Genomic DNA, 69710 nt, shown 5'->3' with positions numbered 1-69710 from the left:
GAAGAAATTTAACTGTAAGTTTATCTGTTTGCAATCCTCTTTACGATAAAAAAGACTCCTGAAAAGTTCAGAGATATTTCATTGAAATTTTTATTAGATTATTCTAGCCATTTTGAAATGTGTTATTTATTACTAAAGACCCAAGACACACATGTAACTGTAATAAATCAAATGACATATACGTGACAGTCAATAGATAGCACTTGGTCTGGCGTAAAGATCCAGGCATATCTGATTATAGTTGATTTCAATATTATATTCTGGCAGGTTGGTCCTAATACATACCATTCATGCATTAGTAGTTAATGCTTAAGTCTTGATTAAGCTCTTTATGTGAAAAAGAGAGCAAGGGATTCCTCGTTTGTCCTTTCTTTTCTGGTAAATCTTGTTATTTGATAAGTTTCTCTAGATATATCATATTATAAATTGATTTAGTCAGAGTTGTAGAGACCTTCCTTTTATGTCTTTGTTGTCATCTTCTCTTTCCTTTTCATTATTTTAGTTTTGACAAGATAATGAATGTGGTTGGTGATAATGCATTCCATTGACTCACAAGAACTGTGTTTGCTTATATTTGGCGGCCTGCACTCTGTGTCAGCCTAGACACAACCATGGGGAATTGGGAGTCTGAACCTGTTTGTGTCCTGCACAGAAAAAAAATTTATTTAAAAGGGAAAACATTTGTTCATTTGTTGCATCTACTGAGGACTAGTGTCAGCATCAACTGAATGTTAATTAAGGGAAAACTAGAGAGTAATAAACTGCAAGCTTTCACCAACTCACCATTACATTTTTGGCCTTTATGCAAAATGTGTCTACTGACATAGTTCTTATTTGCCAATATGTTGTAAAACTCTCTGCTGTTCATCATTATCAACAGTAATATCTATTTTTTTGGATTTGTTAAATCATCTCTGAACATACAAGATTTATTCTTAACCCAGCTCTTAAGGTGTTTGATTCTTCTGTTGTATGGTCAAGTTGATGATTAATGTTTTCTTTTTAACACTACCATTTTTTATCCGTATTTTTTATTCTTTTTTATTTATGTGCTGAAGAAACCATTCAACTATTGGTGCAATATTGACTTCTGTCTTTCTCTTTCTGGTTGGCAGATTTTACTTAAGGTTGAGATCTCCAAATGGTTTATTTAGTTAATCATTTAACTTGTTTTAAGTAATGCAGTGAGGCTTGCTCCTGAGGAGACATCAATAAAGTTGACTGGCTATGAGCACAATGCAGTTACTTGCATTGGTATGCAAACTGACATTCCAGTAAGTGCTTTTACGCAAACTTCTATATTCTAGCTTTACAGAACACCTACTAGTTTCTCATTTTCTTTTTTCTTCATCTCCCTTCGTGAGGATTATTTCTGTTCTTTTTTTTAGTATATTGATAACTTTGTGCATCTTGTATTACTCGTTATTTCTACTTGGTCTATCATTGTCTCATAAATGGATTGAAAATTATTCAATATAGGATTTATCTTCAGTTTGTAATGTAATATAATGGACAATAGAAAGGGAACAAGGACAGAACTTTCAAAAAAATGTTGGTTCATTTGCTTTTAAACTTCTACTTGCTTTGATGAGGTTTTTGTTTTGTAAACATGTTCTGGATACTTTTCTTTTAGACAATACCCACTTCAATGTCTGCCCTGTAGGAAGAGCACATGGGCCCTGAGGTTTGAATTGCATGGGTAGATATCCCTCCTCGTCATGCTTAGAGCCAGTTTTGATGCTCTATATACACATATTCTGATGTTGAACAGTGAAAAATTCATGTTGTCTTTAAGTCTGTTACGTGTATTTGAGTATAGCAACACATGGAATCCTTGTTTATGAATTCCAATATTTCAATCTATGTGCAGCTTTGAGGTTTGTCCACTTTTCCTAATGTCAGCTCAGATGATTTGCTACCTGTCTGCCACATTGAGAAACGCAGTTGTATAGTTTTTTTGTTTTCTTGTCTGTATGTTTACGTATTCCTTTCACATGAGATGATAGTTTAGGTAAACTGGTAAAGATGGAAGCTGAAGATGCTTTGAAAATTAGTTGCTAGAATGAAATTTCTGTTATTCTTACTGTAGCTTTAGGCAATGTAACTTACCTGAAACTGGCATAGTTCAAATAATATGAAAGTGACAGTGCCCATTCAATTAGTGATCACAATTTGAGATGCTATATCGAAAATTTCTGTTCTCATTGAAGGTATGATCCATCTTGATATAGGTTAAATGCATGACCATCTCACATGCTCGTGCATGTATACATTACACAGTCAAATGCAGAGAGAGAATGAGTTCATGTTGGTCATTATACTTGTAATAACAGGAAAAGTTGAAACTGATTTCAGGTAATTTTGGATGAAGCTATAGTAAAGCTTAATCCTGATTTCTTCTGGTTGGGTGGAGGAGAAGTTGATTTGAAGCTTGGAATCAGAACCTCTGAATTTATCAACTTTCTCAAACCTTTCATTGTCAGCTGCAGTGGTGGTACTTGATTACACCTACTGAATCCATAAACTAAATAAGAAAGACATTATAACTCAAGACAAATTAGTAAAGACTTGAGGAAATGCCATTACCACAGAAATCCCACACGGTGGAGAATTGATGCTTCAGATTTGTAGCACAAACTTTTGCTTTTTCCTTTTATTGGTTTCTTTGGGTTATTAAAATTTTTAGGCAAATTGTGCAATTGGAGATTTTAGTCCGCTTCTCCATATATAGGCAAACCATGTACCTGCTGAATTTGTTGATTGGAATGAAATTTTAATTTCTTCGGGACAGCCTGAAAGTTCAGGTTTAGTTCTTTCTTGGTAATATGATACATTTGACCATTTTCAGATTGTCATCTATCGAGTTCAATTTACTTGGCAATGGAATGGTGGCACATGACTCAGATAGCCACGTTTTGCATAAATCTTGGCTATTGAATTCTATACGAGGAAGGGACAGAACAAGCATATGCAGGGTTTGCAATTGCCATGCGGAAGTGGTTAGGCCACTTTATGGCTTTTGACATCCTCCTGTTTCAGTGTGCCAGCTTTCCACTCAAGCTTGACGGCTTACACTACCAAACATGTAAGCCTATCATATTTCAGGCATAGAAATCTCTGAATCTGGGGTATGTTTATTGGGGAGCAGCAAATATTGTCTAAGCCTGTATGCGTAAACTTCGGATTTGATTTTCCATGCAGGAGTATGGCAGTTGATTTCTTCAATTGAATGGGCGTCTTTTCATTAATGAAAAAAATTTTGTCAAGTGGCAATATTTGTCTCCTCATTATTCACAATCTCATTAATAACTATTATTATATAGACATCGATATCGCCATTATAACAAGACATTGTCCCATCAATTCACCACGTTCTTACAAGCCGTCTTCACAGTAACGTAGTTGAACAACTTGGGTTATTTCAAAGGAAGCTGAAACTGTTACTACCCAAATTTATCTTCAGCATAGTTGTAGAGTGAGGTTTGGATTTTAACTTCTTTTTTTTTTTTTGTGACATACAAAATGCCCTTGAAACCATATGTAATATTTTTGTTTTCTCTTTTAAATGAAACTAGAAGGTAACAATAACATTATGGACAAGATTAATTAGGAGTCTAGGTTTTTTCATTGTGAATAGGTGGTTTCCGATGGTGTCGTGCATAATCCATTACGTCAATGTACCCCACGTTATCCTTTTCTTTGGAATCAACAGCTTCCTCTGTGTCACCACCTGAAGTTCCCAACATGGATCTTGTTACTCTCTTTAACCCCTATACGAACAAGCAACAAACAATCTTAGGATATGGTTGATCTTGAAAACATTCACCTAGATATATTAATGATACCATGTTGGAAAACAATGAGTTTTAACACGGGGTTGAAGTTTATGAATTTGTTTTAATTTTAAAAAGGTAGGTTCTCGTATCTCTCATTGTCTTTTACATTACTTGCATTTCCATGTCGAGATATATATGCCCAAGGCAAGAGAAAACGATGTTAGTTATTTCCTCTCAAAAATTCTTTTGGAGGTATTCAATTTTTTTTCATAGTAAATAGTAGTAGTGAAGTTTTTACTCAATTGCATGCAACACATTCATTCATGCATGCACGTGAAGACCATCTGCCTTCTGTCTTGATATGCTGAAGAAGATGGGCCATTAGTAGTCTCAACCACTACTCTTAACAACCTGAAACACACACAAAATCTAGATTCTGAAGATATGATTTTACCTCTACTTTTTCCTTGGTTTGCAAATCAACCCGAGAAGAAATGATAATTTCATATCCTGTATGCACATATGAGCAAAATTGCCAGCACCATTAATATTATGAAACAAGGTGCAAAACCAAAGCTGGATTTTATATATATACGTACAACAAATTTTATTTATACCAATACTATCTACGACACAGAACAGATAAAGTCGTTTGTGATCATATGGTACTCTTTATTAAGAAATTAAGGTTTAACATTATACAACAACACAAAAATTTTATTCATTTTAAGGGCCTATATATGTCGCGGCTGAAATAAATGGTGGGAAGCCTGATCAAGACAGTTCAAGTTTAATAAGTTGAAATAATGGCAGTAGTTTTTATTAGTTTTAATTTATATTCTTTCATGTGAATACCTTAAATCAAAAGAATTTTCCTTCACATTTCTTGTTGAATTCAGGAAACGAAAGACTAATTAATTCGAATATAACCTGAAATTGCTTTTGCAACAGCTTCTTTTGCCTTAAGAAAAGAGTTCAAAAGTGTTTGCTTCACATTATTTGCACCAACTATTTTTCTTCTATGAACCCCAACTTGTTGTAACTCTTGTGTTTGTAGTTCCTTTGAGACTGAAGGTCTCATCTCTAACTGATCATAAGGTTTCAGCTTATTGACATCCTGCAACAAATTTATTTATAGCTTAGGAATTATAAGAGACCAAAATTTTAACATATATTTTCTGCACTAACCTTGGCAAGAAAATCGACATGATTGGAAATTTCTTCAGCAATAAAACCTAGACGACGAGCATTGCAAGCATGCACTGAAAGACAGAGAAAGAAGATAGCAAGGGAAGACATGATAATGAGAGAGCTTAGTTCTGATGAAAGATGGTTTATCAGCTTTAAGAAACAGAGAAAAAACTATATGTGGTCAGGGGTGTTAGTTCAGTGTTAGGTTTTCCAAGTACTTGTACTGATAGAAGCATCGAAGGGCATTAAACGCAAGTTTTGTATTGAAATGAAAACGTTCTTTAAGAGAACGTGCGGGTGTTCAGATGATGAATCCTGAAAACGAAATTGAAGATAATCGGGGGCCTCCCTTTTTCCCTTTACTCTTCACTTTTTAATCAACTTGGGTCCCAAAGAAAGAAGAAAGAATTATAGAGCTATACGTAGGGGACATATGCAAGGTCTCAAAGATATTAAAAAGGGAGATTTTATTCGAATTTATGGTACGTATAATTTAAAAAAAAACTATCAATAATTTGTAAATTGAGACAGAAATTCAAGCCAATCTGATTTATGTTGGAATTGCTAACATAATTGATGAAGAAAATTGGATGGAAAAAAAAAATCTGATTTCTGTCGGATGATATATAGGTGATGATAGTTTTGTAATCTTAAGTATTATGAAAACATGCAAAAAGGAAAATTAAATATGATATTATAATTAAAAGAATTAAGAGGAATTGAAAAAGAAATAAATATTGAAACACATTGATTATTATTCAAAGGATTTGGAATCAGGGTAAAGAAGCAAAACAATAAACAGCAACAGTAAATCAAGGTCCTACCATGTGTTTCTGCTGAGGAAGTCCACTCCTTGCCCGTAATTTCTATGGTAGAATTATTACTGCATGGCCTTTGATTATTTGTTTTTGTTTGATCATTTCATTTTCGTATAGTTTCCTTCTTCGAAGGTGTACGGAGGCAGCTCATGAAGAACTTCATGTTTATAAAAAATGGAATTTTCATGAAAGAAAATATTGAACTCAACTAAAACCTTGACGGGTAAATATGATTTGGTGTCAACTGTTTTATAAGATTTTATTGTGTGAAAAACTGGTCTTGAAATCATTTCATTTTCTACTCATTCATGATCACACATTTATGAGATTCTTAGTTGACAAAACTAGCTACAAAATCGAAGGAGTGATTTTCAAATGAGGCATCGTTTACCTATGAACAGGAAACAACTTTGTCTGGCTTTGGGGTTTGGTTTCTTACCGGTATTTAGGATGATTAGGACCATTCCCTCCTATTGAGTAACTTTAAATTAGCCAGTTTTAGCTGCCTGATGTCTCACTCAAATAAATAATCAGAATTCTATGCTGAAAACATTAAGAAAAAACTTTTCAAACTCTATAATTAACATCCAAGAGGAAAGCAATTTAACAACTTAAAATCTGTAAAACAGATCTTTATATTGTAATGAAACTTGTGTATTTCATTCTCATGTACCAAAAAACAAAACCATTCATAGAATTTATAAAATAGAATAATATCTGTAATCAAGCTAAAACTATATATATATAGAGCCATAGAGCAGCTTTTGCCCATGAAGGGATTATTCCAAGCCCCAATATTTTTATAAATTAAGTGATAACCAAATATATATGCTTGTAATTGTAGATACAAAGCATCTATATAAACTTTATAGCTATCCTACCATAATTAAGGATATGGACGAGATTCAAATTTGGTGTTCTTTACCAATGCAATCGACCATATCTGCTAAGTATAATATTTCATACAATTCCATTAGGCTCTAGCATAACTCATTAAAATTTTTTATTTGGATGTTGTACCTGATCACATTAGGGAAAAAAAAACATCGGAATCAGATTGAGAACACCTTAAAAAGGGTAATGAAAACAACTTAATTTAGAGGTTTAAATTAACTAGTCGATTTGGATGAAGTCGATTGAATGAGCCTTATATTGACATGCATGTGGAATTAAATCATGTGTGGAACTAGCATTTATCACTTAAGCGAGAGGGGAGGGGAAGGGTGCAAACTGCAACATGGAACACATGGGTCCGACAGTGGAATGGAGGAAGGGATAGGGGCCAATGGTTTCAAGACAAAGGTGCATGGCCAAACCGCCGCTTGCATCTCCTCTTGAGCCTTTGAAGGCCATGGAGGGTCAAGTTTTCCCTATGAATTGCCCGCATAGAACATGCATGCCACGTGACGTTCACTCCATGTGATATTCACATATCCTTATGCTGCCACGTTAGTCAATGGGGCCTTCATTGGGTGTCCCCTAGCTCGGCATTTGTCCATGTCAACGGTCTAGCTTTTGGTTTAGTTTTTGTCTCGTAGCCTCTCCATGGGCTGTGAATTGGGCATCTTGGCCCGGTGCACTGGGCTAGAAACGTGGTCCTGACCAACTGGCAGCGATGTGGACACATCCAATAGTCTCCCATTGGGACCCAAAGCTAAAACCCAGGTGGTATTTGGTAGGTAGGAAGGCAAGAGTTTGGTATGGAATCTAGAGATTAGAAATTTTATCCTAAAACAAACAAATTAGACCATGATTACAGAATTAATATAAGCAACCAACGAGATTGGTACTGAAATCGACTCAAAGACTAAGAGTTTCAAGTTTGAACCTCAATCATAACCCAAAAGGCAAGAAAAAAAGAAAAAAACTAATATAGGCATGGTTCGGGTTCATGTGATTTGATTCTAATGTTTAGGTAATCCATATTTAAAAGCTTAGATTTCAATCTCTCAAGTGCTTAACAAGTAAAACAATATTAGACTACTTCGTGATTTAAACTAGTGACTCACCTTTTTGCTGAATTATCGAGACAGATAGGAGAGGATAATATTTTACATGCAAATGTTCCAGCTCCTAGTTACAATGTGAATCATATGTTCTTCCAGGTTTTCAGCTCAAGGTGTCTTCTTCTAAAACCAGGTCCTAAATCCTTCATATCAAAATCTGTGTGAATCTTATTATTGTCTTTTTCTTCACTAGTACTCTCTCTCTTATATCTTGATAAGGAAGATATACAACACGCAAGCTCATTAAAGATTAAATAACAGTTTGACAGCCCATTACGCAGCGTAAAGCCACATACAGAGCCCCATGCTCCTAGTAGGGTGGCTCAAAATAAAATTTGCTTCAAACACAGTGCCAACAATGATAGATTTAAAGATGATCAGATGGAACTTTAACAATGTGCGAAATCTTAAAAGTAATATCATATTATATACAATATGCAACCGTACACCATATCATCAGCAGGTCTTTAAATACTAGCAATAACCAAATTACCATCACAAGGCAATGGAAATGGTGATGCCTGAGATAATATAGGGGTTCGGTGAAACGAGGAAAAGATAAAAGGCAACGTCCCAATGAATCTACCAAAGGCTACTGAGAACTCTGATGCCCAAATGTGTTCTCCCCACTGTAAGTAACATAGAGAAATCCATCTTCATCCTTCTTCTCCTCGTATAGGGCAGACATAATGGCACCTGCAAAACCAAGAATAAGTTAGCCCTCTTAGAATCTGCTAGCAAAGGTAAAGCATCAAACACCCAAGGGTATAATTTGCAAGGCATTACCAGTTGGTGGGAGGACATTGTCCACAAATATGAATATTGCTTTTTCTGCACTCAGTTTGATCCTTTTACGTATTACATATACAAATTGTCCAACAGTCAAGTCAGCTGGGACAAGGTACCTGTAAATTTCAGAATCATTTACACGGGCATGCTTTCTATCAGAGACTATATAACCAATTACTATGAACCAGCCATGGTTTAGTGTAGGGAAAAAGTATTAAAGAATGAAATGTTGATTGCAGATGGAACAGATCAATAAAAGGAAATAATAAAAAATTGAATGATTCCATATCTCCAAGGCAACCAATTGGTATAAAAAACAGGGATAGCTTCGACATTAACATCAGAAGGATAGTATGAAAAAAACATAGTAGGATCATCAGCATTTTATTAACATCATCAAATCTGTCTTCAAAAACCATCAATAACTTTCTTTCTAGCTAGTGATGTCTATCATCACAACCATTGTGCCAGATGGAGATGCAATGCGACAAGGATGGAGAATTCAACAAACTAAAGCAGAATGTTGTTTTAACAGAATAAGGCAACAAATCAAGAGAATCTAAAGCCATGAATAAAATAAGGTGATGCTTACTTTTTCTTGTCTATGTTTGGTATATCACTGCTCTCTGCCTTCTCCACAATCACCTTAAACATTAAGCAGGATAATAAACAAGTCAAGCTTAGAAACACAAGTATGTTATAACACTTATAATCACCAATGAATATGCAGAACTACTGCAAAAATGCACATATTAGATCATAACAACAAAAGATTTATCAAGATTGAAGGTAAAGTTCAATCCTCACCGGGATTCTATCAGGGTATTTCTCCCTGATCCTAGCAGCCTCTGCCTTCCTCTTCTCTGAAGCCAGAACCAAACAATACGTTTATTTACCAAACATAACAGACTTCAAAGAATAAAAAAAAAGTTCTTTAAAACCAAATTCACAACTAAATAAGGGATGCCATCACAGTACATACCAAGATCATGCTCTTGCTTGAAGTAACCCTTTGCCATTCCTCCTGAAATTACCAACCAAAATTAAGTCAAAACACTTCCTTTTTCAAGAAAAATTCCTTCTTTAATTCTTGATGAAGTCCTAAAGTCTTAATAGCCATGATGGAGCAAAAAATATCTTATGGCCATCTATTCATGGACAAAAACAATTCTAATAAAAGATTCAGATACACAATAAAGTCCAAAAACAAATCCAAGAAACCCCAAACCACCCAAGTCTTATCCCTGACCACAAAATTGTTTCCTTTGCACAATTTTCTGAAGGAAAAGAATGAAAACAAAAAGCCCTAATTTTCAATTTAAACAATACTTAGTAATTACCCACACAAAAAAAAGAAAAGAAAAGAAAAGAAATATGCAAGAAACTAGTAAAACATAAAAAGGAAAACCCAGAAGGCAAACCTTGTGAAAATGAACCCAAAAAGAAAGCTTTTTTCTTTTTTTGGATCAACAGAACTCTTCAAGGCTTGAAGCTCGTGACTTGCTTCAAAAGATAAAATAAATAATATAGGCGGAATTCCACAGTTTTATTCTTGCAGCGAAAGCTTTTTTTTTTTAATTAATGATGTTGAAAGATTTAAAAAATGCCTTTTAGAATCCCTAATGTGTTGTCACTCATAGGTATGAGTAAACGTGGATTAATTTCATTGGTTTTCATTGGTTTAGGTCTTTGTATTATATAACTAATCGTAGTTGGTTACGGTAAAGACGACAGATCATTTTGATCGGTATCTGTTTTTTGGATAATGGTGGAAATGTATGTACATCCAACGGCCAGAAGAATGATGATCACGAGACAGGGACAATGAGTTGGATCTTGGACCCTACCCCAGTCTGTTTTGACTGCTTTGACCCCGTTGTCCTTGTTTTTTCCCCAAAGGTTTAGCACTAATTTCATGCCGTAAAAGACTTACATTAATTTATTACAAATAAATATTAAATTTAAATCTTAAAAATTAATATTTCATTTTTATTAATTCTATCAAATTCCTCTTGTTTAGTCAATAAAGCAACTAAGGTTATGAAAATTGAATTGTCCTTAGCTTTCCTAAACAAAGGGGGAAAGAGGATTATATCGGTATCATTTCTCTATTATTGTTTCGGTAACTTTGAAAATCTTTACGGAGGGATGCCAAAGGGACAGTAATTTTACATTTCGGACCAACCGACCAAAGCTTTGTGATCACAATTCACCGGTTCACATTCACATGCAGTGTGAACCTTTTAAGTTAGGTAGCAGTACTATGTTCTAGAGAAGAGAAGGGAAACATTTAGGCAGCTAGCTAAGCTTAGCTATTTGTCATGTCTCCATCAATTTCCATTCTTGACTGATAAATTTGTAGGCCAGACACTCCTCATCCACGTCCATACTCTGGTCAATCACTATTGATCCAGGTGTCCAAACATTTTATCTTAGCCACGACATGGGACGACAAAAACATTCTCAAAAATTTCTCAACTGGTTTGGCCCAAATTCTTTCTTTTTTAAGTTTTTCAAAGCCCATTGGAGAAAGAGCCTGGACAAATTATTGTTCTCAAACTACCCAATCCGGGCTACTTGGGCCCAGTGGAGAATTCAAACATATGTTTCTTTTTTGGTCCTTGAAAATGTCGAGAATTGAATGCAGTAGTAACAGAAAAAACAAAGTTTTGGTACGTATGGAATGATTTGTATTTTCATGCTTTTTTTTCTTGTGGCCACCACCCGACAGACACCCAACTCATCATGCCCTATGATCTACTAAAGCCATAAAACACTTTATAGTCATATGCAATAATTGGTTAATTAATTAGAATTTTCCTTATGATGGCCCAAATATGTTGTCATTGTTAGCTTTATATACATAGTGATAGTAATATTTAAATCAGCGCTACAGATTCATTTCAATGACTAATGATCTCTGAGTCGTCCTCCTTACTTATGCTCCAAGTAACCCAATTATGTTGGCTAATGATCAATTCATCAAGTTGATATATGACTCTCCACTGATTCATCCGATAGCCTAGGGGTGGATGAGAGGCATATGGTTAAATCTAACAAAACATTGAATTCTTTTGTGTCTTTGGATATCTGTTATTTTCATGTAAAACAATTGCAGAAATCAGGATTGAAGTGCTTAGGATTCGTCTATCATTTCTCAAGCAACGTAATGAAAAAACAAATGGGGGGGGGGGGGGGTTGAATGGGAACTTTATATGAGGTGGGAGAAGATTGAGGAAGGTATGGTCATTAAGGCTAAAGTCAGTCTGATATATCATTATCATAATGGTTAAAAGCTGACTAAAGTTGCATGAAGAATTAATATTACTATAAACAAAAAGTCCACAGCCTTACAGTTTGAAAGGTCATTAAAGATGGGTAACATTGATTTTAGCATTCCAATGAAAAATCCAGAATAAAACATATATTATACTGAAATGATCTTCAAAGTTAACTGAGCTATGTTGTCCGTTCATTTATATATGATGTGAAAACTGCATACCCATAACCCAAGCAAAAGCTGCTTTGGTTATGGTGCTATTCCTCTGATGATTGAACCTATTTGTTAAACGCTAGCCGAAACCCACGATTTTAAGGCAACAAGGAGAACAGCCTTTGCTTATTTGTAACTGGGTGTGAAAGCTTTTAACTGAGTCAATTGCTCCAGCTATTACAGTTTACATCCCTTTCAGCAATAATAATTTATTGTCTAGTTCCCAAAGGCATCTGTCGAATCAAACCAAGACAATTGGTCACAAACTTATTTTTTTTGAAAGCCTCTTAAATGGCAACTTCTTAGGTAAATTTCTTTGACCCTTAATGTAAAGAAATCTTTGTCTTTTTTTTTTTTTTTTGCATCTGGACACATATAAATCGTGTTAGGATTTGAGTTTTGAGTGGTCATCTCACTGCTTTTGTCATTTTTTTTTTTGTATTTATTCAACGCCATCGAAAAAAATTTGTCCTTACCATACTCATGTTTAATGCAGCTCAAAATTTTCCAATCTGCTCCCAATGAAATGCTTTCAAAATGGTTCAAGCCCAACCAGCCAATGCAGAAGACAATCTTTCAAAATAATGAGAAAACCCCCATAAAAATACAAAGAGAGAAAAGAAAAAAAAAATTGAGAAGTGGGGCAAAGAGGAGTAGAGTTGTGTCACTTTCGACTTCATAAAACGGAAGGGAGAGATTTTGTTTAGGCGTCAAATGAGCATAGAGATAAAAATAAAACCTCCTGAAATGTCCAAATCATGTTTTTCTTTAAATCTTCTTTTGTTTAATGCATATATAATATATAAGAATATGGGCAAGGGAACGCCACTTTTAGAGCTATGCCTCCAACACTGCCATTGAGCAGTTCCTATCATTGTTTTGTTCTTCTTCTTCCTCTAACGTATAGACAATTGTACGGGGAAAACATACAGAGATCCATTTGAGGTGTGTTATGAATTTTATGCTAAGGTTTCTTTTTTTTTTTTTTTAAGAAAAGGGCTGAAAAATATATACTAAAGGATTTTGTAATAGATTTTTTTTCATTCATTTATAGCTGGCATATGTAGAAAAAAAAAGCATAATTGAGATGATCAAATTGGCTTGACTTTGAAAATTGAAGTGCTTGATAAGGTGCGGGCCCTGTAATGATGCAACCTAATCTATCTGTTTAATACTAAGTATGATACAAAAAGAAAAGGGAAGAAACCTCAAATCCTATGTTGACAACCTGTGTTCAACACCAATCCCTAATTATTAACCATTTGACTGATATATATATATATATATATATATATATAACTTCATTATAATGTTAGACATTAGAGGCAAGCTGCTGTTGAAAATATGCCTAGCTCTTCATACTAGATGAAGCAGTTCTTCCAAAGATTGAATGCTTTGTTTGTATACATTTTGAAGAAAAACAAAAAGCAAATAACCAATTATGATAAACTATAGTTTTAGTACTTTTTTCCCAAAAAAATTCATCAACATGATTTTTTTAATAAAATTGATCCATTTTTTCTTTAAAATGTTGTTTGCCCTACATATTACACAAAGCAATTAGCACTTGAAACTTTCTCCTAATATTATTAAGCAAAATATTATTTTAAAATTCAAATATAATTCAATTAATTTATATAATTATTTTTAATATATAACATTTAATAAATTTAAAATTCACAAAAGACAGCAAAATACTTTTAGAGATGTAAACTATAGTAAATTAAATGATAAAAACAAAAAGTGATAGCAAATGGCAACATTGAAGAAAAAAATTTGCTAATCTAATCAACTTAAGTAGTTGGGCAAGATTTTCAATTATTGGCTTTACCCTATCCCAGAAAATCCCCTATACAAAAAAATGTTGCTTCCAATTTGATAATTTGATTAGATAAGCTTCGTTGAAAGCTCATCTTAACCTAATTAAATTGTTTTATATTTAAAATTAACAATGATGGAGTTATGATTTTAACGGGATATAAAATTTATTATTGAAGAATTAATTTTTAAAAATTTTAACTCTTTGATTTAATGATTAAAAACGTTTAAAAAAAATAAAAAATTTAGTTTGGAGTTAAAATTTTTTTTTATTTATACTAAAATTTTATTCTTATTATGTAATAAAAAAAAACTTTTAGAAACGTTTGAAAATCAACCAATGAACACTAATCAATCACTCGTAATAATTAACTTTTGACGTGACATTATTAGCATAATATAATATTGATTTTCATATCGAGAACCAAAGCTCGGAATGGAACAAAATATCGTGATAAATTGGGGAACAATGTTCAGACAAAGTGATAATCTTTTAACCTTTAACAGCGAACTCTGTCGCAGTGAAAAAGCTTACTGTACTTACTGCCAACAGCTGCAGATTTAAGGCTTGCATGGCAACCTCTGATATTATCTCTGGATCATAAGGGTCTTTTCGTCATATTTGGTAAACTTCTAGTAAAATTGTAGACGTGACGTGTGAGTTATGATAAGGTACTTCAATACGCATGCCAAGAGGGAGTGGAAAACAATGCTAACCGTAAATCCATCAAACAACGGTAATCACAATGTCTCTCTCTCTCTCTCTCTCTCTCTCTGTGTCTGTCTGTGACTTTGCCGCCATTCATACGAATAAGACTCGAAAGCAATGGCATGCTTAACTTACGCTCTGTTATCGTCGTGTGGAAACACTCCGTCCAAAGTGGGGCCGTAATCCAGAAAGATGAATATGATTGGACCGTGTCGTGAATTCTCGTTGGACGTGGGCCGTAAGCTTTCTTTTCGGAGTTAACTTTTGATCCCAACGACTGATAGTTATCACCTTGTTTGTAACTAATAATTTTTCTAAGTCTCTTTTTGGGGGATTACTATTTTCTACTCTCGCTTTCCTTTTTTTTTTTTTTTTTCAAACAAAGGTTTCAAACAGCAGAAGCCGGGAAAAAGTTAAAGTTCTATTTAAAATTTATTTAAATAATTTTTAATTAAAATAATAAAATATATATTAAAATATAAAAAATTAATTAAATTAAAATTATTCAAATAAAATATTAAAATATTTGAATTTGATTCATTTGATAAATTAAATTATTTAAATTCAATTCAATAATAATAAAATTAAATTTAAAATTTATTTTAACTAAATTTAATTAATTTTTGAGTATTAACATACTATTTATATTCATAATTTCATAAATACAATCTTCACGGTATGATGTATAAAATTAAAACTTTCTTTACTTTTTTTATATTTTTTAAAAAATTTTTTCTATCAATTTCTTTATAAGAAAATAATAAAAATTTTAAAAAAGAGGTACTTCGTTTTTTTTAAAACTAGCTAATATATGAATTTTTTTTAAAACAAGCCACGCTTTTACTTCGACGTATAAGTTTCGTATTTGACTCGAATTATATATTATTTTTTAAATATATATAATATTATAATATAAATATTAAATATTATTTTAAGTATTAATATTTTAAATGTTAATAAAAAATATTTTTATTCTTTTTTAAAAAATTATGAGTGAGATTGAATTGTACCACTTAATATTTTTGACAAAATTTACGATTATGATTTTCGGATCAAATTTAAATAAATAAGAAAAAAAAAAACAATAGGGCAAAAATATAAACGACCCATTGATAAGTAATAAAGAGAAACTTTGTGGGCAATTCAGGGACAGTAAGATCATTAGCTTTTGGCCAATTTTTTTGGCTTTGATTACAGCCCCGGGCCGGGGGGGTGGGTGTCTTTCTATGTGAAAAATTAAGTGTCAATCTTTTCATTGGTCTGGGTGCCCTGCCTTTACCTGAACATTGCAACCTGAAAAAAGTCCATTATAGAGTTATGACAGGCACTGCCAGAAGATTTCATGTTTTTACATTTCATTATTATTTTTAGTACAATACCTATTACTAGTAAACCCTGGCCAAAAAAAAAAAAGTACTAGTAAACAAAGTTTGTCCACGCTCTACATTAGTCATTAATCAAATCAAATGTTCTTGATCCATTTCCTTAAAAAAGAAACAACTTTGTCACAAGATCTATGAACTGAAGAAAAGTGAATAGTTACCTCAAATGTATATCTGCCAAAGAGCAAAAAGCTACGTATATTTTCAATTCAGCATGTTAGCATAAAAGGAGGGGCTGTAGTGTAATTACAATGGCAAGTGCCCAAAAGGTCAAGAAAATGGAGCACCCAGATGGAGTTTTGCCTGTTACCAGTTACCTTGTTTTTTAGTATGGTAGTGGTAAGTATTGTGTACCTTTTTAAATAGGGGAAAGACAATACAATAAAACTGAAGGGGTGACAGTAACCCCAGCATTGTAGAGAGAGGAGAGAGGGAAAGATGGGTGCATAAAAAAAAGGCCAAAAAAAAAAAAAGAAAATGGGAAAATATATTGAGAGAGAGAGAGAGAGAGATAGGGACGAGAGAGAGAGAAATGGAGAAGACGGAGAGCACTATATTTACCTTTTTTATGATGCACGCATCCAGGGCAGAACAGAGAAGGGTACAGAGTACAGCTACGACATAGAAGAAGAAGAACAACAACAACAAAAAGAAAAAGAAAAGGGGGAAAAAGAAGTGAAACTACATGGTTACCCGCAAACAAAAACAATAAATTACAGCAATTCAGCAGTAAGGCCATAAACTCCACCCAGAGAGAGGGATAAAAGAAGGAAAGTTGTAAAAAAAAAAAAAAGAGAACTGGTCTTTTAGAAGGGGGAGTAGAGAGATGGAACTAAAAAAATGGAGTTGTTGCATGATTGAGTAGGGGAGATAGAGGGAAAAATGGAGCTTAAGAGAAAGAGAAAGAACCGGGTGAAGGATAACAAAAGGAGCTATTTTGGTGAAATGGATCTTCTTTTATTGAAGTTAGGAGATGGGTTTCATGGCATGCAAAGCAAGATGGGGTGGGTTTGATAAATCTTGAAAGAAACCGTATATATAATTTTATTTTTCTAGGAAAAAATCTTGTCTTTCTGTTATCTCTGATCCTTGAAAAAAAAAAACAGCTTCTTTGTCTTTTCGCTTGCATACAATACAAATGCACTTTCAGTTACAGGCTAAAGGGGCGGTAGAAATCGTGGGTTTTGGTTCGATTTGTCAACAAGACAAGTGGATAAAGCAGCAAGAAGCTAACAGCTTTAGCTTTGCAAACAGCTTCCACTACAACAACGAACAAGAACCAACTTCTGTTCTTCATATGAGAAGAAGCCAAAGCCCACCCACATCAGCATCCACTCTTTCTTCTTCTTTCAACGGCGGAGCCACCGGTGCCGCTGGCAGGGGAAATTCCACCGACAACACCACCACCACAGCGGCCACCATAGCACCACCTGAGACTCCACTTCCAAACAACAACAAAGAAGAATGGGCCTCGGAGCTCCAACTGATCCCGAGTGAACTAGACCTTGTTCCAGGGCCGGGAGCTGTTCAAAGATGCAACCTCGGATTGGAAGATTGGGAGACTATGCTGTCTGAATCAGCCGTGTCACCAAGTCAAGACCACTCGCTTCTGCGTTGGATCGCTGGTGACGTGGATGACCATTCTTTTGGTCTCAAACAGCTGCATCAGACTGGGAGTAGTGGTCCTAGTCAGGGTCTTGAGTTTGAAGGCAATGCAGGGTTGGGAGTTATTGATCAAGGTCCAGGGTTTGACCCAATCGGTAGCCTTGTTAGTTCTGGTCCTGTTAATGTGATTTCAAGTGCTGCTCATAATTTGGGTGGTTTTCCTGGTTCTGGGTTTATGCCAAATGCCAACAATAATGGGAATGGAAAGATTGGTTCAGTCATGCCAAGTTGTTCTTCAGTTGCGGTGGTTAACAATCACAAGGTTCTTGGTCCTACTGTTGGGTTCAATACGAATATTCAAAATCCAATGTTTACTTCTCCAGCCGAAAATATTGGACATCCTGTTTCTTTGCCTCTGCTTTATCAACAGCAGCAACAAGGTCAATATCTTGAAAGCCAAGAAGAGAAACCTCAGATTTTGAACCCTCAAATTTTGATGGGTCAGCTACATCATCCGCAAAATCCAAACTTTTTCTTGCCATTACCTCAAGAACAACAGTTCCTTCAGCCTTTACCAAAGCGCCTCAATCCTGGTAACTTAGAACTTTCTTCTCCGATCCCAAAACTGCCATTTTCTGATGCCGGCCATGACTTGTTTATGAGAAAGCAGCAGCAACAGCTTATGGGGTTTCCTCATGGTGTCCCGTTTGTTCCTCAGCAGAAGCCCCTGATGGTGGCAAAACAGAAAGTGTCGAGTCCAGAAGAGGAGATGGCTCAACAACAGCAACAACATCAGTACCAGTTACACCAGCAACAACAAGCCACATTGTTCGAATTGCTTTACAAGGCTGCAGAGTTGGTAGGGACTGGGAATTTTTCACACGCGCAAGGGATATTGGCGCGGCTCAATCACCAACTGTCTCCAGTAGGAAAGCCCCTTCAAAGGGCTGCTTTCTACTTCAAGGAGGCTTTGCAATTACTTCTCCTCATGAATAACCCAGTCTCTCCCCCGCCTCCAAGGAGCCCCTCCCTTTTCGATGTTTTCTTCAAAATGGGGGCTTACAAGGTCTTCGCTGAAGTATCTCCGCTTATCCAATTCGTAAATTTTACCTGCAACCAGGCCCTTCTTGAAGCACTTGATGGTGCTGATCGGATTCACATTGTGGACTTTGATATTGGATTTGGTGCTCAATGGGCTTCCTTTATGCAGGAGCTTCCCATGAGGAGTAGAGGAGCTCCCTCATTAAGAATTACTGCCTTTGCCTCACCTTCAGCGCAGCACCCTATTGAGCTTGGTCTTATGCGTGAAAATCTTATGCAGTTTGCTAATGAAATTGGTGTAAGTTTTGAGCTTGAGGTGCTTAATTTTGATTCTTTAGATCAAACCCCTTATTCTTTGCCTATGTTTCGGTCAAATGAAAATGAGGCAGTTGCGGTGAATTTCCCTGTCTGGTCTTCATCAAATCAGCCCTCTGCTTTGCCCAATCTTCTGCACTTTGTGAAGCAGCTTTCGCCCAAAATTGTGGTGTCTTTAGACCGAGGGTGCGATAGAAATGATCTGCCATTCGCACAACATATAATCCATGCCTTTCAGTCATATATAAACCTATTAGAATCACTTGATGCCATTAATGTGACTTCTGACGCTGTTAACAAGATTGAGAGGTTCCTTCTTGTGCCAAGAATTGAAAGCGCTGTGTTGGGGCGTCTGCATGCACCTGAGAGGATGCCTCTTTGGAAGACACTTTTTTCCTTAGCTGGTTTCGCCCCTATAACATTCAGTAACTTCACCGAAACTCAGGCAGAATGTTTGGTGAAGAGGGCTCAAGTGAGGGGGTTTCATGTTGAGAAGCGCCAGACTTCACTTGTGCTTTGCTGGCAGCAAAGGGATCTTATCTCAGCTTCAGCTTGGAGGTGCTGAGGAGCAGCATTGGACAGGCAGGGGAGGTTGGTTTTTATAGCAATTCAGAATCGATCGACTCTATCCTGAAGTACAAATTATGTCAATAATTACTAAACTCTGCTGCTTTTATGACTTAATACTTGTGAATTGTCTTGCTTATGGGTCTTCTCTGCATGTTTATCTAGTATAGACACTATTCCCAGTAGAGAAAAAATCTGACGGGAAAAGTCTAGTAGGGTTTTTTGTTTTGAACACATTGATATTTGCTGCTATGATATTCTGCTGTCTTTTGTTTTTTTGCTGAGAAGCTGTATTTTCTTCTGGGTAAGGTGGTGATTACTTGTTGTATATTTGACAACAAATGAGAGCTAAAATTGCAAATATAACGTACCAGAATCTAGTTTTATGTTTCTGGGGTGCTGTTGATAAGTTCTCAAATTGTATGTTAGTTTGATATTTGAATCCTAACTCCTACTTTACTACTACATTTCACATAATGCATGTTTTATCATGAGAATGAAACTTGTATGCCTTCTTTTTTTTTTTTTTTGTGTGGTTGGAGCTATTGCCTAGTTTAGAACTGGTTCATCTAATAGCGAATGATTAAAAATTATGTTTCTTGTGCATGACTAGAGTAGTGAATTTTCTTGATGATTTTGAGATTTAGTTGAAAAGGTGATAAGATGGAAGAATTGCTAAAGCAAGCAAGGAATCAGGAACACAAGTCCAAGGCGGGGTTCCCTTGGCCTTTAGCTGCTCCGAGAATATACCATATCATCTTAGTGTCTAAATTTTTATAAATAGAATGATTTATTGTGGAGACATAAGGATTCCTTGATTAAGCAATAACCATGTGAAAGGCTCTCCCGTGCTTGACCATCAACAGGCCGCTTCTTTGAAATTTTTAGGTGCTTACAAGTTCATAATTAGATCAGTGCCAGAAACAGGTACATATCTGCTTAAGTTTCACTTTGGCATCCTGTAAATTTCCACCCCAATCAAGAACAAATAATAGTGAAATGTTATTTATCTACGGTAATGATTTTAAAGAGTCGGTGCTGCATTTAATTTCCATTATCATGCTTTGTCACTTACTAATGGAGTAGTTCTAGTAGTTCCTACTTCCTACCATAAGTGGTATAAATTAAGCTGATTTGATCTTAAATGAGTTTGTTGTCAGTTTTCTATCCGTGCACTTTCTTATGCTTAGAACTGCCAAATACGGTTCCTATATTTTGTTTTAGATCCCTTTTCAATTAGTTAATTCAAGTCAACCATGATTAGCTTGATAAATGGGTAGTTATAATCTGCTTCAGATTGGGGAATTGGTCTTTCTTTGGAATATCAGACAATGGCATCCCTAGATTCTATGCTTTGAATAATATTTGCAGAATCAAATATTATTAGAACTCTACCCCTTTGCTTAGGATCTTCAGTTGGTAGAAAAGTGGTCTCTCCAATTCTTAAAAGTATTTGCTGTGTTATATTCTTTGTTTGATTAAAGGTTTAGTTTAAGTTGAATCTGAATTTAACTCGGTTTACGAAGCCATACGAAGCCAAGTGGCATCTAGTAGATTTGTGGTTCGTGGTTCGATTTCTAGCACTTGTAATTTTTTTTTTTACTTTCAGATTACGGTTTTTTTTTTATCAAAAAATAATACAGAGAAGTTTGTGAACATTCCGGCTTTCCGGTAGTTTTAGACCTCCAACAATGAAAGTCGAATCCTTTTATCGGTTAAGATATCACCTCTTACCTTATAGCCTGTTTAATACAGAGGCATTAAGAAATACAGGTAGAAGCCCTTTAGCTCGAGCCTTCGTACATTTACCCGTATCAAGTCAGTGCTTTCCAAGCATCGCCATGAAAGCTCCTTGGTTCCTTCCCCTAGCTTTCCCGGGCGGAGCCTGCCAAGAAAGACAGCCAAACAAGAAACAACGTTTGATTAGCTGACCTGTTCTAGACAAGGGGTAAAGACACCATATGCTGCAACCTTGGAAGACAACGAACACAAAGACACCTAAGATTAACAATAGTTGCTCATACTCTCTTAAACAATCATGCTGCATTAGAAAATAACATGGTTGTGCTGAATACTTCAATTTTGTCGCCCTGTGTCGGAAAAATATGTTTTTCCCCTGCATGTATTACACCAAACACGTAACGCGTCATTCTCCAATTTTTTAATTTTCTTAAATTAGCACTCTATGTTTTATATTAGTTTTTGTTTTGGTGATAATTATTTTAGATTATTATTAGTATACAATAAATTGTCTTTCAGTACATTGAATTTGCCATTTCATTTTTTTTTTTGGTCTACTTATGTGACCTTTAATCAAGTAACATGGGTCGTGTTTGATTGAACATTTTTTTTTTCTTTTGAAATTATTAGGATCAAAATTTTGATCATTAAAATTAAAAATTTAATATTTATTATCAAATATGAATGCAATTCAAATTTATTTGAAAGAGAAGATAATTTTTGAAAATGAATTTGATGGAGTATATATGGTCTATGATATTATAAATATCAATTATCCAAAAAAAAAAGGATGTCATAAATATTAAATTCATGAGAACATGCTAAGTATGGACCGCGACAAAGATTAATCAAACAGCTTATATGCTTTAATAATTTTTTGTCCCTAAAGATTTAAAATAAAGAAGTAAAAATAAACAAGGTAAACGTCGGTTTCATTGAAAACGAACTCCTATAAAAATCCTTGCAAACAACCTCGATAATCGACATAGATTTAAAATTAAAACTCCTAGTAACAACTGAGGAAGTCAGTATTAGATTAAACAGAAACTTCTTTTATTTTATTTCCTGAACTAAGGACCCATGGATTTTGTAATTATACTAAGTTTTCTAGCAGGTCCAATCTATTATTTATTATGATTATTATATTAATATATAAATGTAAGAGAGATGTGGTTGGATTTGATGCAGGGTAAATCAAAATTTATTCATCTCTAAATGGGTTATTTATATCCCAAACTTTGGCTGCTTTTACCAATAGAATCCATTGGGCTCACCTGAATTTTTATTTAAATGAAAACAATAAATAAAGAAAGCAAATTGCCAATTGTAGTATTAAACATGATTAGTTTTATTTTAATTGTGAGGCCAGACCAGCTGTTTGGGTGCGGAAGTGGTCCAGCCCAGCTGCGTGAAGGCACTATTCTTACTCTGGCTTCATTAGGCTTTTTTACCATTATGATTGATCTATGTGACAGAAAAGAAAGTGACCAATTTTCTTTATTCCATTTATATTCTCAATAAAATAAATAAAAAAAAAAAACAATGTGTTTATATATGTCATACACCGTCATCAATTTTGAAAGTAAAAAAAGATTTTCAGTAAAAAAATAAACAATGTATTTAGTTTTATTTATGGAATTAAATTTCGGCTATTTATAGAAGTAAATTCGGTAAATTCGGTTGAGTGGGCCATAATGAGTAATTTTAATTATGATTCCATGATCTTAGGTTTTTAATCACAATTTAATGGCAGCATCTAGGAACCCAACTCGAAGGAAAAAAAATATAAATCTTGAACAATATTAGTTTAATGAAATTGAAAAAAAAAAAGAAAAATATTAGTACGAGTATAAACTGAGTGATGTAGTGATGGCGACTGCTGCGTTCAATATGGTGCAGGGTAAGATGAAAATGACTTCAGATTTCTTTGGTCCCTTTACCCGTGGGGTCCAACTCCTGAGAGATTCCAATCAAAACATGCCACGTGTACGGATGATAAAAGGTTGTACAACATGGGAAAAAAACAAAGAAAAAAAAAAGATAAGAAAAGGTGATCATAATATTATTTGCATGGAGTATTGCTTAAGTTGATGTTCTAAGAGGGCGCTTAATTAATTAGGCAAATTCTAAATTCACATGTCGATCGGCTCTATCATACTTCGTTTCGAAGGAAGCAATGTTGTCAAGATTACCCGACAGAAGAAGAAACATTTAATTTAGATTTGAAGAACCCAACAAGGCTGATCATAAAGAGCCATTTCTCCGGTTTTTCAAACATGAAGTACAGGGGATTGCATGGGAAAGCAAGGTTTGGTTCTGAGGTTCATGCCAAATCCCCTTGTAATTATACAAACGGGTTTGTTTAAAGAAACGGAGCCAGAATATTTAGGTTGCCATTGACTTTTTGATCGAGTTCTATAATCGGCCACACACCATTGAAACAGATTGGCTTATTGCATGTTTCTGCCCATACCCTCTTTCTTAATTTATTTTATATTTATATTATTGGCCAATAAGGGTTGACTCCAAAAACATTTCCAACCTCCATGCATCAAACAAAACAAGTTGACTCAAGAAAACCATTTCCTCACTCTTTCCACCTAATAATGATGACTTGATGAGGATGTGCTTGCCAAAATCATTTTAATACAATCTAAAGTCAAATAATCGCGCATATTTTAGCAGTTAATTTGTTGGAGCTGTTCAATTTCTAGACAATATTATTCTTAGTTGCTCATATATTGACTTTTAGCTTACAATTTTTCGACATTTTTTGTAATTCTATAACATGGTTACCCTGTTTTTGTAATTCAAATTTGCATAAAAAAACCAGTAGAAAACGGATTTTTCGACTGCCAAAGTACATTGAACAAGGTAGTGGTGGGACGGATGATAATACAGTCAGGGCATGAAGCTTGATTGAAGAACGTGTTCAACAAAATTAATTATCCAAACAATTATTTTAATCAACCGAATATGAAGAAAGTGTTAGATGAAAACAAAGGAATTATTCCGAGTGCTGAAGCTATAGGAATCATATCCAACATTTCTCCTCCAAAATCGACACGAAAACTTGGAGATATCGATCGTGTCACATATGCTTGAGGTCTCACGCCAGCTCTTTGCTCTGTGTTCTGTGAATTTCAGTACTCTTACATCAAGCAAACACAGAATATATTCAAACTGATTTCAAGACATTGAAAGTATATAACTTTATTTCAAAACATGTCGACATTTTGGATAAGTTGAATATGTATGTTGTACTTGATTCCATTTCCGTGATTGGGTATATAAATTTCACATCACATTGGAATAGGGTTATAATTTCAACTGATTTGAATTTTGAGCATGAAATTAGAGAGAAAAAAAATCATTTCCAAAGACATTATTCGATCGTCATTATCTACAGCGGACGTTCAAGGATTCTTCATAATCCACTTGCGAGGCACTAGTCGAACTCAAAGTCATTTTATTTATGGTAGAACGTGTCGTAGATAGGGATAGATCAAGAATTCTGGACGACAAAGCACCTCAAAGCTACAAGCTTCTTTTTTTTTTTTCTGGAAACCTTCTCCATATGGAAAGTATAATGAGAAGAGTACTTTGGGTAGTTTTTATTTTTAAGTGGGGAAGTGCTTTTGTCATCAACAAGCCTCCTAGGAGTGAGGGATTTTCGTTGGACAAAACATAGATGCTCTCATGAGACATGAACCAGCTTTGGCTCTTCTTCAATCATGTTGGCCAAAGCATTGTTGGGTGGGTCGCCACTCATCCAACCCTACTTGCTAATTATCCTTCCACCTTTCACCTTTCGTTTTTATTTTTAATTTTCTAAAGGCATGCCATACTGATTAATATTTAATACTAGTAGTCTTTTCGGCTAATTCTTATCAGACTGAAAGGAACATAAAGCCTTTTCTTTCCCTGACCATTAGAGATGTGATATCTAGGCGGAAAAAACAATAAGACTCGGGGGGTGCAGTCAAATTTAACAGATAAAGATGATCACAAAGAAAAAAAAAAAACAATATTACAGCAAAGATTAATGGTAAGACCGATAATAGGTCCATAATTTGGCAGATGGCTAATGTTAAAAGAGTAATAAAATATGGCTTGATTGGTGTGCATGTGCAAGGAAAGTTGAGGTTGTCGTCACAAAAACCTTTCACTTATGTCTTTTATGGATGCTTTACCACTATATCTCCTCCAATCCGATCTTTTCAAGTTTCTTTCATTGTTTTTATGTCTCTGTATTTTAGTGAGCGTGAAAAAAACGCATTACTTTGATATATTTTATGCCAAAAAAGAAAAACAAAAGTAAGCATTCATTTCAAAAAGTCATTAAAAGGGTAGGACCCAAACACTCCCTATCTCTTTCTTTGTCCGTCTCTGCAGTCTCATAATGTGTCCCATGCTGGACCGATTTTCTTTTTCTTTGAACCATACAGCTCAGTGGAGCTTTGGTTCCACAAAAAAACTCTTACATGGACAACTTGGGTGGTTTTCAAATCAGGGTGTTTTTCTTCTAATCTCTTTTATATCTCCTTTTCCTTTTTCCTATACTTCCCCTTATCCTGTCTTTCACAATTTGCTGTGATCTCATTAAGGTCAACCATGCATTTTATTGCTTTGAGTCTTTTTCATGGATGTCTAACGTTTTGTTACTGAAAAGATATTATAGTTAGGGACAGTTTTGTTCCATTTACTACTAGCCATTATTTTCTCCGTGGTCGATCCTCTTATCATTCCAAAATTTCAGTCGTTTGCTTTCCTTACCCTACACTGCTTTCAAGTGTCCACTAACACATCATGACAAAAGTTTGAGAGTGACCCTCAAAAACCATCGTCTCTTTGTACAAATTGCTACCAAGTGCTAGAAAGTTGAGAGCAGGAAAAGAAATTCCATCCTGTTATCTCAAGCTCTCAATAGTAAGTGGACAGGAGAGGTTATTGCAATCAATCACAACTTTGACAAAAAAAAAAGTATGGTAATATCACCTATTGTAGACAGGTCTAATTAATAGTGAACTTAAATTTTAGTGCATAGATCACATTAAACAATTAAAAACAAGCGACTATTTATGGAAACATGCATGAATAAACTGATTACTCCATATGAGTAAATTAAAAGGGAGAGAAGTCACCAAGAGAAATTCACTAAAAGTTCACATCCCTTGACAGAGAGATATATCTTCTGCGCTTGTACCAGGAAAAAAAAGTGAAGAGACCTCTTTATATCAGTTTTCTTTCGGTTTTGGGATAAGAAGAGGCTTTGTTCTCTTCTGCCCACAACCGCAACTGGTAGCCAGATTCAGCACTTACACACGGCTAATCTGAAAAACATGAAGTACACTGTACTCGTATGATATAGTGATATCAGTAGTGCTGTCTTATAAAGCTTGAAGCAGAAACTGCAATTGCAGTTTAGAACTTGCATCCTTCCAAAGCAGGAACAGAGCAGCCCCATCCCATGGGAACAGTTCAACAACCTCGGAAAAATGTTTTCATTTGATTTGAAGGCATGTAAAATTCTATCATCTAAAGTGAGTTTGATCAAATGGCAGCAACTTATCTCATTCCCCATGAATCATGATGTTATCCTTTGGCCTTGTTTGATATACTTGTATAAATTTTAAACGACTTCCAGAATCCAACTTATTTAAAAGTGATCATATCATCAAAAATTCAACTTGTTAAATAACTAGAACCCAATCACATGAATTGTTCTCAAATTGCCTTAATGACAGTGGGATGCATATATCCATCACTCCAACACCGCAAAGTGCAAGCACTGACCATTCCTCTAACCAGAAAGGTAGACTGCAGCGAAGCCCAGTTCGATTGTTTGTGTTGCAAAAAACATTATATAGTTTCTAGTCCAAGCAGCGGTTACGGGTACGTTGGTAATTTGATCCAATGTGACTCTCTCCAGAGAAATCCGAAGGGGCCCATTTTCGACCTGTTTTAGGTAAATGGCCCAAGAGCTGTTGTACTGGGCGTCAGTCACAAGTAAGGGCCAATGGATCGCATTATCATAAGACCAATGCTCCCTTTTTTTTTTTTTTTGTCTTTAAAAAATGGAAACGATGGGTTTGATCAAGAAAAGTTTCTCGTTGGGTTTACTTGGATCAAAACTACGATGTCCCAACCATCAAAACTCTACCTTGAACTGGAATCCTGATAGCCAAGCGCTTTGAAGAAACGTATCGAAAGCCCAATAAGAGAGACGATGATGATTGATCTACATCGCCATTTTTTTCTCTGTTTCTAGGTCTCAAATATTAGGTTCCAGCTTCCAACCCTAATTGTTTTTCCCCTTTTCTTTATAGAATTGTCTGATTGAGCCGATTTGCGGTGATGCGTTCTGCATTCTACGTTGTTGAATGGTCTTTGGTTAATGGACAATTGGGGAATTAGACAATTAGTTGTTGCCCATTTGATAAGTTTCAAATTACATTGCCGTATAAACCCTGGTTCCATTTAAAAAAAAATAATACTAACATATTCTCTGCTCTGACCCGCAACCGAGTTTTCATGCAACATATAGAAGAGAACTTGAGTTCCCTTTTAAGGAAAAAGGTTTCCTCTTATTGGTTACAAAATTGTATTGTACAATGAGACAAGCCATAGACAAATATAGAGACTATTCTACATCATACTGACATTAAACAAGATGTAAATGCTGCGTCTGGTTTGTCAACATTCATGTTTGCCGAAACTTAGTCAATGGTTAGGTATACCTCACTAGGATTGCGAGAAGCTGACTCACTTTCTGGTGAAGATGGAGTGTCACCCTCTGAGCTGTTCAACCTGTGCAATGACCGCCACTCGTCCATGAGTGCCATTTGATCCGGATTCAAGCCGGGAAGTGATTTTTTATGAAGGAGTTTCAGAATCTTTTCAGTTTTCCCCAGAACATAAGCTGCGAATCGCACACTTTCTTCCCTCTCTTCAATGGAGCTGGTCGAGCACTTGACTGAAATGAACCTTTGTAGATTAGTGAGGCAAGCAGCCAAAATATCAGAAATCATGACAGTAATGGCTTCAAATAATCTTTCGTTCATCTCATATTTTCTGCTTTCATAGTCTAGCAAAATGGATTGGCTTATTCTGTACATGGAATTAGCTGCCAAAACCTTCATCGGCCACTTTAATGGGCTATCTATCAGACACAGATTCACGTTACTCTTCTTAAATTCCATGAATATGTTCTTTGCTGAATCAGAAAGTACTTCGAGTATTTCCTTTGGACTTTTTCCTTGGAGAGACAGTTTACGAAGGTCCACATCTAGCCACCTGTGATACAGCTCAACTCCTAGCCATACGACTTCTGCAGCATTCCTAACATTTATCAAATTCCCTTGCATATCCTCGACGTGTCTGACATACATCAAACCTTCATTTACTCCAGCCATTAGATGTTTGATTGAGCAACTATTGATGTTTGGAAGTGCAATTGCAATGCTTGTCAGTGTCACCACAGGAAGAGCCCAACAATTTGGAGCTTCTTCAGTATCTAGAGAAGGCACTTTGAAACTGTCAAACTCCGTAAGCCCCTTGAATCCTTCGGAAGGCCTTGATAGTTCCAACAGTTTTATGAGATGTTTTGGTTGCGTCTTCTTGGCTTTCTGCGTCCAGTAATCAGTAGCATCTCGGTTCTCCTTCATCATTACATCAACCAATGAATCTTCACCTTCAAGATGCAAAACATAACGGCCGAGATCCAGCTTTGAGCTATGGAGCGACTCTGAACCTGAGTCATTTGTAGTGCTGTTTTCGGGTGTGAATTTCATCAGATAGTCTTTACAGTGGTCATAGCAAAACAAAATCACGCTCATAAAGTAAATGGAGATGAGACGAATTACTTTGCTCATGAATACGATTCCAGCCTGGATTCCAATACACAAGTTCAGAAATTTGATTTTTGCATCATGGGCAATTCTCCGGCAGCGTCGACTTTGTATTGGTATATTCAATGGGCACTGTTTCATCTCCACTAATCTCTTAATCCAGTATCTTTCTAGTTTGTAATCTCTGCGACAGCCTTTTTCCCTACCTCTTGTTGGACACCTGAAATTAATAGCAAGAAACCATCTCATTGCAGGGGCAATTGTGCCCACTCCAACTGCTACAGTCTGTGTAAGAAGAACTAACTTGATTGACCACTTATAATCAGATTCCCCCTTGCAGAATTCAAATGACCTAGGCATCAGATAAAATCGAAGCATAGCTTCTGCTAAAGTTGCAGCACTCAACAGACATAAAGCACCTGAGGCAGTGCATGTGACTGATCTGCCGATAACAAACTGGGGGCTGGATGTATGGGCCATCATCCAATATTTCATTAGAGCTTCTTTCAGTTTCTCTTCTACTGTCTTGTCAGTTTCATTTGACTTTAAGCATTCTTTCTGAGTCATTTCATATTTCTTCTTGTATTTAAGTTCTAAATAATGCTTAATAGTTGGAACAGTCAAAGATGAAAAACTTAAGACAACTAGTAAAACAAGCATGAGAAACATGATGATAGCATGCTCCATCCAGAATACATAGATTACACCAGTACCTAGTTGGATGCAGATATTGACAATAACAGTAATAACAAGTATTCCCAGAGCTATAATGTTGGTAAATATTTCATTATTTTCCATGGTTCCTAGAGAAGGCTTAGAGTTACCCATTACTGTACAGATCAAGGCGGTGCTGCTGAGTTTTGCAAGCTGATCTTGGCCACTAGGCATAGGAGTGTTCAAATCAACTGATAGTTTGATAGCAACGGTTACTATTGTCAAGGATGTGGCATTTATGGTGAAGAATCTGCAAGGGAACCAGAGTTTCCAATGGCGGAATCCATGGATAGCATCTGCAGCCATAGCAATTGCACAGGCAAGAGATGCTGCTGCGATGTAGATGCCAATCCATGGCAGTGGTTCGCTGAACTTGGCTTCATTCAGGACCCCATCGACGTTGCAGCCAAGTCCCATCTTCTTGTCTACTTTCTGTATTTCTTCTGAATGGGAATTCTATTGAGTATAGATATATTTGGTCAACCCTTCTGCTCTTGCATCATTAACCGAGTTGGAGGTTTCAGGTTCCATGGTCAAGAATGGCTGTCCGTGATTCAACTTTAATTACTATTTAATACATTGAATTGAATGTATCTCATCCATTTTAGCTTAGGGTCATTAAGGGTAGAATTGGTTTTCAGGGCAAGGGCCTTTCATTATCAAGTTTTTGGTGAAAGGGAAAGACCCTTTCATCATCGTAACTCATTGTCAAGTAGAAAAAACCATTGATCAAATCCAATCCATGGAGTAGGTATAAGATTAGGTGGTTGCTGCATTATTATTAGAAATAGCCATTTTACATTTGATCAAAAGAATTTTGTATTTATCTTCATGTAAGTAAGTATAATTTTGTGGACTGGACCACCTACACCTTTGGTAGCAACAATTACTTGATAAGAATACTTATGTTATTTTGGTGAAATGTAATAATGATAGCACATTAGCTGATGGCTGACGTTCTCAAATTATGACAGCTCATTAGGTGGGGGCTGATGTTCTCAATGGCGTTTTATCTAATCTACAAAATAAATTAAAACTGTCCAATACTCACTAATGGTCAGATCATTATTACAATTTAAAAGTAAAAACTTATTTAAAAAAAAAAGAGTAGTATACTATTAAAACCTTGTTAACATTAAAAATGACATGTCGCTTTTTTTTTTTGAAAGAGGGGGTAAATACACTTTTGCTCATGTAATAAATCATTTTTTTTAATTTAATATTTAAAGAATAAAAATTTTAAACTAAACTTTAATTTATATAGCAAGTTACCCTGAACATTAACACCTTTTACAAATAAGTTGACATGACTTTCTCCGGCGATGAAAACAATCAAATGATATGAGATCCACGTTAATAAAAATTATAAAATTAAATATTATTATTATTGAAAAAAAATCTGAAATCTGAATATCGAAAAAGAAAAGTTAAAAAAAAAAAAAAATCAAAGAGAGAAAAGAAAGGAGAAAGAGAATAGAGAAGAAGAGAACTGGGTTGGGGAGGAGAAGCTGATTGGCTTTTAGATTGGCTAAAACGATGACTAGCCTAAAAAATAAAGAAAAAAATAGAACTAGGAGAGAAAGCGAGATGAGATGGGGCGAAAGGGAAGTAAAGGTTGGCCGGTCTAAGGTAGAGCTGCTATCAATCTGGTGGGCATAAGGCTGATTCGTCATCGATCTATCTAGAATCAACCAGATCGGGTGTCGATCGGCTTTCCTCTCACCTTGCACTTTCCATTCTTTCTTCCTTCCTTTTCTCTCTCCCCAACTCCTTTTTTTTTTAATTTAAAATTTTCTTTTTTGCCAATTTTTCTTTTGATTTTTTGGATTTGTTTTTCTTTTTTTGGGTTCTTTTATTTTTCAAAATTTTTGCTTTTACTTATGTGATATTTGGATCTTTCATTTGATGTGGCACTATGTATTTGACTTCTCATTTTCTTAAGGATGATGATTATTGGGATAACTGGCTTTACACGATTAAAAAGTAGTTATCAAATTAAGATTTTTTTTATTTTTTAAGTGTAATTAAAAAAATAGTACAGGGGCAAACCCTTCTTTAAAAAAATCTAAAATTCTAAATAAACAAATAAAGTAATAAACCGATTTAGCCACCATTACTGTTTTGTTACTGTGATGATCCTTTGTTGAAACCATTCGGTAGAATTTCAATCATTTGGGATGCCATTTGCTGCAATGATCACTTCGTATGTCTTCTTATAGCGTCATTGACATCCTTTGCTGCTCCTGTTCTATAATCAACTTTACGGCATGTCGTTGCTAGCTGCAGGCATAGGATGAACTGCTTAAATGCAGATGTGGAAGACCGTGCATATATAATCAGTAGAAATACACAGCGAGAGAAACATGCTCAGTTCAGTGACTTTACTTTTTAAGTGGGGGGTTTGGATTTAATCGAATGGGATTTATTGTATCATTAATTAAATTTAAATGTTAATTTTAATAAAATTCATTTAATTTAAAATTTTTTATAAAATTTTTTGATTATAATAATAATTTTTAATTTATCATCTATCCAAGTGAATTTTAAAATAGTATTAAAAGCAAATAGCTTCATGTTTGGTTCTTATGAGATCCAAATGTTCTCCCCATAGTAAATGTCAGTGTTTGGTCTATTGGATTGGATGGGAAATCTAATGAGCTCTTAAACGTGACAGCAACATACAAAAGATACTTTGCGGGTACTTTGATATCTTTGTTCCCTTGGTATTAGTAATCACTAGTGTGGAAGTCCGGCTTTTTTCGGTTTATTATAATAATTTTTAGTATTTATGATTGATATCATCAATTATAGCAGAAATTGTTTCCATAGATGTCAATTTTTTAATTTAAAAAACAAAATCTTGTAATTCAAAATTTAGTAGTATTCAATAATTAAATTGTTGTAGGATCATAAAATTAAAAACTCTAGGGTGCGAATGACACATAAAAATAGTTACGTCTCAATTGCAGAGGTTTCACCACAAAGCCAAAAGCAACAAATGAAAACATCAACAATGCCTCTCCCCAGAATGCTTAGCGCCAGTGGAAATGGCCCCCAACCTATATGATAAGTAAATAGAATTTTTAGTTAATCATCAAACATCGAGCACACGTCTACACAGTACAGAAGAACCCCACCAACTGCAATTTAGCAACGCATTATAATTTTCGAACATGAGTATTTGTGGTTTTCTCTGTTCTGTTTTAACCTTTCAATAGCCTTAACAAATTAAAAATTAGATGATGAAAAGAAAAGGCAAAACATCATTGATATCCAAAGTAAAAGCAATATGTAAAAATAAAAATCTATTATTTTTGTGCAATCGAGATTCAATATGCCAAAAGTTCTTACTTGAATAGAAGTAACAACTTGCAGCAAACTCAAAAAACAGAGGAAACACTCGGAATGATCAAGTTCTGGATGAATGCAGGCATGAAATGCCTAAAATGGAATTTGATTGAAGGAATTCTTGCATGGAGAAAAAACAAAGTTTTATTTGCTTGACAAAAAAGTTCAGGTTTATTTGTAAAAATGTGCTAGTTCCCAAATCTCACACGAGCATAAAAGCATCTAATCAGTTTTATAAAGGATTGCTATAGTAGCATTTATAATGGAAGCCTGATGCCATTACCAGGACTGAAGAGACTAACAAATTTGGCCTTTGTCAACACTTTTCGTTTTAGTTGTAATGTGGTGAATCTTTGAAGTCGCTACTCCTAAAAGTAAAACGAATGTCGTGTTAAAGACCAATTGGAAAGCGACTATGCATCTAAACCCTCTAAAAAATAACTTGCATATTGGAAAGGCATTACCAGTGAATAAACAATTCTAACTTTCTACCAATGCTAAAACATTTCTCCCATGTCTTTGCTTTCTCTCTCAGAATATAGAGAATACTCTATAGCAGCAACAACCCCTTTCATCTTCTTCATCTTTGAGATCACAGGGATGAGATTAAGAGAAGACCCCAAAAGGCCAAAAGAAGGAAATATGGAGAAAGAGAAAGAGACAAAAGGGAGAAAGAAGAGACATAGATAAGAAATAATAGAAAGAAAGAGATCCACTTGTCCAACACTTGTAGAAAGAATAAGTGTAGCAGAGCCAATCGAATACATTTGTCCAACGCCCAAAAACATAAACACTCCCATCAAGAGAAACACCTTAAGCAAAAAGAAAAAGAAAAAAAAGGCAGATGTCATTACCAGGATCCTCAGGGATCCTTTATATAAGGTACATAGATGCCTTTTTCAAGTTCACTGTTGCTAAGGCCTCCTATGAAATTTGCCTTGGGATATTGACTTTTGTTACAGAGAGGAGCAATTTATTTTGTACAAAAAAAGTTGTTATAATATGAAAGACTTCCAATATTTATGGTATCGAAGAATATTGTTTGTTCGAAATGGCATTGCCTTTAAATTCAGGATAGCATGGCTACAAAACTACACATAATCTTTTTTATTCAAAGCATAATCCATCCCCATAAAACACGATTTCCTATTTCTTATCAATTTTTTGTTGGACCACGAAAGCCCAATGTATTAAACTACCCAACCCTGGCATTAGGCAGCCCAGGCCTTCTTTAGAAAAGCATTTCACATTTTCCCTTTGAAACGACGATAGCGCCATCGTTTTAAAGCTTCCAGTGATGCGGCGAGTCTTTAATAATAAATTAATTAACAACGTCCTTCTTTGGCGATTTCACCCTCCAAAATCCTGGTTTTCTTGTGTTTTTACTTTTCACTTTCGTTGTTGTAAATTGGGTTCCTCTGTTTCGGTCTACTCGCAAAGCAAGGTGACCTTGTTTTAATTAGCGTTAAATTGCAGAAAAGGTAAGGAAGCTATCTTATTCTTGGAATTTGTCGATCAATTGTTTTCTTCTTTGTTCGATTTTTGAATCTTCGTAGCATTATTAGGCCAAGACAATGAATTAGGTATAATTGTAAGCCCCAATAAAATAATTAAAACCCTGATTCAATCTGATTTTTCTTGGTATTGAAATTCAATTTGCTTCATAACCCAATTGCATTTTAGTCTGAAATTCCTGTTCCTTATCAAATTTTCAGTTTCCAAATTAGGTTTTATAGTTACCCCAAATTTCAATTTTGAAATTCTAAACTATACGCATAATCATTTTCAGGTGAAATCTTGAATTGAGTAGCTATGGGAGGCCATGGAGGGTTAAATATTTTACCCCAGAAACGTTGGAATGTTTATAACTATGAGAACAGAGAGAAAGTCCGGAAAGATGAAGAAGCTGCTGCTAAAGAAGAGCAGCTTAAGCGTGAACAGGCAAGAAAAAGGGATGCTGAGTTCCGTCTTGAGCGGCTTCGGACTGCTCGTGGCTTGGCTCCATTAAATAAAGCTGGAGATTCTGAGCCTGCTGCTGAGCCTGTGGAGGTTGTTGAATCGGAACCCAAATCTGGTCACATTAATCTCTTTGAAGGGATTAAGATCTTTGACCCCATTAAAGGTTTGGAGAAGGAAGTGGCTGCTGAGAAAGATGGGTTCAAGAGGAGGAAATTGAAGAAAGAGGAGGTGGCACCCAAGATTGTGACGCCAGAAGATGAGAAGTATAGGTTGGGTTATGGGATTGCTGGAAAGGGAGTTAAGTTGCCGTGGTACCTGGAGAAGCGGAATGTTGATGTTGAGGAGGAGAGTAGAAATGATGCATCAGAAAGAGTGCAGAAGGAGGAAAGGAAAACTGGGAAGAAGACATTAGAAGAATTGAGGGAAGAACGTTTGAAGAGGGAGAGGCGGGAAAAGGAGAGGGAACGAACATTGTTAATAGAGAAGAGCAAAACAAATAGGACTTTGATGGATAGAAGGTTTTCTAGGAGGTGAGCTTGCAGAAGCTAAAGCTTAGTAATGTAATGTTTGCAAATATTTCAATTATAGACTTGTTTGAATTTGTGGGGCTAACAGTCGTTTTGATATTTGTTACATCTGCATTCCGAATTTATTTAATATTTAGGTTAACTAAATATTTTGCAATATCTACTTTTGATGTTTATAAGTGAAAATTTATCATTTTCTTCATCAAATTTGTATTACTAAGTTGGATGTTGAAAAAATGCAGCTTGATTTTGTAGTTGCCAAATATTGGCAATTTCCATCCTTATTAGTTCTGACCCAAATGGTTTGGTGTTTCTATGTTCTTTTATCACTGCATGCTTCATGCTTCAAAACCCTGTAGGAGCATGTTTATGTTTTTTAGCATCATTGGTAGAATTGTACTTCAATTGTAGTTTAGTACTTGATTCCGTCCATATCTAGGCAGATGGATGAGATCATGGTTTTGTTTTCCTAGGCTTATACCATGCTCTTTTAACTTTCATCTTTTCTTCCCTACCCATTATTTGATTTTTATCCCCCTTACAAAATTTGACATTTTTATAATGTATTATATTGCATTCCTATGTAACAGTTTTCCTTTTAACATTTTTAAAGTCCTTGTCTAACGAAACTAGATGGTAAAGTGAGAGACATCCAACGAACACAATTTGTTTTTTCAGTGATATAAACATAACTAACTGTATTTGCATTGCATTCAGTTGTGAATTGTTAATACTCAGAGACACGATTTTACCTAAAAAAAAAAAAATTTTGAAACTCGTTTTGAATAATCAATTATTGATCCAATTTCTAGACATCCTAGTTCAAAGCTATTCGTATTGAGAATTTGTTTGTGGATATTGGTATCAAACTTTAGATTCTATAAATTCAGGAGTTAGGTATGAACTTTGTGCATGTGATGCATCCATCAAGATGCTTGAAAGATGAACTCCTGATTGAATGATAACATGTATCTGTTCTGACTTTGTATAGAGTAGCTTGCAAGCATGTGCAAGCTATAACATGTATGAAGTTTATTTGCCAAAATTATAACCAAAAATTAGTTGAACAAGCCCTCTCAATACTGACCAGTTCTAATAACAAACATTCAAGTCTAAATGTCTTTATTTATTCATCCGTTTATACTTAAAATGGGATAAGCTATGGTCCCATCCCATCTCCCCTGTTCCAGGTACAAAGCTAAAGACAAAGTCGTCAAACAATATGCTCCTGCCAAGGACTTCAAAAGTATAATTTTAGGGTAGTTAAACTATCATTAAGAAGAGTGCCTGGAATATTATCTGAAATCGTAATGCTGACGGAACGAAGTTGAACTCATTTTCTTAGTAGCAGCTTAACATTTTTTCAAATAGAATAAATATCTAAGTTTCTTCCGAAACTCGGTAGAGGAGAAAATTCATTTGGAGGGAACTGGTAAAGAGGAAGCACCTCATCATCATCATCAGTTTAAAGAAGCAGAGCAAGGTATTGATTTTAATGGAATGGTTGCATCAAATAAGAACACTCTTTTACATTTCGAGGATCTGGCACTCCCTTCGGTAGGTTTTCCTGGACCCTTTCTTTATATCTAGTTTGCAGCCATGGAATTTTTGGTTGCTTCATCAGTCTCCATATTTTTAGTTTCTTGGTTCTGCATCATTGTTATCTTGCTTTAGCTTATATCTCCTCTTTGGAACGATATTTTTGGTGATATAGAACATTTGGTTTTCTTGATTGATTAATGTAAGGCTGATTTATGCAACCTCTCCTTATGATGCTTCATCCATGATTGTGATGTTTTTATAATGATTTTTTTGTATCAAAGACCTTCCTTTTAACAGCTTTGAGAAGAACATGAAAAAGGCTAATTAATTTTATATGGAATTGTCCTAAATTGAAAAACGTGTACATACAAATGAAGTTTACAGAAGGAAGATAGAAGATATATGCAATTATCATGTAATACACAAATAACTCTTTTGATCCCCAACTATATTGCAACAGTGTCAATTGAACATGAAACTATTGCTGTCTAGTGTTAATTTCAATTATTCAGAAATCACATTGCTTAATCTTCAGTTTCAGGTCATAGTGATGACTGCAAACATGGGATGCTTTCAATGTCGAAAGAAAGTCTATCAAGTCATTTCTAAAATGACCAGAAGGAATTAACCAGTCATATGATTCGTGTATATATATATATATGTGTGTGTGTGTGTTTTGATGGAGTAAAGGAAATTAATTTTTCTAAACTTGCAGGGCTAGCTAAGAGAGTACATAGTGGATGTAAGCAGTGAACAAGTGATTGTAAAGGCAGAATTTGGGTTTCGTCCGAATGTGGAAAAGAGAAAGGATTGGCATCCACTGCAAGTTTTCAAGTGTTTGCGCCTGATTTGTTTTAGTAAACAAATAGAAGCTGACTAAGTATGCCTGGCAGGACAAATTTCTTTTTGTTTGGGGACTAAACATTAATGTTGTATGATCAACATTCGAGCAGGAATTATTATACATGCTGTGTGTAAACCTTACCATCTTACTCCATTTTTTTAACATCGAGCAAGACTACCGTTAAGGTTCTGTTAAAAAATGTTTTAAACTAGACAGCCATGTGCTTCCCACATAACTACCCCTTTGTTTGAGAAAAAAAATGAGAAAGGTACTTGATTTTTTCTGACAGAAAAAATATGAAAATAAAAGAGAAAAAAAATGTAAGAAAAAAAGTCTATCGATCAAATCTTGATATTCAATATTCGACATCTTTGATCAGAACTAGTTTAGGTTTTCTTTTCTTCTTTCCCTGACCATTAATTTAACTTTGTATCAGAATATAAAACCCTTCAACACTGGTTAAAGACCAAGCCAATTAAAGCGGTCAATCGGCCTTTGTTAAGCTTTTTCAAGTCTCTGGATAGATATCACTACGCTGGAATACTAAGTTTTACAAAGAAAATCAAAACAGAAAGACAACAAAAGGGGTAGGCAAGTAAAGTATATATCAGCTCTGGTTTCATGCAAATGCAAATTCTCCCTCCAATGCTATAATACAAACTAGAAATGAGAGTTAATTACCAAGTCCAAACTACAAAGCACAGTGGAAAGCCGCGGGAAAAATTAATGAAATTGACCAAATGATCATATATTCCTTCCAAAAAACAACACTTTCATTCAAATATCCAACAGATGTATATAACAGATCAGTGTATGAAGGCTAGGGGTCTGAAATTCATATATTTCTACTAATTGTCATTCATGCTTAATATGTAAAGTTTACAGTACTAAAAGAGTTGTCTGTTCTAGTTCCTATACTTGAGTGGATAAAGGAAGAACAGGAAACACCAGGTATCCAGATGGCCAGTTCACTCCGTTAATATTGTTGAAATTGAGTCATATATATATATCTTTGAAGCAGTCTGTCTGTTGTGAGTATTACTGTTCTAAACGCCAAAACTACCATACCTGAAATCATAATTAAAAAGAATGTTACTAGCATTAAAACTACTAACCATTAATTAGGATTCAAATGTCCCTGCATGTGGTACCAGTAATTCATTTTCCAACAATTAAGGCATCTCCAAAACAAAGTGCTTAAATAGTATGAAATAAATATTGAAATATTGCTAATATTATAAGTTCGATATTCGAGCAAAACCATTTAAGAGTCGTCTAGTACTCACCAATCGTGGTATTCCCATTGGTGAGTAAATTGGACTTGGACATCACGAGAAGCTTAAGGAAAACTATTGACCTTTTCTTTAATCGAATATTCCTGTAAATCCTCTACAACATCTGGGGCTTCGTAAGAGATACAAATAACATTTTGCAACACATTGTCAGTCAAGTCACTAGGATAATTCCGCCAGAGCAGTTCCAGTTTTTGAAGATTAACAGCCTTTTCCAACAACAACCTCACCAGCATCATTTCACCTTCAAATCCTGAAAAGCATATTACCATAATTGATTTAAGCTTTTTCAGACTTCTTCCATGATACAGCTGATGTTGTGCACCCTCCACCTCAACAAATTCAGGTTTCACACAACATCCCCGTATGATAGAGCAGAATGCAGGCCAACATTGCTCCCAAAACTGTAAATTCATTTGACAGGTAATAGAAGAAAAACAGTATTTCAATAATTAAACAACCAAGAAAGCTAACTATGTTAATTCATTAATAAGTTCAGAACTTACATCTATTGCACAATCCTCAAGAGAAGGGCAATCCCCTATGAAGGAAACAAGGTTGTAAACAACATTTGAAGACCCCGGAGAACCGTACCAAAACAGATGCTCAAGATTTTCGAATTCTAAGGATATTGGGTTGCCCTTCATGTAGCACTCTTTCGCCACGAACTCATACCAAGCTGTATCAATGTCAATATTTATCAGAAATAAATATCCAAGAAATAAAAAATGTTAAAGAAGATGAAACATGGAAATTAAATTCAGGATCAGGAAAAAGAAGCCGGTTATATATGGAAAGACAAAAAAAGGTACTTCAAGAAACTGAGAATTCACACCCAAAGTCTTCACTTGAGTTGACTTGATTGATCAGTTCTCTAATGTGGTCAATATTTGCCTCATTAATTTGGTCTTCGATACCTAGCAGGGTTGTTTTCCCTATTCCCTGACAATTCTTCAAACTAATGTTGGTTAAGTCACCCTAGTAAATCAAGGTTAAAAGACCTCGAGCATGAATGTCCAATAACCTAAACTCCCCATCATTATAGTTATCTTTATACCACTTGAGAACAAGATGTTGCAGCTTAGATTTGGACCCCTGATGTTGACATTAGCAAGCTCCACACACCTATCAAGGACCAAAACCTCAAGAACCAAGCATTCAAGAAGAAACAACTCCACAGTCCTGTCATCAAGTTTACATTTTGCAAGAACAAGTGTGTGAAGGGAAGCAAACCCAGAACCAGAAAAAGTCACCCCGGGCGGTGGTGTATGGTCAATATAGCTTAAAACAAAAACCTCCAGCTTTTGAGTTTGACCATTAATGGTAAAAAGAGATTCTGGCAACTTAAACAATCTCGTCCAATAAGGAAAAGCTGACATGAGACCTACCCTCAGTATGGACGTTTCTGGAGAGTGCTAAATTGACCCATTCTCTTATGTGGGGGTGAGAAAAGTAGCCAACGTGGCCAACAACAGTAAATGATTTGATAGCAGGAGATTCAATGAGGTCCAAGGAGCGGCTAATGGGAGCGTAGTCAACACTCTCCGAAAAAGAGAAAGGTAAAGTGTGGAATTCAACAACGTGCGTGTATTTCCAGAGATGGCGCCACCTCGTTGATAAGACGCTGGTTTGGATAGCCATTTGCATGGGCATTAAGGACAGAATGTGGTAAAGGACGTGATCAGGTAATTCACCGATTCGGTCTAGTTGAGGGGGAGGAGTTGATGGCGTTGCTTGTTGGAGGTGTCGATGGGAGAGTGAAAGCTGCCTCTTCTTCCTTTGCATCCATATCCGCCTTTTGTTCACAAAATGAAAGGGACCAAAAGTGTCATCTTCATGATCTTCTTCCATCGTGGAAAACAAAATGGATCGACTGGAAACCGGAAACTGGAAACCAATTAATGGAGCTTCGATAAAAAAAAAAAAACTGCAAATAGGATTAGGGTTTATAGTAAAAGAAGATCAAGAAAGTCCCAAAACCCTTTTTCTGTTTTTAACTGCTCAACAAACCTTGAAACCGTTTATTTCGTTTTCTGTTATCAGTTTCAGTTACATGGAGGCGCGTGTTGATGCGTTGTCCAATTTTCATTGGTAGAGTACGTAGGTGACAGTCGCTGTGCAGGTACGGGATCAGGAGTTTTCTTCTAAACTAGTATTTTCTTCCTTCAATATTCCCCGTCATAGCCAGAGGAATGGTTAGATGTCGGTGCCGCCATAAAACTTACGTCATCTTACCATTCCTCATATGGGTCCGGGCAACTCCAGCAACCAGTTCCCTCAGAGATAAAATGAAATAGAAGGTCCATGAAGTCCTGCTTACTATTTTCTTAGGCACCGTGGACATCATTATCCCAGAGCACTATGTCACTATCAGAGTTTCCACCTTCACCATCTTCTGCTCGTTGCCGAGAAACATTTCCAAAATTACCATACAAATGCTTGGATAGAATGCATGAAGAATATTTGTTGCGGTAATTAAATAATCATCCCCAATATGAACACCAGCCACAGTTTTCAGGTTGGCGTTGTTAGTAAATTTAAGACAAACAAAAATAGTAAGAAATAAGAAAATATGGTTTTGAGGTATGAATAACACTATCATAAAGTCAATTATGTCTTTAGAATATAACAAAGCCTTAAAACTCTCTAAATCATAAATAGTAAAATTGGTCAGGTAAAAATATTTATATATAATAAATGAACAGTCATCAATTAAGTCAATTCAAAAAGTCATGACATTTTATATAATCATATTTTATTATTTAAATAAACTTTATTTAAACAGTTATGTTTTTTACTATTCAAAAATATTTATTCAAAATTAATAATATTCTGAAATAAATAATAATAATAATAATAATAATAACAAATTTTAAAAAATTAAATCTATTTGTCAAACAAACCCAAGTATCCAAGTGCTCATCTTTGACATTTTAAAATTGTCTGACCCATTAGGAAAACTCCTAGCAAGCTTAAATGACTTGGTCAGGTAAAAAGATTTATTTATAATAAATGAACAATCATCAATCAAGCCAATTCAAAAAGTCATGACATTTTATATAGTCATATTTAATTGTTTAAATAAACTTTATTTAAACAATTATGTTTTTCACTATTCAAAAATATTTATTCAAAATCAATAATATTTTGAAATAAATAATAATAATAATAATACTAATAAATTTAAAAAAATTAAATCTATTTGCCAAACAAATCCAAGTGTCCAAGTGCCCATCTTTGACATTTTAAAATTGTCTGACCCATTAGGAAAACTCCTAGCAAGCTTAAATGACTTGGCCCACTCCAACACTTAACTCAATTATTTAAATAACATAAGTAATTTCTTTTAAACCATATATAAGTGATCTTTCTACTCAATGTGGGATACACCACATTCTAAACTACTAATAATCTCCGACTAGTTTAGGATATTGATGTTTAATCTTTAACTTTTTACACAAATAAATATTATGAATACAAGAAGTTATCTTTCGATTTAAACCTTCAATTAGCATATATACCTTCGAATTATAATAAAGTTGACAATGTCCGTAGATTAAACCCCAACTCCTAATGTTAAAATTAAAGATATAGCACATATAATACTTATTTAATAAAAAAATCAGAGGTTTATAATCACTTTAACACTATTATAGCCATGTTTTTATCCTTATTCATAAACATTTATAAAAAAGTTTTCAATTTTCTTGTTGAAGCGACACCACTTTTATGTTTATATAGGTGGAGTTTCTTATTTATGTCTCCATTAACATTTAATTATAAACTCCATTAAGAGTTCAATCTCATCCTTCATTAACGCAATGGCTTACAATAGTATTCTAAATATTTAGAATGGGTTGACTAGTGTTTACAGACATATAACAATAACTTGTTATTTCGGATTAAACTTTGTAATTATAGGTTATTAATTCAAAGTTAGGTTCTCATTATTAGTGTCGAAAAGGAATTTTAAATCCATTCCACTTCTGGTGCTTCTTACCAAATTTATAGGTAGTACCTTAGTAAGAGGATCTGCTAAGTTGTTGGTAAATTAAACATATATGATGGTAATTATCTCATTTTTTATCAATTCTTTAATATAATCATGTCTTAGACTAATATGTCTAGATTTTTTATTATAAATTTCATTATGAGCTCCAGACATAATAGTTTCACTATCACATTTCAAAAAAATGATTGTCATTGATTGTGGCCACAACTTTATATCCATTAATAAATTTTTTAGCTATTCAGTTTCTTTGTCTGCTGCAGCTAAAGCTATAAATTTAAATTCCATAGTTGAATATGAAATGCAAATTTATTTTTTGGATGCCCTACTAATTGTACCACCTTCAAAAGTAAACATCCATCATGAAATGAATTTATTGTCATTTATACTAGTGATCCAACTTGCATCTAAATACCCTTCAAAAATAGCTAGATCTTCAAAATAAAATAAGTCAAAATCTTTAGTTCTTTTAAGATAACCTAGAACTCTTCCTATGACTTTCTAATGACTTATACTAAGCTTACTTGTATATCTTGATAACTTGTAAATAGTAAAAGCTATATCTGACCTAGTACAATGCATAGCATACGTAATACTTCCAATAGTTTTAGTATATTCAAGTTGTGCAATTATATAACATTGATTTTTTGTTAACTTTATACTTGTATCATATGAAGTATTGGTTTTTTTTATATTGAGATATTTAAACTTATTAAGTAGTTTCTCAATATAATAACTTTGATTAAAAACGAAACCCTTATTATATCTCTTAATTTTAATTCCCAGAATGGTATCAACTTTATTTAGATATTTCATTTTGAAATTAAAAATCAGATACCTTTTGGTTTCATTTATGCCAATCATATTAGTACTAAAAATTAGCATATCATCCATATAGAGACATATTATAACTTTATATTTTTTAGTAAATTTTGAGTAAATGCACTTATTTGCTCCATTATGTTTAAAACCATTGGCTACTATGATTGAATCAAACTTGTCATACCATTGTTTAGGAGCTTGCTTTAGCCCATAAAGTAACTTAATTAATTTACAAACTTTATTCTCATTACCTGGAAGAATAAAACCTTTTGGTTGTTCCATGTATACTTTTTTCTTTAAGTCACTATTTAAAAAGGTTGTCTTAACATCTATTTAATACACATGTAGTTTATAAATGGAAGCCAAAACTATAAGAACTCTAATGGATGTTATTCTAGCTATTGGAGCATATGTATCAAAATAGTCTATGCCTTTTTTTGTTTAAAACTTTTTATAACTAATCTTGCTTTAAAAGTTTGTATAGAACCATCTGTATTATATTTCTTTCTAAACACCTATTTACATCTTATAGGTTTAGAACTTGAAGGTAAATCTATCAAGACCTATGTATTATTGAACATGATTGAGTCCATTTCATCATTAATAGCTTCTTTCCAAAAAGTAACATCTCTTGAAGTTATAACTTTATTAAATGTTTTAGTGTCTTCATCTACATTTAGTAGAATTGGTTTTATTTTCTTCTACTATGAATACTATAGAATTTGAAGAAACAAAATTAGAAGGCAAAAGATTCTCTTTTCTAGTTCTTTTGCTCATTCTAATTTTAACATAATCATTACTTTTTTTTTCAGTCGTAAAAATCATTTCAATTTGTTCCTCCATATCAATTTCAGTATCATATATAAACTTATTTTTAAAAAAATTTTACATGAATAGATTCGACAATAATATTAGTATTTAAATTAAGAAGTCTATATGCTTTTGAATTCTGTGCATAACCAACAAAAATACATTTAATACCTCTAGGTCCTAATTTTGATTTATGAGGATAAGGTATTTATAAAAGGCAATGCACTCCTACATTTTAAAATAATTCAAATTTAATTTTTTGTCATGATTCCAAAGTTCATATGGTGTCTTTAAGAATTTTTTTGAAAGAATTCTATTATGTATGTGGCATGCTGTTAAAAGTGCTTCTCCCTAAAGATTTAAAGGTAGTTTAGCATTTAACAACATACTATTTATTATATCAACCAAGGTTTTATTTTTTCTTTCAGCTAAAACATTTTGTTGGGGTGCATAAGAGGTTATCTTTTGATGAATAATTTTATTATCTTCACAAAAAAAGAAAAAATGAATCTGAAAAATATTTGCCACCCCTATTAGTTCAAATAATTTTAATTTTTTTCTCTTTTTGATTTTCAACAACCAATTTATATTATTTGAATTTATCAAAAGCTTCATCTTTTGTTTTAATTAGATACACAAAAGTATAACGAGAACTATCATCTATAAATATTATAAAATACCTTTTTTCTTCCCTCGTTAATAAACCATTTAACTTACAAATATCAGAACGTATGAGTTCTGATAATTCTGTATTTCTTTCAGCCTTAAAAAAAAGTTTCTTAGTCATTTTTGCTTTGACACAGATTTCATATTTAATGTCATGATTTTTTTGGTATGTTATATAGCCATGCTTAGTCATATGATTTATATATTGATAATTTAAATGTTCTAATCTAGCGTGCCATAAAGAAAAAGAATGCTCAACAATATAAGCATAAATATTATTTATTTCATCAATGCTTAGTTTAAACATACCATCATTGGAATATCTTTTTTCAATGAATACATCATTTTTTGAGACTATAACTTTATTAGACTCTATTACAATGTTAAAGTCTTTCTTACATAATAGATTTACAGATACAAGATTCTTTCTAATCTCAGGAACATGAAAAACATTAAGTGAAGTTGTTTTTTATTTTGAGGTGATTTTCAATTCAACCGTTCCTTTTTCAGTCACTTTGGTAGGAGCATGATTTCTCATAAGGATGTTTTCTGGTCTCTTGCATTCTTCATAAGCCTTGAACTGCTCTTTGTTGTTGCAAACATGAATTGTTGTACCAAAATCTAGTCACCAATCAGATGACTTATTTTTAGTAGCCCTATGAACTTCGGTGATCATTTCAATTTGCATGTCAGTCACCATTGGAACAAGTTCATTAATTTCTTGCTAACCAGATTTGCCTTGCTTTAAAAACTAGAACCAATCTTAATTTTAGCATTTTTAAATTTGTAATCTTTAATCAAATGTCCTTTCTTTCCATAATGAAAACATATTTTATTCTTGTTAAATTTAGATTTCTTAAATCCATTCTTCTTGACTTTAAAATTGTTTTGAAATTTACCAAAAGACTTATGAGTTTTTTCAGAATCTTGTCTACTCACATAATTCACATTGGAACCTCCAAGAAATAGTGCATCTCTTGCACGATTTTCTGCTTCAATCTGTATGTGAGTCTAAAATTCTTCAATAGTAAAAGTATTTATTGAATGCAAAACTTTCTTCCTATATCCATTCCAAGAAGGAGGAAGTTTTGACAAAATAGCTTCAACTTGAAGTGAATCAAGAACTTTAATTTCTAGCTCACTTAACTTAGAAACCAAAATTTACAACTTGTGCACTTGATCCATGATTGGTTTATCATCAGTTATTGAAAATTCAAAGCCAAAAACTTATTCATACTTTTCTTTTCATTCATGTATTTATGTTAAAGAGCAGTCCACATATCTTTTGGTGTTTTCATATTTATGTATAAGTCATATAGACGGTAAGATAATAAATTCAAAATATAACCTCGACAGATTAGTTCATCTTCTTCACATTTGCTTCTTGTTGCCTTAATAACATCAGAATCTTTATGAGTTGATTTTAGAATTGGTTCCAAATTTGGATCAAGTATATAAACATCTTCAATGCTGTCAATAGAAAAACCATTTTATCCTTTCACTTAGTGTAGTTTGATACATTAAAATGATCAAATCTGATTACATCTTAAGTTTGAAAATGAACCGTCATGCTTGATTCCAAATCTATAGCAGTAGTAGGGACAATAGTAGATGTAGTATCCATAATTGCCTTTAAATATGACTTTGAGGCGTGAATAATACTAACTTAAAGGTAATTATGCCTATAGGATACAATAAAGCCTTAAAACTTTCTAAATCAGAAGTAGTGAAATTTGTCAGGCAGAAAGATCTATTTATAATAAATGAATAGTGATCAATCAAGCCAATTTAAAAAGTCATAACATTTTGTATAGTCATGTTTTATTGTTTAAATAAATTTTATTTAAACAATCATGTTTTTCACTGTTCAAACATATTTATTTAGAATCAATAATATTTCGAAATAAATAATAATAATAATAATAATAATAATAATAATAATAATAAAAGATTAAAAAAATTAAATCTATTTACTAAACAAGCCAAATGTCTAACTGCCAAAATAGCCATCTTTGATTTTTTAAAATTGTCTAATCCACTAAAAAAATTCCTAGCAAACTCAAATGATTTGACCCACTTCAATACTTAATTCAATTACTTAAATAACATAAGTAATTTAATTTAAATCATATATAAGTGATCTTTCTACTCAATGTGAAATACACCACATTTTAAACTAACAACAGGCGTTCCTCATGTTAATAATCCATGTGCTGAATGTCTCCAAACCAGGATTTTGGGTTTTATTCCTAAGATCAAACTCATCATACTTCTACTTACGGTGAAACACACTGTCACGAAAGAGGATGGATTTTGCAGCACCAATTGAACATGAAACTATTGCTGTCTAGTGTTAATTGCTATTATTTAGAAATCATTGCTTAATGTTCAGTTTCAGGTCTTAGTGATGACTGCAAACATGGGATGCGCTCAATGTCGAAAGAAAGTCTCTCAAGTCATTTCTTAAATGACTGGTAGGAATTTGCCAGTCATACGATTCATATATATATATATATGTTTGGATGGAGTAACGGAAATTAATTTTTCTAAACTTGCAGGGCTAAGAGAGTACATCGTGGATGTAAGCAGTGAACAAGTGATAGTAAAGGCAGACTTTGGGTTTCATCGGAATGTGGAAAAGAGAACGGATTGGCATCCACTGCAAGTTTTCAATTGTTTGAGCCTGATTTGTTTCAGTAAACAAATAGAAGCCGATTGAGTATGCCTGGCGGGACAAAATTCTTTTTGTTTGGGGACTAAACATTAATGTTGTATGATCAACATTCGATCAGGTATTGCTATGCATGCTGTGTGTAAACCTTTGCATCTTACTCCATTTTTTTTTTTAATCTAATTGACTGAGCAAGTGAATACTACTTTTAAGGTTTTGTTAAAAAATATGTAAAACCCCAGTCACGTGCTTCTCACAAAATACACCTTTCTTTGAGAAAAAATTAGAACGGTGCTTGAAAAAGAAAATAAAAGAGAAAACAATGTAAAAAAAAAAAAAAGTCAAAACCTTGAAATTCGATTCGACCTCTTTGATCAGAACTAGTTTAGGCTTTCTTTCCTTCTCTCCCTTCCCATTAATTTAACTTTGTATCAGAATAGAAAACCCTTCACTGGTAAAAGACCAAACCAAATAAAGAGGTCAATTGGCCTTTGTTAAGCTTTTTCAAGTCTCTGGCTAGCCATCACTACGCTGGAACACAAAGTTCTACAAAGAAAATCAAAACAGAAAGACAATAAAAGGGGTAAACAAGTAAAATATAAATAAACTCTGATTTCATGCAAATGCAAATTCTCCTTCCAAAGCTATAAAAATAAATTAACAACTTGAATACAAACTAGAAATGAGAGTTAATGACCATCTCACAGTAGAAAGCCCAAGGAAAAATTGAAGAAATTGACCAAATGATCATATATTCCTTCCAAAAATCATCACTTTCATTCAAATCTCCAACAGATGCATATGGTAACAGATCAGTGCATGAAGGCTAGGGGTCTGAAATTCATACATTTCTGCTAATCGTCGCGCATGCTTAATATGTAAAGTTGAAAGTACTAAAACAGTTGTCTGGTCTAGTTCCTACACTTAGGTGGATAAAGGAAGAACAGGAAACACGAGGTATCCAGCTGGCCTGATCACTTCTTTAATATTGTTGAAATTGAATCATATATAGAGTTTTGAAACCGTCTGTCTCTTGTGAGTATTACTGTTCTAAACGCCAAAACTACCATACCTGAAATCATAATTGAAAAGAATGTTACTATCATTAAACTACTAACCATTAATTAGGATTCAATTGTCCCTGCATGTGGTTCCAGTAATTCGTTTGCCAACAATTAAGGCATCTCCAAAACAAAGTACTTAAACAGTATGCAATAAATATTGAAATATTGCTAATAAAATAAGCGAGCAAAGTTTAAGAGTCCTCTAGTACTCACCAGTCGCGGAATTCCCATATGCGAGTAAATTGGACTTGGGCATCACGAGAAGCTTTGGGAAAACTATTGACCTTTTCTTTAATCGAATCTTCCTGCAAATGCTCTACATAATCTGGGGCTTCGTCTGAGATACAAACAATATTTTGCAACACATTGTCAGACATGAAACTAGGATGATTCCGCCAGAGCAATTCCAGTTTTTGAAGATTCACAGCCTTTTCCAACAACAACCTCACCAGCATCATTTCACCATCAAATCCTGAAAAGCATATCACCATAATTGATTTGAGCTTTTTCAGACATCCTCGATGATACAGATGATGTGGTACACACTCCACCTCGACAAATTCAGGTTTCACATAATATCCCCGTAGGATAGAGCAGAATGCAGGCCAACATTGCTGCCGAAACTGTAAATTCATTTGACAGGTAATAGAAGAAAGCAGTATTTCAAGAATTAAACAACCAAGAAAGCTAACTATGTTAATTCATTAATAAGTCCAGAACTTACATCTATTGCACAATCCTCAAGAGAAGGGCAATTCCCTATGAAGGAAACAAGGTTGCAAACATCATTTGGAGACCACAATGAACCGTACCAAAACAGATGCTCAAGATTTTCGAATTCTAAGAATAGTGGGTTGCCGTTCATGTAGTACTCTTTCGCCACGAACTTATACCAAGCAATATCAATATCAATATTTATCAGAAACAAATATCCAACAAACAAAAAATGGTAAAGAAGATGAAACATGGAAATTAAATTCAGGATCCGGAAAAAGGGCCGGGTATATATGGAAAGACAAAAAAAGGGTACCTCAAGAAACTGAGTATTCAAACCCAAAGTCTTCACTTGAGTGACTTGATTGATCAATTCTCTAATGTGGTCAATGTTTGCCTCATTAATTAGTTCTTCCTTCCCTAGCAGGATTGTTTTCCCTAATTCCTGACAGTTCTTCAAACGAATTTTGGTTAAGTCACCCGAGTAAATCAAGGTTAACAGACCTGGAGCATCAACGTCTAATAACCTAAACTCCCCATCATTACAGTCATACCACTTGAAAGCAAGATGTTGCAGCTTAAGATTTCGACCCCTAATGTTGACATTAGCTAGCCCCACACACCTATCAAGGACCAAAACTTCAAGAACCAAGCATTCAAGAAGAAACAACTCCACGGTCCTGTCATCAAGATAACATTTTGCAAGAACAAGTGTGTGAAGGGAAGCAAACCCAGAACCAGAAAAAGTCACCCCAGGAGGTGGTGTGTAGTCAATATAGCTTAAAAAAAGAACCTCCAGCATTTGAGTTTGACCGTGCTTGGTAAAAAATGAATTTGGCAACTTAAAGAATCTCGTCGTAGGAAAAGCAGACATGAGACCTATCCTCAAAATATGGACGTTTTTGGAGAGTGCAAAATCGACCCATTTGCTTAAATGGGGCAGAGAAAAGAGGCCAACGTGGCCAACGACGGTAAATGATTCGATAGCTGGAGATTCAATGAGGTCCAAGGAGCGGCTAATGGGAGCGTAGTCAACAATCTCCCAAAAAGAGAAAATGAATCTATAAAATATTTGCCACTCCTATCAGTTCGAAGAATTTTGATTTTCTTCTCCTTTTGATTTTCTTTTCCTTTTGATTTTCAACAACCGATTTATATTATTTAAATTTATCAAAAGCTTTATCTTTTGTTCTCATTAGATACACAAAAGTATAACGAGAACTATCATCTATAAATGCTATAAAATACATTTTTCCTCCTCTTGTTAATAAACCATTTAACTCACAAATATCAGAATGTACGAGTTCTAATAATTCTGTCTTTCTTTCAGCCTTAGGAAAAGGTTTCTTAGTCATTTTTGCTTTGACACAGATTTCACATTTAATGTCATAATTTTTTTGATATGTTATATAGCCATGCTTAGTCATATGATTCATATATTAATAATTTAAATGTTCTAATCTAGCGTACCATAAAGAAGAAGAATGCTCAACAGTATAAGCAGAAATATTATTTATTTTATCAATGCTTAGTTTAAACATACCATTATTGGAATATCTTTTTCCAATGAATACACTAATTTTGAATACTATAACTTTATCAGACTCTCGTACAATCTTAAAGTCTTTCTTACATAATAGATTTGTATATACAAAGTTTTTTCTAATCTCAGGAACATGAAAAACTTTAAGTAAAGTTAATTTTTATCTTGAGGTGAATTTCAATTCAACCGTTCCTTTTTCAATCACTTTGGTAGGAACATGATTTTTCATAAGGATGCTTTCTGGTCTCTTGCATTCTTCATAAGTCTTGAACTGCTCTTTGTTGTTGTAAACATGAATTGTTGCACCAAAATCTAGTCACCAATCAGATGATTTATTTGTAGTAGCCATATGAACTTCGGTGATCATTCTAATTTGCATGTCAGTCATCATTGCAACAAGTTCATTAATTTCTTGCTCAACCAGATTTGCCTTGCTTTCAGAACTAGAACCAATCTTAATTTTAGCATTTTTAAATTTGTAATCTTTAATCAAATGTCTTTTCTTTCCACAATGAAAACACATTTTATTCTTGTTAAATTTGGATTTCTTAAATCCATTCTTCTTGACTTTAAAATTATTTTGAAATTTACCAAAGGACTTGTGAGTTTTTTCTGAATTTTATCCACTCACATAATTCACATTGGAACCTCCAAGAAAGAGTGTATCTCTTGCACGATTTTTTACTTCAATCTATATGTGAGTCTGAAATTTTTTAATAGTGAAAGTATTTATTGAATGCAGAACTTTCTTCCTATATCCATTCCAAGAATGAGGAAGTTTTGACAAAATAGCTCCAACTTGAAGTGAATCAGGAACTTTAATTTTTAGCTCACTTAACTTAGAAACCAAAATTTACAACTTGTGCATTTGGTCCATGATTGGTTTATCATTAGTTATTGAAAATTCAATACTTAACTCAATAAAATTGTCTTTGATTTTTTAAAATTGTCTAACCCACTAAAAAAACTCCTAATAAGCCCAAATGATTTGACCCACTCCAATACTTAACTCAATTACTTAAATAACATAAGTAATTTAATTTAAACCATATATAAGTGATCTTTCTACTCAATGTGGGATACACCATATTTTAAACTACCAACAGACGTTCCTCAAGTTAATAATCCATGTGCTGAATGTCTCTAAACCAGGATTTTGGGTTTTATTCCTAGGATAAAACTTATCATACTTCTACTTACGGTGAAACACACTGTCACGAAAGAGGATGGATTTTGCAGCACCAATTGAACATGAAACTATTGCTGTCTAGTGTTAATTGCTATTATTTAGAAATCACATTGCTTAATGTTCAGTTTCAGGTCTTAGTGATGACTGCAAACATGGGATGCGCTCAATGTCGAAAGAAAGTCTCTCAAGTCATTTCTTAAATGACTGGTAGGAATTTGTCAGTCATACGATTCATATATATATATATATATATACGTTTTGATGGAGTAAAGGAAATTAATTTTTCTAAACTTGCAGGGCTAAGAGAGTACATCGTGGACGTAAGCAGTGAACAAGTGATAGTAAAGACAGACTTTGGGTTTTATCGGAATGTGGAAAAGAGAACGGATTGGCATCCACTGCAAGTTTTCAATTGTTTGAGCCTGATTTGTTTCAGTAAACAAATAGAAGTCGATTGAGTATGCCTGGCGGGACAAAATTCTTTTTGTTTGGGGACTAAACATTAATGTTGTATGGTCAACATTCGAGCAGGTATTGCTATGCATGCTGTGTATAAACCTTTGCATCTTACTCCATTCTTTTTTTTAATCTAATTGACTGAACAAGTGAATACTACTTTTAAGGTTTTGTTAAAAAATATGTAAAACCCCAGTCACGTGCTTCCCACAAAATACCCGTTTCTTTGAGAAAAAATTAGAACGGTGCTTGAAAAAGAAAATAAAAGAGAAAACAATGTAAAAAAAAAAAAAAAAGTCGAAATCTTGATATTCGATTCGACCTCTTTGATCAGAACTAGTTTAGGCTTTCTTTCCTTCTCTCCCTTCCCATTATTTAACTTTGTATCAGAATAGAAAGCCCTTCACTGGTAAAAGACCAAACCAAATAAAGAGGTCAATTGGCCTTTGTTAAGCTTTTTCAAGTCTCTGGCTAGCCATCACTACGCTGGAACACAAAGTTCTACAAAGAAAATCAAAACAGAAAGACAATAAAAGGGGTAAACAAGTAAAATATAAATAAACTCTGATTTCATGCAAATGCAAATTCTCCTTCCAATGCTATAAAAATAAATTAACAACTTGAATACAAACTAGAAATGAGAGTTAATGACCATCTCACAGTAGAAAGCCCAAGGAAAAATTGAAGAAATTGACCAAATGATCATATATTCCTTCCAAAAATCATCACTTTCATTCAAATCTCCAACAGAGGCATATGGTAACAGATCAGTGCATGAAGGCTAGGGGTCTGAAATTCATACATTTCTGCTAATCGTCGCGCATGCTTAATATGTAAAGTTGAAAGTACTAAAACAGTTGTCTGGTTTAGTTTCTACACTTAGGTGGATAAAGGAAGAACAGGAAACACCAGGTATCCAGATGGCCAGATCACTTCTTTAATATTGTTGAAATTGAATCATATATAGAGTTTTGAAACCGTCTGTCTCTTGTGAGTATTACTGTTCTAAACGCCAAAACTACCATACCTGAAATCATAATTGAAAAGAATGTTACTATCATTAAACTACTAACCATTAATTAGGATTCAATTGTCCCTGCATGTGGTTCCAGTAATTCGTTTGCCAACAATTAAGGCATCTCCAAAACAAAGTACTTAAACAGTATGCAATAAATATTGAAATATTGCTAATAAAATAAGCGAGCAAAACCCTTTAAGAGTCCTCTAGTACTCACCAGTCGCGGAATTCCCATATGCGAGTAAATTGGACTTGGGCATCACGAGAAGCTTTGGGATAACTATTGACCTTTTCTTTAATCGAATCTTCCTGCAAATGCTCTACATAATCTGGGGCTTCGTCTGAGGTACAAACAATATTTTGCAACACATTGTCAGACATGAAACTAGGATGATTCCGCCAGAGCAATTCCAGTTTTTGAAGATTCACAGCCTTTTCCAACAACAACCTCACCAGCATCATTTCACCATCAAATCCTGAAAAGCATATCACCATAATTGATTTGAGCTTTTTCAGACATCCTCGATGAAACAGATGATGTGGTGCACACTCCACCTCGACAAATTCAGGTTTCACATAATATCCCCGTAGGATAGAGCAGAATGCAGGCCAACATTGCTGCCGAAACTGTAAATTCATTTGACAGGTAATAGAAGAAAGCAGTATTTCAAGAATTAAACAACCAAGTAAGCTAACTATGTTAATTCATTAATAAGTCCAGAACTTACATCTATTGCACAATCCTCAAGAGAAGGGCAATTCCCTATGAAGGAAACAAGGTTGCAAACATCATTTGGAGACCACAATGAACCGTACCAAAACAGATGCTCAAGATTTTCGAATTCTAAGAATATTGGGTTGCCGTTCATGTAGTACTCTTTCGCCACGAACTTATACCAAGCAATATCAATATCAATATTTATCAGAAACAAATATCCAACAAACCAAAAATGGTAAAGAAGATGAAACATGGAAATTAAATTCAGGATCGGGAAAAAGGGCCGGGTATATATGGAAAGACAGAAAAAGGGTACCTCAAGAAACTGAGTATTCAAACCCAAAGTCTTCACTTGAGTGACTTGATTGATCAATTCTCTAATGTGGTCAATGTTTGCCTCATTAATTAGTTCTTCCTTCCCTAGCAGGATTGTTTTCCCTAATTCCTGACAGTTCTTCAAACGAATTTTGGTTAAGTCACCCGAGTAAATCAAGGTTAAAAGACCTGGAGCATCAACGTCTAATAACCTAAACTCCCCATCATTACAGTTATACCACTTGAAAGCAAGATGTTGCAGCTTAAGATTTCGACCCCTAATGTTGACATTAGCTAGCCCCACACACCTATCAAGGACCAAAACTTCAAGAACCAAGCATTCAAGAAGAAACAACTCCACGGTCCTGTCATCAAGATAACATTTTGCAAGAACAAGTGTGTGAAGGGAAGCAAACCCAGAACCAGAAAAAGTCACCCCAGGAGGTGGTGTGTAGTCAATATAGCTTAAAAAAAGAACCTCCAGCATTTGAGTTTGACCGTGCTTGGTAAAAAAGGAATTTGGCAACTTAAAGAATCTCGTCGTAGGAAAAGCAGACATGAGACCTATCCTCAAAATATGGACGTTTTTGGAGAGTGCAAAATCGACCCATTTGCTTATATGGGGCAGAGAAAAGAGGCCAACGTGGCCAACGACGGTAAATGATTCGATAGCTGGAGATTCAATGAGGTCCAAGGAGCGGCTAATGGGAGCGTAGTCAACAATCTCCCAAAAAGAGAAAGGTAAAGTGTGGAAATCAACAACGCGCGTGTATTTCCAGAGGTGGCGCCACCTCGTTGATAAGACGCTGGTTTGGATAGCCATTTGCATGGGCATCAAGGACAGAATGTGGTAAAGGATTTCATTAGGTAATTCACTGATTCGGTCTAGTTGCGGAGGAGGAGGAGTTGACGGCGTTACTTGTTGGAGGTTGCGATTTGATAGTGAAAGCTGCTTCTCCCTCTTTTCCATCCATGTCAGCCTTTTGTTCACAAGATAGCAGTTAGCAAAAATGTGATCTTCTCGATCTTCTTCCATCGTGGAAAACAAAATGGACCGAGTGGAAACTGGAAACCAATAAATGGAGCTTCGATAAAAAAAATTAAAAAAAAAAACTGCAAATGGGATTAGGGTTTATAGTAAAAGAAGATCAAAAAGTCCTAAAACCCTTTTTCTGTTTTTAACTGCTCAACAAACCAGGAAACCGTTTACTTCGTTTTCTGTTATCAGTTTCAGTTACATGAAGGAGCGTGTTGATGCGTTGTCCAATTTTCATTGGTAGAGTGTGTAGGTGACAGTCGCTGTGCTGTGCTGTGCTGGTACGGGATCATCAACGCTCCAAATCGGTTGTAACCGTTTTGTGATTCATTTAATAAGTTTACTCGTAGAACTTTAACTCGTACCGTACGTAAGGTAAGGTATATATAATTATAATTGATTAATTGTATTAATTAAAATATACAACTTATATATGATTGATAAATATTTAAACATATATAAATTGTACTTTTGAATTTATTAATTTAATTGGATTAAAATAATATATAATATAATTGAATTTTATTTTATTTTTCATTGTTGGATTAATTGGTTTGGTTCAAGCTTTTGAAATAGGCACTTGTAAGATTTTTAAATATATACATATAAACAGGTACAAGTTTTAAGATTATGTTTAAAAAATTGATTAGATTTACAAAGTTCGATAAAAAAAAATCAATAACAGGCAAAAAGTTAATTAAAAAGAGTATGTGGACAAAATTTAGCTGAGATGCAAGAAAGAGATTTTAATCATTAAGTTTAGTTGGGGTTGAGAATTAATTCAGATTAACAATGGGTAATTTAAGGAGTTAGAATAAAAAATTTAGGGTTAAGAGAACAGATATTCTTTTTTGTTGAATACAAACAATGCAGAACAACAGGTGTCATCAGCCTAACTTGCATCTGCAAGAACAACTACGTACTGTGCTATAGTCTGGAAAAGACATTTCAAATATACCAAGAAAATTAAAGAAATGAGAGTTAATAAGCATCTCCATACTAGAAATCCAAGTAGAATGTGATTGCCTAACTGCCTAAGGAAACAATTTTATAATAGTATAAATATATAAGTTTCTTCTGAAGGGTTGATTGCTTGAAGCCAAATAGATATGTTGTAAAATTGTATGAAACTTGGTAGAGGAGAAAGTTCATTGGAGGGAACTGGTAAAGTGGAAGCACATCATCATCATCAGTTTAAAGAAGCAGAGCAAGGTACTGATTTTATTGGAATGGTTACATCAAATAATAACACTTTTTTACATTTCGAGGATCTGGCACTTCCCTCGGTAGGTTTCCTGGGACCCTTTCTTTATATCTAATCCGTAGCCATGGAATTCGTGGTTGCTTCATCAATCTCCATATTTTTAGTTTCTTGGTTCTGTATCATTGTTATCTTGCTTTAGCTTGTATCTCTCCTCTTTGGAACGATATTTTTGGTATTACAGAACTTTTCGGTTTTCTTGATTTGATTAATCCATGGCAGATTTATGCAGCCTCTCCTAATGATGCTTCATCCATTATTGTGATGTTTTTATAATGATTTTTTGTACCAAAGACCTTCCTCTTAACAGCTCTGAGAAGAACATGCATGTAAAAGGCTAATTAATTTCATAAGAAACTGTCCTAAATTGTGAAACGTGTATGTACAAATGAAGTTTATTCTGTATTTCAGATGGTCAGAAAGTGAAAACCAGAAGAAATGATCTGAAGAAAATTAAGGTTCAGCATACTCATCAGCATAGATTATTTATTTTTGCAAGGAAGATAGAAGATATATGCAATTACCATGTAATAAACGAATGACTCTTTTGATCCCCAACTATATTGCAACAATGCCAATTGAACATGAAACTATTGCTGTCTAGTGTTAATTTCAATTATTTAGAAATCACATTGGTTAATGTTCAGTTTCAGGTAATAGTGATGACTGCAAACATGGGATGCGCGTTCAATGTCGAAAGAAAGTCTATCAAGTCATTTCTAAAATGACTGGTAGGAATTAACCAGTCATATGATTCATATATATATATATATATATGTTTTGATGGAGTAAAGGAAATTAATTTTTCTAAACTTGCAGGGCTAAGAGAGTACATAGTGGATGTAAGCTGTGAACAAGTGATTGTAAAGGCAGAAATTGGTTTTCGTTGGAATGTGGAAAAGAGAAAGGATTGGCATCCACTAAAAGTTTTCAAGTGTTTGAGCCTGATTTGTTTCAGTAAACAAATAGAAGCTGAATGAGTATGCCAGGCAGGAAAAAATTCATTTTGTTTGGGAACTAAACATTAATGTTGTATGATCAACATTCGAGTAAGTATTGCTATACATGCTGTGTGTAAACCTTTGCGTCTTACTCCATATATTTTTTTTAAAATCTAATGGACTGAGCAAGTAAATTCTACCGTTACGGTTCTGTTAAAAAAAACCTGTTAACTTAGCCAGCCATGTGCTTCCCACATAATACCCCTTCTTTGTTTGAAAAAAAAAAAATTAGAACGGTACTTGAAAATTTTTTTTGACAGAAAAATTCAAGAAAATAAAAGAGAAAAAAAATTACGAAAAAAAGAGTCTACCCATGAAATCTTGATATTTGATTCGACTTCTTTGATCCGAACTAGTTCAGGCTTTCTTTTCTTCTTTCCCTTCCCATTAATTTAACTTTGTATCAGAATAAAAAACCCTTCAACCCTGGTAAAAGACCAAGCCAATTAAAGGGGTCGATTGGCTTTTCTTGAGCTTTTTCAATTCTCTGGCTAGCTATCACTACGCTGGAATACTAACCTTTACAAAGAAAATCAAAACAGAAAGACAGCAAAAGGGGTAGACAAGTAAAATAAATATCAACTCTGATTCCATGCAAATGCAAATTCTTTGTCCAATGCTATAAAATTAAATTAACCGCTTGAATACAAAATAGAAATGAGAGTTAATTACCATCTCAAAGTAGAAAGCCTAAGGAAAAATTGAAGAAAGTGACCAAATGATCATATATCCCTTTCAAAAATCATCACTTTCATTCAAATATCCAACAGATGTATATGGTAACAGATCAGTGCATGAAGGCTAGGGGTCTGAAATTCAAACATTTCTACTAATTGTCATGCATGCTTAAACTGTTAAATTGACAATACTAAAATAGTTGTCTGGTTCTAGTTCCTACAATTAGGTGGATAAAGGAAGAACAGGAAACACCAGATATCCAGTTGGCCAGATCACTCCTTTAATATTGTTGAAATTGAATCATACATAGACCGTTGAAACAGTCTGCCTCTTGTGAGTATTACTTTCTAAACGCCAAAACTACTATACCTGAAATCATGATTAAACAGAATGTTACCAGCATTAAAACTATTAACCATTAATTGGGATTCAAATGCCCCGGCATGTGGTACCAGTAATTCATTTTCCAACAATTAAGGCATCTCCAAAACAAAGCACTTAACCAGTATACAATAAATATTGAAATATAGCTGATATTATAAGCTTGATATTCGAGCAAAACCATTTAAGAGTCGTCTAGTACTCACCAGTTGTGGTATTCCCATCTGTGACTAAATTGGACTTGGACATCACGAGAAGCTTTAGGAAAACTATTGACCTTTTCTTTAATTGAATCTTCCTGTAAATCCTCTACAACATCTGGGGCTTCGTCCGATATACAAACAATATTTTGCAACACATTGTCAGTCATGTCAATAGGATAATTCCGCCAGAGCAATTCCAGTTTTTGAAGATTCACAGCCTTTTCCAACAACAACCTCACCAGCATCATTTCACCATCGAATCCTGAAAAGCATATCACAATAATTGATTTGAGCTTTCTCAGACAACCTCCAAAATACAGCTCATGATGTGCACCCTCCACCTCGACAAATTCAGGCTTCACATTACATTCCCGTACGATAGAGCAGAATGCAGGCCAACATTGCTCCCGAAACTGTAAATTCATTTGACAGGTAATAGAAGGAAAGCAGTTTTTCAAGAATTAAAGAACCAAGAAAGCTAACTATGTTAATTCATTAAAAAGTCCAGAACTTACATCTATTGCACAATTCTCAAGAGAAGGGCAATCCCCTATGAAGGAAACAAGGTTGTAAACATCATTTGAAGACCCCGGTGAACCGTACCAAAACAGATGCTCAAGATTTTCGAATTCTAAGGATATTGGGTTGCCCTTCATGTAGTACTCTTTCGCCACGAACTTATACCAAGCAATATCAACAACAATATTTATCAGAAACAAATATCCAACAAATAAAAAATGGTAAAGAATATGAAACATGGAAATTAAATTCAGGATCAGGAAAAAGGGGCCGCGTATATCTCGAAAGACAAAAAAAGGTACCTGAAGAAACTGAGAATTCACACCCAAAGTCCTCACTTGAGTGACTTGATTGATCAATTCTCTAATGTGGTCAATATTTGCCTCATTAATTTTTTCTTCCTTCCCTAGCAGGATTATTTTCCCAAATCCCTGACAGTTCTTCAAACGAATGTTGGTTAAGTCACCCGAGTAAATCAAGGTTAAAAGACCTGGAGTATCAACGTCTAATAACCTAAACTCCCCATCATTATGGTTATCTTTATACCACTTGAAAGCAAGGTGTCGCAGCTTAAGATTTGGACCCCTGATGTTGACATTAGCAAGCTCCACACACCTATCAAGGACCAAAACCTCAAGAACCAAGCATTCAAGAAGAAGCAACTCCACAGTCCGGTCATCAAGTTTACATTTTGCAAGAACAAGTGTGTGAAGGGAAGCAAACCCAGAACCAGAAAAAGTCACCCCAGGAGGTGGTGTATAGTCCATATAGCTTAAAAAAAGAACCTCCAGCTTTTGAGTTTGACCGTTATTGGTAAAAAGAGATTCTGGCAACTTAAAGAATCTCGTCGAAGGAAACGATGACATGAGACCTATCCTTAAAGTATGGACGTTTCTGGAGAGTGCAAAATCGACCCATTTGCCTAGGTGGGGGTGAGAATAGAAGCCAACGTGGCCAACAACGGTAAATGATTCGATAGCAGGAGATTCAATGAGGTCCAAGGAGCGGCTAATGGGAGCGTAATCAACACTCTCCCAAAAAGAGAGAGGTAAAGTGTGGAAATCGACAACGTGCGTGTGTTTCCAGAGATGGCGCCACCTTGTTGATAAGACACTGGTTTGGATAGCCATTTGCATGGGCATGAAGGACAGAATGTGGTAAAGGAGGTGATCAGGTAATTCACTGATTCGGTCTAGTTGACGAGTTGACGGCGTTCCTTGTTGGAGGTGGAGATGGGAGAGTGAAAACTGCTTCTTCTTCCTTTGCATCCATATCATTCTTTTGTTCACATATTCCCAAGTACCAAAATAGTCATCTTCGTTATCTTCTTGCATCGTGGGAAACAAAATGGATCGAGCGGAAACCGGAAACCAATTAACGGAGCTTCGATAAAGAAAAAAATACTGCAAATGGGATTAGGGTTTACAGTAAAAGAAGATCAAGAACGGCCTAAAACCCTTTTTCTGTTTTTAACTGCTCAACCAACCATGAAACCGTTTGTTTCATTTTCTGTTATCAGTTTCAGTTACATGGTGGCGCGTGTTGATGCGTTGTCCCATTTTCAGTGGTAGAGTACGTAGGTGACAGTAGCTGTGCTGGTGCGGGAGTCAGCATCACTCCAAATCGGTTGTAACCGTTTCGTATTTCATTTAATAATTTTACTCATATAACTTTAACTCATACCGTACGTAAGGCATATATAATTATAATTGATTAATTGTATTAATTGAAATGTATATTTTATATATAATTGATAACTATTTAAATATATATAAAATTTACTTTTGAATTTATAAATTTAATTAGATTAAGATAATAAATAAAATAATTGAATTTTATTGTATTTTTCATTATGGAACTAATTTGTTTGGTTCGGGTTTTTGTAATAGGCACTTGTACCATTTTTAACTATATATATATATATATATATATATATAAACAGGTTCAAGTTTTAAGATTAAGTTTAAAAAATCGATAAATTTACAAAGTTTGATAAAAAAAATCAATAACAGGTAAAAAGATAATTAAAAAGAGTATGTAGATAAAATTTAACGGAGATGCAAGAAAGCGATTTTAATCATGAAGATTAGTTGGGGTTGAGAATTAATTCAGATTAAGAATGGGTAATTTAAGTAGTTATAATAAAAAATTTAGGGTTAAGAGAACAGATATTCATTTTTGAGTGCAAACAATGTGGAAAGTAAGCAGTTAAACTTCACAGTAAACATAGAAGCCATGACAGTACGCATAGGACAGCAGGTGTCATCAGCCTAACTTGCATCTGCAAGAACAACTACCTGCTGTGCTATAGTCTGGAAAAGACATTCCAAATATACAAAGGAAAATTAAAGAAATGAGAGTTAATAAGCATCTCCATACTAGAAATCAAAGTAGAATGTGATTGCCTAACTGCCTAAGGAAACATGAAGAAATTGACCGAATGATCATTCATATGGATTTCAGATTCTTCCCAAAAACCAACACTTAAAAGTTCATTGAAATATTCAACAGCTGTAAATGGTAACAGATTGCATGAAGGGGTCTGAAAATCAAACAATTCTATGTAACGTTGTTTGATCTAGCTCCCACAGTTAGGTTGATAAAAGTAAGAAGAAAAAACACATGTAGTATCGGGATGGCCAGATGGTCACTCTATTGATGTTGAATCTTTAGATTGTTTGCAACAGTCTTCTCTTGTGAGTATAATAGTTCTGAACGCCAAAACTATCCCTGCAATCATGAACAGAATTTCAAAAGCGTTAAAACAACTTACAGTTAGGATTCAAGGAAGCAGATTTTAAAGATTAATTTCTCCTTTTTTTTTTTCAATTCATTACATATTCTTTGTTGTTTCTAAATAGTTGGACATGTGATACCTGTAATTCATTTGCCAAAAATAAAGGCGTCTACCAAACAAAGTACTTAAGCAGTACGAAATGAAAATGAAATGCTAAAACTTTGATATTCGAGCAAAACCTTTTAAGAGTCTAATACTCACCCGTTTCAAAATTTCCATCTGCTCTTGAATAGGACTTGGGCATTAGGAGAAGCTCTGGGCAAACCAGTGACCCGGTCTTCAATCAAAATTCTCTTCAATTGTGTAGCTACAAGATCAGGGTCTGGGTTCCTTTTATGTAAACGTTGCCGAAGGACAATCTGCAACACATTGTCAGTCATGTCACTAGGATCATTCTGCCAGAGCAATTCCATTTTTTGAAGATTCACAGCCTTTCCCAACAACAACCGCACCAGCATCATTTCACCATCAAAGCCTGAAAAGCACAGGACTCTAACCGATTTAAGCTTTTTTAGATATCTACCCTGATACAGCTGATATTGTGCACCTTCGTCCATGACAAATGTAGGTTCCTGAATACTCTCCCTTACGGTATCGCAGAATGCAGCCCAATAATATTGCTGCCGAAACTGTAGAATCAATTGACAAGGTAATAGAAGAAAAGCATTATTTCAAGAATTAAACCACTCAGAAAGCCAATTATATACGTTCATCAAATTTTAAAAGTCCAGAACTTACATCTATTTCACAAGTCTCAAGACAAGGACAATCCCCCAGGAAGCATATAAGGTTGTAAACTTCATTTTGAGACTTCGGTGAACCACACCAAATCAGATGCTGAAGATTTTGGAATACTAAGAATGGAAGGCCCCTCGTGTAGTACTCAATGCCCACGAACTTATACCAAGCAATATCAATTATCATTGATCAGAAACAAACATCCAGCAAATCAAAAATTAAAAAAAAAAAAAATCCATAAAGAAGATGAAACATGGAAATGATAGAAAGGGTACCAGAAGAAACTGTAAATTCACACCCAAAATCTTCACGTGAGTGACTTGATTGATCAATTCACTAATGTGGTTAATGATTTCCTGATAAGCTTCTTCTAACTCCCCTAGTAGGATTATTTCCCCTAGTCCCTCACAGTTCTTCAAACGAATCGCGGCTAAGTCACCCGAGTACTTCAGAGTTGAAAGACTAGGAGCGTCAACTTCGAATAACATATCCACCTCCTCCACATCATCAAAAAGGTTCCACTTGAAAGTAAGCTGCTTCAGCTTAAGATTTGGACCACTGATGTTAACCCTAATAAGCCCAAAACAACTATCGAGGACCAAAACCTCAAGAACCAAACATTTACGAAGAAGCGACTCCACAGTCCCGTTAACAAGTTTACAATTTGTTAAAGAAAGCGACTGAAGAGAAACAAACCCAGACCCAGAAAACGTCACCCCTCGAGGTGGTGTAAAGTCAACGTGGCTTAGAAGAAGAACCTTTATCTTTTGAGTTTGATCGTTCTTGGTAAATAAAGATCTTGGCAACAGAGCGAATTTGACTGGATAAGAAATTTGCATGAGACCTATCCTCAGAGCTTCGACGTTTTTGGAGAATGCAAACTCGACCCATCTTCTTACATCAGGATGAGAACGGTAGCCAACGTGACCAACAACGGTGAATGATTTGATATTAGGAGATTCAAGGCTGTTTAAGCAGCGGGTGATGGGAGTATAGTCAACAGGTTTCCTGGCAGAGAAGGGTAAATCGTGGAAATCTACAACGTGGGTGGATTTCCAGAGATGGCGCCACCTTGTTGACAAGATGCTGGTTTGGATAGCCATTTGCATGGGCAACAAGGATAAAATTCGGCTAAGGACGTCCTTGGGTAATTCACTGATTCGGTCTTGTTGAGGAGTTGACGGCGTTGCTTGGTGGAGGTGGTCCAGGTGGATATGGGAGAGAGGATTTGGCAGTGAAAGCTGCTTCTTCCTCTTCATCCACATCTTCCTTTTGTTCACAAAATCGCGGGTTTCGCCGGTTGGTTGCATCACGGTGAAACAAAATGAAGTGTAACCTGGAAACAATGGAACTTAGGAAAGAATAATCTGCAAATGGGACTCTGGGTGTTCGATAAGGGTTTATGATAAAAGAAGAGGAAGAGGAAAGCCTAAAACCCTTTTTCACAGCATTTTTTTCTTTTTCTTTTTTTTTTTTTTATGAATTTCAGGCGTAGGCTAGTGTTGTGCGAGCTGTCCAATTTTCATTGGCAGTCGCTGGTGGCGTGCTGTCTGGTACGGGAATCAGCTACGCTCCGAGTCCAAGTCGGTTGTAACGGTTTCCTATTTTCTTGGTTAAAATAACAAAGAAAAAATTCAACTTTGTCGCTTTGTAAAAATAACATGTAAATAAACTTGTGAAATAAAATGATATAAAATCAATACATATACATTAAATAGAAACTTGCAAAATAAATTTTTACATGTGTGAACATAATAAATACTAAACTCTTTTTTTTGTTTGATACATATAATTTTTTATTCAAATCTTAAAGGCAAAAACAAATTGCCGCTGAAGATTCTCATTTTTTACCTTTGGCTTTTTTTTCAGTTCTTACTGTTCTGAATTTCTTGAGAAAAATGAGACTGTTGTACATTGAGGGAAAATGATGGGAAAATGATGTAAGTATTGCTGTTAAAGAGATCAATGAAGAAGACAGTCTTCGTTGGGCCATGGTTGAGGTCCTGAGGAGTAGCTGCAAGTTATGGTTTAAGTCTAAATTTCATGGGGGAAGATATTCTCTATAGCCAAAAAAATAATGGAAATTTTTACAATTTTATTTAGGATTCAAACTTAAATTTTATGGGAGAATATCCTCTTTACATCTTAAAAAGTAATGAAATTTTTTACTTTTTTATTTAAAGATGAATAATGTACTACTTTTCCTTAAATATATGATATTTAATTAATGATTTAAAATTAAATATAAAATAAATAAAAAATAATTAACTAAGATAAAATCCAAGTTCGAAAAGAAGTTGATTAGTAATAAAATTTATTAGTAGTAAAAAAGATGTTTTATTTCATGGTATAACTTGGTCTTTATAAAAGATATAATAACTTTAAAGAAACAAAGTTATACTTCATTTATCACACAAAACTAACCTTATTCCATTTCTAGTTCACATCTTGAGAAAAGATTTACATTATGAAACTAATTAAACAACTCTCTACAAAGCGGCAAGTTACCCTAGTCCTCACTTCCATTATCTTGACTAACAGGAAACCTCTAAAACTTCCCTATCACTCAACGGTGACCTGGTACCCATCCTTTCTTTCACCATAGGCACAATCACTTTCAGGACCCCATTTTTCATTTCGGCTTTTATCTCATCGACCTTATACGTAGTTGGAGGAAATTCAAGCTTGCTTGGATAGTGCCTCCTACTCTCTTCATCCTCTGACTCTCTGTCGCCTTCTCCCCAGATGATCAGAGTGTTTTGATCCACCGAGATTTTAACATTCTCTTTGCTAAGGCCTGGCATGTCAATGCGGAGATCCTTTCCTTGAGGACACGCTGGGATATGAGAGGAAAGGGTGGTCCATGAATTGATCCATTAGGTTCAGGACCTGACTTAGCCTTCTTGTTGGAGAAAATGGATCAAATACATACGCACTCCCAAAAATAGTAATTGATCATTCAATTCTGTGCTGTAAAACATTGGAATCTCACTAGCGGGAACAAATTTTCAACTTTAAATCTAAACCTAAATGATAAAACAAAATTGAAAAACATTCAACCTCAAGCAATCAAATGTTATGTTCCTAACGTAAAAGAAAGGGAAAGGGGACTAAGAAAAGAACTACCAGAGAAGAAACGGGGGGAGGTGCCCCGGCGGCGAGAGACGAAACGATCGGAGCGGCGCTCAACGTCGACCGAGCGATCCTCGTTGTTGAAGTTGGTGACCTGAGAGTTGGTATTGAGGGAGCGAATGACGGAAGGAGTAGCCACTGAAACGGTATATGATTCGATAGTAGGAGATTCAATGAGGTTCAAGGAGCGGCTAATGGGAGCGTAGTCAACACTCTCCCAAAAAGAGAGAGGTAAAGTGTGGAAATCGACAACGTGCGTGTGTTTCCAGAGATGGCGCCACCTTGTTGATAAGACGATAGTTTGGATAGCCATTTGCATTGGCATCAAGGACAGAATGTGGTAAAGGAGGTGATCAGGTAATTCACTGATTCGGTCTAGTCGAGGAGGAGTTGACGGCGTTGCTTGTTGGAGGTGGAGATGGGAGAGTGAAAACTGCTTCTTCTTCTTCCTTTGCATCCATATCAGCCTTTTGTTCACATATTCTCAGGTACCAAAATAGTTATCTTCGTTATCTTCTTGTATTGTGGAAAACAAAATGGATCGAGTGGAAACCGGAAACTGGAAACCAATTAATGGAGCTTCGATAAAGAAAAAAATACTGCAAATGGGATTAGGGTTTATAGTAAAAGAAGATCAAGAACGGCCTAAAACTCTTTTTCTGTTTTTAACTGCTCAACCAACCATGAAACCGTTTATTTCGTTTTCTGTTATCAGTTTCAGTTACATGGAGGCGCGTGTTGATGCGTTGTCCCATTTTCATTGATAGAGTATGTAGGTGACAGTCGCTGTGCAGGTACGGGATCAGGAGTTTTCTTCTAAACTAGTATATTTCTAAATCTTAATTCCTTTATAAGAGTACTTTTAAACTTTATTACAAAATAAAGATAAATTCACTGTAATAAAATTCCACATCAGCTTTTTCCACGTCATTATTTTCTTCCTTCAATATTCCTCCGTCATAGCCAGAGGAATGGTTAGATGTCGGTGCCGCCATAAAACTTACGTCATCTTACCATTCCTCATATGGGTCTGGGCAACTCCAGCAACCAGTTCCCTCAGAGATAAAATGAAATAGAAGGTCCATGAAGTCCTGCTTACTATTTTTTTAGGCACCACGGACATCATTATCCCAGAACACTATGTCACTATCAGAGTTTCCACCTTCACCATCTTCTGCTCGTTGCCGAGAAACATTTCCAGAATTACCATACAAATGCTTGGATAGAATGCATGAAGAATATTTGTTGCAGTAATTAAATCATCATCCCCAATATGAACACCAGCCACAGTTTTCAGTTGGCGTTGTTAGTAAATTTAAGAAAAACAAAAATAGTAAGAAAGAAGAAAATATTGTTTTGAGTCGTGAATAATATTATCTTAAAATCAATTATGTCTATAGAATATAACAAAGTCTTAAAACTCTTTAAATCAGAAGTAGTGAGATTGGTCAAGTAGAAAGATCTATTTATAATAAATAAACAATCATCAATCAAGTCAATTTAAAAAATCATGATATTTTATATAGTCATATTTTATTATTTAAATAAACTTTATTTAAATAGTCATATTTTTCACTGTTCAAAAATATTTATTCAGAATCAGTAATATTTCGAAATAAATAATAATAATAATAATAATAATAATAATAAAGATTTTAAAAAATTAAATATATTTACCAAACAAGCCCAAGTGCCTAAGTGCCCATCTTTGACTGAATCAGAAGTAGTGAAATTGGTTAGGTAGAAAGATCTATTTATACTAAATGAACAATCATCAATCAAGCCAATTCAAAACGTCATGACATTTTATATAGTCATGTTTTATTGTTTAAATAAATTTTATTTAAACAGTCATGTTCTTCATTGTTCAAAAATATTTATTCAGAATCAGTAATATTTCGAAATAAATAATAATAATAATAATAATTTAAAAAAATTAAATCTATTTGCCAAATAAACCTAAGTGTCTAAGTGCCTATATTTGACATTTTAAAATTGTCTGACCCATTGAAAAACTCCTAGCAAGTTTAAATGACTTGGCCCACTCCAACACTTAGATCAATTACTTAAATAACATAAGTAATTTCTTTTAAACCATATATAAGTGATCTTTCTACTCAATGTGGGATACACCACATTCTATACTAATAACAATCTCTCACTAGTTTAGAATATTGATGTTTAATCTTTAACCTGTTACACAAATAAATATTATAAATACAATAAGATATCTTTCGATTTAAATCTTCAATTATCATATATACCTTAGAATTCTAATAAAGTTGATAATGTCAGCAGATTAAATCTTAACTCATACTGTTAAAATTAAAGATATAACACACATAATACTTATTTAATATTCCGTCAGAGGTTTATAATCGCTTTAGCATTATTATAACTATGTGCTTATCTTTATTCATAAATATTTACAAGAAAGTTCTCAATTTTCTTATTGAAGCAGCACCACTTCTATGTTTATGTAGGTGAAGTTTTTTATTTATGTCTCCATTGACATTTATAAACTTCATTAAGAGTTCAATCTCATCATTCATTAACGCAATGGCTTACACTAGTATTCTAAATATTTAGAATGTGTTAACTAGTGTTTACAGACATATAACAATAACTTGTTGTTTCCTATTA

The 69710-nt window shown here is 34.4% G+C and overlaps 9 protein-coding genes and 2 pseudogenes across 20 annotated transcripts in view; 4 read left to right on the top strand and 7 right to left on the bottom strand.

Annotated features, from left to right (window-relative positions):
• LOC111289308 (uncharacterized) overlaps nt 1–3340 on the top strand; it is a 5164-nt gene extending 1824 nt beyond the window's left edge. The window contains exons 3-6 of one of the 5 annotated variants that reach the window (XR_016346178.1): nt 1–14; nt 1186–1274; nt 2849–3085; nt 3202–3340. The exon at nt 1–14 is cut by the window's left edge and continues 71 nt beyond it. Coding sequence is in view for 4 of the 5 variants with exons in the window: in XM_022880247.2 (XP_022735982.2) it covers nt 1–14; nt 1186–1274; nt 2356–2502 (250 nt within the window). In the remaining variant the exon portion in view is untranslated. The other 4 variants (XM_089767663.1, XM_022880247.2, XM_089767665.1 and 1 more) reach the window with 4 other exon arrangements.
• A 268-nt stretch (nt 3341–3608) lies between these two features.
• Nucleotides 3609–7976, bottom strand: LOC111289309 (uncharacterized). Its single transcript, XM_022880248.2, has 4 exons — nt 4965–7976; nt 4707–4893; nt 4231–4286; nt 3609–3770 (listed from the first exon to the last, which is right to left on the bottom strand). The coding sequence occupies exons 1-4, from the start codon at nt 5073–5075 to the stop codon at nt 3615–3617; spliced, it is 510 nt and encodes a 169-aa protein (XP_022735983.2). The 5' UTR covers nt 5076–7976; the 3' UTR covers nt 3609–3614.
• A 149-nt stretch (nt 7977–8125) lies between these two features.
• LOC111290900 (autophagy-related protein 8f-like) lies at nt 8126–10147 on the bottom strand. Of its 2 annotated transcripts, XM_022882413.2 has the most exons (6): nt 10002–10147; nt 9563–9604; nt 9388–9443; nt 9173–9225; nt 8578–8696; nt 8126–8487 (listed from the first exon to the last, which is right to left on the bottom strand). In XM_022882413.2, the coding sequence occupies exons 2-6, from the start codon at nt 9597–9599 to the stop codon at nt 8384–8386; spliced, it is 369 nt and encodes a 122-aa protein (XP_022738148.1). In that variant the 5' UTR covers nt 9600–9604; nt 10002–10147; the 3' UTR covers nt 8126–8383. The 2 variants fall into 2 exon arrangements, with proteins under 2 accessions (XP_022738148.1, XP_089623792.1); XM_089767666.1 differs by lacking the exon at nt 10002–10147 and having other exon boundaries at nt 9563–9985.
• A 6230-nt stretch (nt 10148–16377) lies between these two features.
• LOC111289906 (DELLA protein 1-like) lies at nt 16378–19900 on the top strand. Its single transcript, XM_022881266.2, has one exon. It carries the CDS (start codon nt 17121–17123, stop codon nt 19506–19508), a length of 2388 nt encoding a protein of 795 aa, XP_022737001.2. The 5' UTR covers nt 16378–17120; the 3' UTR covers nt 19509–19900.
• A 7892-nt stretch (nt 19901–27792) lies between these two features.
• On the bottom strand, nt 27793–30387 carry LOC111291400 (uncharacterized). Its single transcript, XM_022883104.2, has one exon. It carries the CDS (start codon nt 30229–30231, stop codon nt 27970–27972), a length of 2262 nt encoding a protein of 753 aa, XP_022738839.2. The 5' UTR covers nt 30232–30387; the 3' UTR covers nt 27793–27969.
• Nucleotides 30388–34486: 4099 nt separating this feature from the next.
• On the top strand, nt 34487–38174 carry LOC111291184 (uncharacterized). Of its 7 annotated transcripts, none has more exons than XR_016346176.1 (4): nt 34488–34643; nt 34952–35651; nt 37054–37205; nt 37906–38174. XR_016346176.1 is itself a non-coding variant. In XM_089767661.1 (4 exons), the coding sequence occupies exons 2-3, from the start codon at nt 34975–34977 to the stop codon at nt 37082–37084; spliced, it is 708 nt and encodes a 235-aa protein (XP_089623787.1). In that variant the 5' UTR covers nt 34488–34643; nt 34952–34974; the 3' UTR covers nt 37085–37131; nt 37906–38174. The 7 variants fall into 7 exon arrangements, 6 of the variants coding, with proteins under 6 accessions (XP_022738541.1, XP_089623787.1, XP_022738543.1 ...); XM_089767661.1 differs by having other exon boundaries at nt 37054–37131; XM_022882806.2 differs by lacking the exons at nt 37054–37205; nt 37906–38174 and adding an exon at nt 36839–37002 and having other exon boundaries at nt 34487–34643.
• Nucleotides 38175–54275: 16101 nt separating this feature from the next.
• Nucleotides 54276–56595, bottom strand: LOC149515979 (FBD-associated F-box protein At4g10400-like). The gene is made up of 5 exons (XM_089768694.1): nt 56517–56595; nt 55323–56386; nt 55017–55178; nt 54506–54915; nt 54276–54297 (listed from the first exon to the last, which is right to left on the bottom strand). Exons 1-5 carry the CDS (start codon nt 56593–56595, stop codon nt 54276–54278), a joined length of 1737 nt encoding a protein of 578 aa, XP_089624820.1.
• A 951-nt stretch (nt 56596–57546) lies between these two features.
• Nucleotides 57547–58598, top strand: LOC149515978 (uncharacterized; annotated as a pseudogene).
• A 4470-nt stretch (nt 58599–63068) lies between these two features.
• Nucleotides 63069–64358, bottom strand: LOC149515977 (uncharacterized). Its single transcript, XM_089768762.1, has one exon. The coding sequence runs from the start codon at nt 63752–63754 to the stop codon at nt 63404–63406; it is 351 nt and encodes a 116-aa protein (XP_089624888.1). The 5' UTR covers nt 63755–64358; the 3' UTR covers nt 63069–63403.
• Nucleotides 63897–65549, bottom strand: LOC149515976 (putative F-box/LRR-repeat protein At5g02930). Its single transcript, XM_089768693.1, has 2 exons — nt 64211–65549; nt 63897–64094 (listed from the first exon to the last, which is right to left on the bottom strand). The coding sequence occupies exons 1-2, from the start codon at nt 65243–65245 to the stop codon at nt 63897–63899; spliced, it is 1233 nt and encodes a 410-aa protein (XP_089624819.1). The 5' UTR covers nt 65246–65549.
• A 948-nt stretch (nt 65550–66497) lies between these two features.
• Nucleotides 66498–67998, bottom strand: LOC111289227 (small heat shock protein, chloroplastic-like; annotated as a pseudogene).
• Nucleotides 67999–69710: the final 1712 nt, after the last annotated feature.

This window comes from Durio zibethinus, chromosome 11 (assembly GCF_047325235.1).
Source record: "Durio zibethinus cultivar Kanyao isolate XHJ-2024 chromosome 11, ASM4732523v1, whole genome shotgun sequence".
In the NCBI taxonomy this organism is placed as follows: domain Eukaryota; kingdom Viridiplantae; phylum Streptophyta; class Magnoliopsida; order Malvales; family Malvaceae; genus Durio; species Durio zibethinus.
This window is presented reverse-complemented; position numbering and strand designations above follow the sequence as displayed.

Excerpts from the sequence above, each read along its gene's own strand:
- LOC111289309 (XM_022880248.2), bottom strand. The coding sequence starts at position 5,075 with ATGTCTTCCCTTGCTATCTTCTTTCTCTGTCTTTCAGTGCATGCTTGC. Across the intron at positions 4,894-4,964 it reads ATGTCGATTTTCTTGCCAAG|GATGTCAATAAGCTGAAACC; the intron begins GTTAGTGCAGAA and ends AATTTGTTGCAG. Across the intron at positions 4,287-4,706 it reads TGTTGCAAAAGCAATTTCAG|GATATGAAATTATCATTTCT; the intron begins GTTATATTCGAA and ends ATGTGCATACAG.
- LOC149515977 (XM_089768762.1), bottom strand. The coding sequence starts at position 63,754 with ATGGACGAAGGTGCACAATATCAGCTGTATCAGGGTAGATATCTAAAA.
- LOC111291400 (XM_022883104.2), bottom strand. The coding sequence starts at position 30,231 with ATGGGACTTGGCTGCAACGTCGATGGGGTCCTGAATGAAGCCAAGTTC.
- LOC111291184 (XM_089767660.1), top strand. The coding sequence starts at position 34,975 with ATGGGAGGCCATGGAGGGTTAAATATTTTACCCCAGAAACGTTGGAAT. Across the intron at positions 35,652-36,838 it reads GATAGAAGGTTTTCTAGGAG|GTACAAAGCTAAAGACAAAG; the intron begins GTGAGCTTGCAG and ends CCCCTGTTCCAG.
- LOC149515976 (XM_089768693.1), bottom strand. The coding sequence starts at position 65,245 with ATGCAACCAACCGGCGAAACCCGCGATTTTGTGAACAAAAGGAAGATG. Across the intron at positions 64,095-64,210 it reads TGAATTTACAGTTTCTTCTG|TTCGTGGGCATTGAGTACTA; the intron begins GTACCCTTTCTA and ends GCTTGGTATAAG.
- LOC111290900 (XM_022882413.2), bottom strand. The coding sequence starts at position 9,599 with ATGGCAAAGGGTTACTTCAAGCAAGAGCATGATCTTG. Across the intron at positions 9,444-9,562 it reads CAAGCAAGAGCATGATCTTG|AGAAGAGGAAGGCAGAGGCT; the intron begins GTATGTACTGTG and ends TTCTGGCTTCAG. Across the intron at positions 8,488-8,577 it reads CAATGTCCTCCCACCAACTG|GTGCCATTATGTCTGCCCTA; the intron begins GTAATGCCTTGC and ends TTGGTTTTGCAG.
- LOC149515979 (XM_089768694.1), bottom strand. The coding sequence starts at position 56,595 with ATGAAAATTGGACAACGCATCAACACGCTCCTTCATGTAACTGAAACT. Across the intron at positions 56,387-56,516 it reads ACGAAGTAAACGGTTTCCTG|TTTCCACTCGGTCCATTTTG; the intron begins GTTTGTTGAGCA and ends ATTGGTTTCCAG. Across the intron at positions 54,298-54,505 it reads ATATGGGAATTCCGCGACTG|GTATGGTAGTTTTGGCGTTT; the intron begins GTGAGTACTAGA and ends TTATGATTTCAG.
- LOC111289906 (XM_022881266.2), top strand. The coding sequence starts at position 17,121 with ATGCACTTTCAGTTACAGGCTAAAGGGGCGGTAGAAATCGTGGGTTTT.